Source organism: Cherax quadricarinatus, chromosome 46 (assembly GCF_038502225.1).
Source record: "Cherax quadricarinatus isolate ZL_2023a chromosome 46, ASM3850222v1, whole genome shotgun sequence".
In the NCBI taxonomy this organism is placed as follows: domain Eukaryota; kingdom Metazoa; phylum Arthropoda; class Malacostraca; order Decapoda; family Parastacidae; genus Cherax; species Cherax quadricarinatus.
This window is the reverse complement of record NC_091337.1, coordinates 8,507,936-8,580,024: the sequence shown is the minus strand read 5'-3', so window position 1 is coordinate 8,580,024 and position 72,089 is coordinate 8,507,936. Positions and strand designations below refer to the sequence as shown.

At 41.0% G+C, this 72,089-nt stretch overlaps 2 protein-coding genes across 3 annotated transcripts in view; both read left to right on the top strand.

The window, feature by feature from the left end:
- The first annotated feature begins 15,278 nt into the window (after window positions 1-15,278).
- On the top strand, window positions 15,279-57,355 carry LOC128696688 (uncharacterized). Of its 2 annotated transcripts, none has more exons than XM_070094486.1 (4): window positions 15,279-15,615; window positions 47,196-47,251; window positions 53,848-53,946; window positions 54,726-57,355. In XM_070094486.1, coding segments are annotated over exons 1-4 (351 nt in total). In that variant the 5' UTR covers window positions 15,279-15,613; the 3' UTR covers window positions 54,920-57,355. The 2 variants fall into 2 exon arrangements, with proteins under 2 accessions (XP_069950587.1, XP_053644014.1); XM_053788039.2 differs by lacking the exon at window positions 15,279-15,615 and adding an exon at window positions 37,838-37,981.
- A 13,912-nt stretch (window positions 57,356-71,267) lies between these two features.
- Window positions 71,268-72,089, top strand: part of Vps13D (vacuolar protein sorting 13D) — a 328,982-nt gene continuing 328,160 nt past the window's right edge. The window contains exon 1 of the mRNA XM_070094401.1: window positions 71,268-71,424. The gene's annotated coding sequence lies outside the window, so the exon portion shown is untranslated. The remainder of the gene's footprint in view (window positions 71,425-72,089) is intronic.

Sequence of the window (72,089 nt, the reverse complement as noted above, 5' to 3'; positions counted from 1 at the left end):
AAGACAGGACTCACAGCAATGGTTTCAAGTTGGATAAGTTCAGATTCAGGAAGGATATAGGAAAGCACTGGTTTGGTAATAGAGTTGTGGATGAGTGGAACAAACTCCCGAGTACCGTCATAGAAGATAAGACCTTGTGTAGTTTTAAAAATAGGTTGGATAAATACATGAGTGGGGGTAGGTGGGTGTGAGTTGGACCTGACTAGCTTGGGCTACCAGTTCTGGTGCCGTGCTCCTTAAGTGACCTGACTAGGTGGTCATTGTTCTAGGCCAGGGGGTGGCATGGACCTGCTTCGCATGGGTCAGTAGGCCAGTTGCAGTGTTCCTTCTTTCTTATGTTCTCTCCTATGTTATAACTTGTAACCTAAGATTAAGTATTTTTGGCAATTATATTTTTTTGTAGATATCAGTCATGAGAAATAATATAAAGCCAGATTATTATTGCATTCATGGGGAAGCACTAACCTAGTGGGGATCACACTGACTGGGAAATGAAAAGCAATCAGATTCCTTGAGTCACGAGCATTTCACCAGCATCAAGCAACCCTCTTTGAAAGAGGACAAAGACAAGGTCTCACAGCAAAATTCTATGTCTTACTCTAAAAAAAATTAACCTTTTGAGATAGGTTCAAGCCCTACCTGGGTTGGATTAAGACCCATTCACTAGCAATAGTAAACTTCCTCTAGGGGAAGAAGAGCCACATAAATGTTACTCTTTTTTCAGTATAAAACGATGAAACATTGATGTGTGAAAGTCAGCTTGCGCCCTAGATTCAGCATTTAAAAATGGGCACTTTTCTTCAGCAGCTCAAATTCTCATCCGAGTCCCAATTGTTATTACATTCATAGAACAGCGGTTACCCCATAGGGGTCAAACAACGCCTTGGGGAATAAAAGAAAATCAGGTTCGAGCCAAGGAGAGAGAAGATATGTTCGAGTCTGTGGATCAAGAGCCCCCTTACGAGCTTCAGGGACCAGCGTCCCAAGTATATTATTACATTTAAAGGAAGGGGGAGGGGCTCTAAATCCGTAGGGACCATAAGTGAGTGGGTAAATTAGGTTTGATTCAAGAAAGGGAAGGTCAGGTCCAGTTCCTTGGATTCAGAACCCCTCACCAGCATCAACGAACCTTCCTAGGGGAGACCAGTAGGGTGAATTTAGAGCAGCACTTTAAATACGGTATGCTAATATTATGAAATGCAAGGTCAGAATGTTTAAGGAGAAACTCCTAGAGATATGAATAAATATAAATTAAAGTACTGCACTACAATATGTCTAATATATTACCTCTTGATTCTGAAGTACTTCTTAGTTTGCAGATGTCCGGAAACATGCAGGGTGTGTAAAAGAAATATGACTAGCTATGCTAAGCGCTCAACACTAGGGGTGAATTATTATTATTATAATCAGGGGAAGCGCTAAACCCGTAGGACTATACAGCGCATGTGGGGGGGGGGTGGAAGGTATTCAGGCTCAATTCAGGGAACTGGAGCACAGATCCAATTTCCTCGATCAAGAGCCCCTCACCAGCGTCAAGGAGCCTCCCTGAGGGGAAAGGGGTGAAGGTAACTACAAAATGGGATGTAATTTATTTTGATCCTACAAAGGATCAAGAGTCCCAGCATCATGCCACCTCTTGAAAGAACGGGTCAGTTATAAAATGACCAGTATCTCATTCGCTTTGCTTATCCCAGTCAGGATCATGAATCCTGACATGAACAGTAGCACTGCAGTTTGCCTATTGGCCCATGTTAGACAGGTCAAATTCACATCCAATCATACCCACTCATGTACCCGCTCAACCTATTTTTAAAGCTACTCAAAGTTCTTAGCTTTATAACTACTGTATTTTCTCACATTAAAAATCAAACATGTATTATTTATTAGGATGCTAGATTTTCTCTCAAGGTAACTCTTAGGTCAACAAAGGTTTCGGTTCACCTTTAAAAACATGGGCTTCTAACTAATTTTAGGACCCGGAATTCAAAGCGTCCTAAAATTAGTTTGTGAAATAGAGCCCCCCGCACTCACCCCAGTTTTTTCAACTATATTATTGTCTGGTGAATGCTTGGTCATTTTAGGAGGAGGATTTATGGCTGTTTGATTTTTGTGGATCTATGAGATTGTTTTATCACTTATGGTTGTGTTTTCTCGTTCAGAGAAAGTAATATTTTCAACTTTCAAATTATAAAACTACAATACCTTATGGTTGCTTAAACAACAGTAATGTTTTGTTACACACGTAACAGCTTTATTCCAACAAACCAGAGACGAACATCACGTCTCTTGTGACAACAGGTTATTTTTACAACTATTGTGTGAAAGTCGAAGATCAAGACAAGCTGTGGGCACCTCATCGTTATTGTGTGATTTACTCCAACTCATTCCATGAGTGGTTTGCAGCAAGGAAATCATTCGTGCCGTTTGCAGTCCCTGTGGTATGAACCATGGACCAAACCACAGATTGTCCTGTATCACAAGTGTGTCGAGACTCATCAAAAAAGAAAAATCAAAATAATATATCCAAATCTCTCTTCTGTAAACAGACCAGTGAAACATTCAGAGTATCTCCTTTTTCCACTACCACCATCTTGTAAAGATGTTTTTCTCTTGGATGATGATGAATTATTATAATCAAAACTAAGCGCTAAACCCACAAGGGTCATACAGCGTGACCTTAACGATCTTGCGCACGATCTGAATTTATCCCAAGAACAATCAGAGCTACTTGGTTCAAGATTGCGTCAGTGGAATTTACTGCACTTAGACACGAGAATCAGTTTGTTCAGAAAGGTTCAAGATTGCGTCAGTGGAATTTACTGCACTTAGACACGAGAATCAGTTTGTTCAGAAAGGTTCAAGATTGCGTCAGTGGAATTTACTGCACTTAGACACGAGAATCAGTTTGTTCAGAAAGCGTCAGAAGACTGACATTTGTTTATTGATTATCTAAAAAAAGTATGAAGGCATTCTTCATAACGGTAACACTTTACCAAGTCTGCCATGAGCTCTTGTTAGAGTCTTGACAGAAACACATGAAATAATGCAAAAATCTTGTCACTCATCGAATATGAGAAGTTTTAATGGAGAAAAGGCTCGTGATAGGGGCTTCTTGCAGTTCTTGATGAACACAGAGTTCCATGAGTCTGGCCCTGGGGCAGAATGCATGGGCATCCCCCCAATGAAAAGCAGGGGTGTCACTAGCACGTTAAGAGACCATACAATAAGTGTCAGGGGCCCGAGACTGTTCAACTGCCTCCCAGCACACATAAGGGGGATTACCAACAGACCCCTGGCAGTCTTCAAGCTGGCACTGGACAAGCACCTAAAGTCAGTTCCTGATCAGCCGGGCTGTGGCTCGTACGTTGGTTTGCGTGCAGCCAGCAGCAACAGCCTGGTTGATCAGGCGCTGATCCACCAGGAGGCCTGGTCACAGACCGGGCCGCGGGGGCGTTAACCCCCGAAACTCTCTCCAGGTATACTCCAGGTAAACCTAAAAGTATTAGGTTTGTTAGTGGGACTGCAAGGTAGATTTACAAAGCACTGCTGTTTCCAGTGCCTATGGGACAGTCGAGATAAAAAAAAAAAAACTACATTCAATGAACGTGGCCAATTCGAGAATCACATAAGGCAGGCGTGAAGATCCGTTCAACACGGATGACGTATGTCCAAAGGACGTAGGTCATCCGTCTATACATATCAAGGTAGGCCTCATTAAAAAACTTCGTCAGAGCTTTGGACAAAGAAGGTGCGGGGTTTCCCTATTTGAAGGAGAGGTTTTCCAAAGTTAGTGACGTCAGACCGAAGGAAGGTATCTTCATCGGACCTCAGATTAGGAAGTTATTAAATGATCCTCATTTTGACGAAAGTTTCCAAGATGCTGAGCTGAGAGCATGGGTGGCAATTACTTGCGCAGGTTAAGTGTGCAATTATCAAAGTGATTACAGAAATATTGTAGAAGTGCTATTGATAGTATATTATCAATGGGGGTATCGAATGTTTATCAAGTTTCATTTTCTCCATTCTCACAACGACTTCTTCCCACCAAACCTCAGTGACATCAGTGGTGAACACTGAACGATTTCACCAAGTTATAGCCAGTATAGAGAAGAGATATTAGGGAAACCTGACGACTAATTTAATGGCCGACTTCTGCTAGACATTGATGCAGAACTTACTGAACAAAAGATAAAATGACTGAAACTTGTGATGTAAAAAAGATTTTATATATATATATATATATATATATATATATATATATATATATATATATATATATATATATATATATATAATATGTCGTGCCGAATAGGTAAAACTTACTATTTTGGCTTAAATAACAACGCTCTTCTTGCCGAATAAGGCAAGCTAAAATTTGTGTATGCAATAATTTCGCAAAGATCATTATGAACCTAATGAAAAAATATATATCATGTGATTCTTCAAACTTATAGCCAAAATACTGATTATAAGATTTGACAAAACTGTATGTGATAGACTGAACAAACTTGGATTTGTGATTAGCGTATCAAAGTTAGCGTAAACAACCAATTTGGTGTCTGAACTGGATAAAAATTATAATTATATATTTCACAGAGAAGCGCTAAATCCGTAGGGGTCATGGACCACCTGGGGAAATGGGAGGCGATCAGGTTTGGTCCAAAGAAAGGAAGATAGGTTAGTTACATTTCCTTATATCTGGAGCTCTTCGCCGACATCAGGGCAGTGAAAGGGTTAAGCCTAGTGATAATTTATCCGATAATGCACGCATGCTGGTGACGCTTAGTCATTCTCAAAACGAACGTTGGTTTGGTAATGGGACCTTCGCGGATGATAATGGAGATTTATTAACCTCCCAGCCATGGTTGGTCCAAGCAGACAACACTAGTCTTCAAGATGAGTAACCATGCAAGTTCGCGTCCCATTTCCATCACTACCCCCACCATTCATCCTCCTCACCCCCCCCCCCACCACACACGACTCGTCAAATTTCATCAATATTAATATGCAGCAAAGTCTTAATCAGCTCAGGTTGCGATTTTAATTTTATTGCAGTATTTTAATGCGTTATTAAATTTACGGATATAATTCGCCTATAATCGGTTTCTTAGTGTCAGCACGGATAATATACATCGTATTTAGTGTTATAATGTGTGATGGAAGTAGTTACTAAACTGTGTGGGTGTAAAAGGCTAAATGCAGCAATGTAGTTTTACGATGATTTACTTGATCAGAATTGTGTTAAATATTTTGGTAATAATTTATCGTACCCCTGCTGATATACAAATTACGTTACTTGTGGTGTAGGCTGGTATATGATTGTTTGGTATGTGTGTGTGTAATATATAACATTCATAGATTTATATTCATAATAATACTGACAAAATCAACAGCCTTTGTTAATAGCGCTCATATGCATATGATGCATTTCTCAGGTGGAAGTTATGCCAATTTGGGTACAAGCTCAAAGTTATAATAGACTCCTCTGAGAGCATATGAAGTCGCTGTCACAAGGTGTCGACAACGAGAGGTATGTATCTTTCAATGTATATAGATTGAGTTTAGAGCTTGTGAATTACAGACTCAGTAGCCCACGAGCAGTTTATAGGCTTTTAAACCTAGCAAATTAATTCTGGCTATTTAATGTATGAAGGACTCCACGCAAAATGCCTCATGGAGTTGGGAACAGTTAATGAGAGTCACAGTTAAGGCGTCAAGTATAATATCAAACAACCGAAGCTCAGTTACAAGCTCAACTAGAAGCTCAATTTACACTGGTCGCTCTCTCAAGGAATGAACTGTCAGTCACTCAGCGATGAAACTACAAGCTTATAAAACTACTAATAAAAGATTTTTTCCACTCAGACGGGTGAGGCAGGTGTCACTGTTTACGTGGCCCATCACAGGGCCAAGGCAGAAAGAACAATTTATCAGCATCAGAAATGCAAGCCCACCTTAACCTTTACACACAAGTTCTCTAAAATCTTCATAACAAATAAACCCTTCTCAAAATGGATTCTAATAATTTAAATAGAATTTAAAATTAACCAGATCCACAATCTTTACAGAGAAAGACAAGAACAACACTTCCCTCCCTCCTTTTTCCAAAATAATTTAATTAGATCACGATTCAAGCCTCGCCTTAAAACCAACTATGATACCTGTTTTATGAGATGACCCTTTTAATCGTTCTGGTATTACGGAGGAGACGCGGCAAATCGGTGGTGATACATGTGAAGCTGACGCTGTATGACCCTTGTGGGTTTAGCGTTTGGTTTTTATTATAACAATAATAATAATGTGAAGCTAAGGTATTTAGTTGGCCCCGCCCATATGTCACCACGTCTTCAACTTCTGCACCTCGCCTTTTCCTCCAGTATATAAGTCTCCATCCTCATGCCATATTACATTAACAAAGCCTGCTGTGAAGGTGACATGTCTCAATAAAAGCACTCAGGTGTTGCACATGTATATCATTAATCATAATAGCAAACACTGCCTTCAGTCTTCAATTACCATGCCTTCATTCTTCATGGTAATGACCATGCTTTCATTACTATGCTTTCATTCCATGCCTTCATTACTATGCCTTCATTATCAGGCTTTCATTCCATGCCTTCATTACCATGCTTTCATTCCATGCCTTCATTACTATGCCTTCATTATCAGGCTTTCATTACCATGCCTTCATGGTAATGAAAGTATGGTAATTCTCTCAGGCACTAGATCAAACACGGGTGCGGCTTATAAACGTATACTAGACTCACCATTTTTGCAATGTGGCGGAAGCATGAGAGAGATGTAACAGCTTTTTAGGTGGTTCTAGGAAATTCTGAATATTGCATAAAAGCTCGTTCACGATTTCACACGAGAAATATTCTTGAGAACTATCAGTTTGACACAGGAGTGATAATTTAATGTTGGACAGAGGAATATTAAAGCACTCATTTAATTATCCTATTGAGTATGTCATGGTATGAGATACTAATACATGTACAATGGTAAGAAGATACAAATGGAGTTACAGAAGGGTCCCATTTTACAGTGATTTGTTTTACAGCGTTTCGCTAATACATTGGTTTTCAATTATACCCATTCTTCATTTATTCAGGCTACTAACATTAAATATATTCACCATTCACTATAACCTAAGTATAAAAAATATTTTAAGGTAAGTAATGTATGTGCATTTTTTAGGCCTAGCTCTGTTTCTCAATATACGATAGTGTAAACATGTTATCAGGCTTTTATATACTTCGAAAATTAAAAACAAAGCTGTTTCACTTTACAGCGATTTTCGCATTATAGCAGTAACCTGGAACAAAATATGCTGTATAAGTGGGGCCTGCCTCTATATGGAATCTTTATTGGCAACGTTTCGCACATGCAGTGGGCTTTATTAAGTTACAAATAAATCTGCTTGTGACCTAATAAAACTCACTGTGGGCTAAACTTTGCCAATAAAGGTTCTACATAATTGCGTTTTTATCTACCATTCCATCGGGATTATTATTATAATCAAGGGGGAAGCGCTAAACCTGGAGGATTATACAGCGCCTGGGGAAGGGGATGTGGAAGGCATTCAGGCTTAATTCGGGGAACTGGAGCACAGATCCAATTCATTCCATCGGGAGAACAATATTTCTGAAACTGAGAATAATCTTTAAAAATGGTTTGACGCTCTATCTGTTGTAAAAGAAGAAACTTTACATTATAATAATTAATGATGACAAGCGAGTTCTGACGTAGTAAAAGCGGAAGGATGCAGTTAAGCTTGTCAGTAGCTAGCACACAAAAAAATATTCATGGTGGAGTTCCTTAAATCCAAACATCGTGGTACTGAAATTCTCCATCCTTTTTTAGTGGGAAAAGTTACTTAGGATAGTACTCTTATTAAGAGTACTATCCTAAGTAACTTGAAAGAATTACAGTATTGATGGAAATTTAGTATTTGACCGAGTGCCAATAGATGCGGGTAACACGTTTAAAGCAGAACTTTAATAAGACAACGTTTCGCTCAAGGGCAGCCTTATCAGGTCATAAAACTTTCCTTGAGCGAAACGTTGCCTTAGTCACTATTACATTCATGGAGAGCACCCTGAGATAATGGGAGGCAATCAGGTTCGATCCAGAGAAGGCCGTTGATTTAATCAAGTCAAGCTCCGCTGTTTATCGCCCGTAGTGTGGGGGATTATATTGTAGGGGCTCTGCGCTCCTGTACACACTACATCAATGTGTTCAAATTCAAAGTTTATTCTCTATAAGGATTACAATGCTGAGTTTATAAAATTTGGTTATTGTGTGGTTTACATGTAGTTAAATAATGATTACAGAGTGTACCACTAGAACACCTAGCATGGCTAGGCATTTCGGGCAGACTTAGTTTAATTCTTAATTTTAAAATATTACAAATTATGAGGAAGATTGGTTTTTTTTTATTATCACACCGGCCGATTCCCACCAAGGCAGGGTGGCCCGAAAAAGAAAAACTTTCACCATCATTCACTCCATCACTGTCTTGCCAGAAGGGTGCTTTACACTACAGTTTTTAAACTGCAACATTAACACCCCTCCTTCAGAGTGCAGGCACTGTACTTCCCATCTCCAGGACTCAAGTCCGGCCTGCCGGTTTCCCTGAATCCCTTCATAAATGTTACTTTGCTCACACTCCAACAGCACGTCAAGTATTAAAAACCATTTGTCTCCATTCACTCCTATCAAACACGCTCACGCATGCCTGCTGGAAGTCCAAGCCCCTCGCACACAAAACCTCCTTTACCCCCTCCCTCCAACCTTTCCTAGGCCGACCCCTACCCCGCCTTCCTTCCACTACAGACTGATACACTCTTGAAGTCATTCTGTTTCGCTCCATTCTCTCTACATGTCCGAACCACCTCAACAACCCTTCCTCAGCCCTCTGGACAACAGTTTTGGTAATCCCGCACCTCCTCCTAACTTCCAAACTACGAATTCTCTGCATTATATTCACACCACACATTGCCCTCAGACATGACATCTCCACTGCCTCCAGCCTTCTCCTCGCTGCAACATTCATCACCCACGCTTCACACCCATATAAGAGCGTTGGTAAAACTATACTCTCATACATTCCCCTCTTTGCCTCCAAGGACAAAGTTCTTTGTTTCCACAGACTCCTAAGTGCACCACTCACTCTTTTTCCCTCATCAATTCTATGATTCACCTCATCTTTCATAGACCCATCCGCTGACACGTCCACTCCCAAATATCTGAATACGTTCACCTCCTCCATACTCTCTCCCTCCAATCTGATATTCAATCTTTCATCACCTAATCTTTTTGTTATCCTCATAACCTTACTCTTTCCTGTATTCACCTTTAATTTTCTTCTTTTGCACACCCTACCAAATTCATCCACCAATCTCTGCAACTTCTCTTCAGAATCTCCCAAGAGCACAGTGTCATCAGCAAAGAGCAGCTGTGACAACTCCCACTTTGTGTGTGATTCTTTATCTTTTAACTCCACGCCTCTTGCCAAAACCCTCGCATTTACTTCTCTTACAACCCCATCTATAAATATATTAAACAACCACGGTGACATCACACATCCTTGTCTAAGGCCTACTTTTACTGGGAAAAAATTTCCCTCTTTCCTACATACTCTAACTTGAGCCTCACTATCCTCGTAAAAACTCTTCACTGCTTTCAGTAACCTACCTCCTACACCATACACTTGCAACATCTGCCACATTGCCCCCCTATCCACCCTGTCATACGCCTTTTCCAAATCCATAAATGCCACAAAGACCTCTTTAGCCTTATCTAAATACTGTTCACTTATATGTTTCACTGTAAACACCTGGTCCACACACCCCCTACCTTTCCTAAAGCCTCCTTGTTCATCTGCTATCCTATTCTCCGTCTTACTCTTAATTCTTTCAATTATAACTCTACCATACACTTTACCAGGTACACTCAACAGACTTATCCCCCTATAATTTTTGCACTCTCTTTTATCCCCTTTGCCTTTATACAAAGGAACTATGCATGCTCTCTGCCAATCCCTAGGTACCTTACCCTCTTCCATACATTTATTAAATAATTGCACCAACCACTCCAAAACTATATCCCCACCTGCTTTTAACATTTCTATCTTTATCCCATCAATCCCGGCTGCCTTACCCCCTTTCATTTTACCTACTGCCTCACGAACTTCCCCCACACTCACAACTGGCTCTTCCTCACTCCTACAAGATGTTATTCCTCCTTGCCCTATACACGAAATCACAGCTTCCCTATCTTCATCAACATTTAACAATTCCTCAAAATATTCCTTCCATCTTCCCAATACCTCTAACTCTCCATTTAATAACTCTCCTCTCCTATTTTTAACTGACAAATCCATTTGTTCTCTAGGCTTTCTTAACTTGTTAATCTCACTCCAAAACTTTTTCTTATTTTCAACAAAATTTGTTGATAACATCTCACCCACTCTCTCATTTGCTCTCTTTTTACATTGCTTCACCACTCTCTTAACTTCTCTCTTTTTCTCCATATACTCTTCCCTCCTTGCATCACTTCTACTTTGTAAAAACTTCTCATATGCTAACTTTTTCTCCCTTACTACTCTCTTTACATCATCATTCCACCAATCGCTCCTCTTCCCTCCTGCACCCACTTTCCTGTAACCACAAACTTCTGCTGAACACTCGAACACTACATTTTTAAACCTACCCCATACCTCTTCGACCCCATTGCCTATGCTCTCATTAGCCCATCTATCCTCCAATAGCTGTTTATATCTTACCCTAACTGCCTCCTCTTTTAGTTTATAAACCTTCACCTCTCTCTTCCCTGATGCTTCTATTCTCCTTGTATCCCATCTACCTTTTACTCTCAGTATAGCTACAACTAGAAAGTGATCTGATATATCTGTGGCCCCTCTATAAACATGTACATCCTGAAGTCTACTCAACAGTCTTTTATCTACCAATACATAATCCAACAAACTACTGTCATTTCGCCCTACATCATATCGTGTATACTTATTTATCCTCTTTTTCTTAAAATATGTATTACCTATAACTAAACCCCTTTCTATACAAAGTTCAATCAAAGGGCTCCCATTATCATTTACACCTGGCACCTCAAACTTACCTACCACACCCTCTCTAAAAGTTTCTCCTACTTTAGCATTCAAGTCCCCTACCACAATTACTCTCTCACTTGGTTCAAAGGCTCCTATACATTCACTTAACATCTCCCAAAATCTCTCTCTCTCCTCTGCATTCCTCTCTTCTCCAGGTGCATACACGCTTATTATGACCCACTTCTCGCATCCAACCTTTACTTTAATCCACATAATTCTTGAATTTACACATTCATATTCTCTTTTCTCCTTCCATAACTGATCATTTAACATTACTGCTACCCCTTCCTTTGCTCTAACTCTCTCAGATACTCCAGATTTAATCCCATTTATTTCCCCCCACTGAAACTCTCCTACCCCCTTCAGCTTTGTTTCGCTTAGGGCCAGGACATCCAACTTCTTTTCATTCATAACATCAGCAATCATCTGTTTCTTGTCATCCGCACTACATCCACGCACATTTAAGCAACCCAGTTTTATAAAGTTTTTCTTCTTCTCTTTTTTAGTAATTGTATACAGGAGAAGGGGTTACTAGCCCATTGCTCCCGGCATTTTAGTCGCCTCATACGACACGCATGGCTTACGGAGGAAAGATTCTTTTCCACTTCCCCATGGACAATAGAAGAAATAAAAAAGAACAAGAGCTATTTAGAAAAAAGAGAAAAACCTAGATGTATGTATATATATATATGCATGTGCGTGTCTGTGAAGTGTGACCAAAGTGTAAGTAGGAGTAGCAAGATATCCCTGTTATCTTAGCGTGTTTATGAGACAGAAAAAGAAACCAGCAATCCTACCATCATGCAAAACAGTTACAGGTTTTTGTTTCACAGTCATCTGGCAGGACGGTAGTACTTCCCTGGGTGGTTGCTGTCTACCAACCTACTACTAGTATTATGGCTAAATACTAAATACTAGTTTGTGAGTTTAACAATGTGAATGCTTTTGTTTTGGCACAGTACATAGTTTCAGTAGTGGAGTATCACAGGATTCATTATTTTAAGATTGAGATTAATATTTCTGTTTATGGTCAAATGGGTGAGTGAGTGTAAGTGTGAACCACCAGGTGGTATTCGTGTAGTTAGTTGATGGGGTGTATCAGGGAGATAAGATGTTTTCTAATGGTAGTTTTGAAGGTGATGAATGTATCTGCAGTTCTAGAGTTCTCAGGTAGGGTGTTCCAGATTTTAGGGCCTTTGACATACATTGAATTTTTGTAAAGGTTTAGTCGGATACGGGGAATGTCGTAGAGATGTTTGTCTGGTGTTATGCCTGTGGGTTCTGTCACAACTATCAAGAAAGCGTTTTAGGTCAAGGTTGATATTGGAGTTTAAGGTCCTGTAGATGTAGATTGCACAGTAGTAAGTGTGGATGTACTGAACAGGGAGTAAGTTTAGATCTATGAAGAGTGGGGGGGGGTGTTGCCAGGGATGGGATTTAGTGATTATTCTTACTGCAGCTTTTTGTTGGGTTATTATTGGCTTTATTATTATTTATTATTATTTATTATTTATTATTTATTATTGGCTTTATTATTAAGTGAGTGGTATAGTGTGAGAAGGGCATTTTGCAGCACGTAGTATCGTATCTTGGAGAGGATCCCAACCGTTTTGGATACTTTTTTGGTTATGTGTTGGATATGGGTGCTGAAATTCAGGTTGTTGTCAAGGTATAGGCCTAGGAATTTGCCCTCATTATGTCTGGTAATTAGAGTGTTGTCAATCTTAATGTTAATTTGTGCATCTCCTGCTCTGCTATCATAATATAGTAGGTTTTGTCAGTGTTAAGCGTAAGTTTGTTTGTGATCTGTTTCGTTTTTATAGGACAATGTTGTATAGTCTAAGTAATTTGTTAAGAAAAATGTCTGTCCAGTCATCAATACCATTGGCCTTGGAGAATTCTGTAGGCCAGTCAACAGTCTCTAGGTCAGCTGTGAACTTTTTTTATTGAGGCCTCGTCATGGAGTCTAAATGAGACTTTGTTGTATTCAAGTGGTGGTTTACTAATGTTTGTCAGCAGGAAGGTAGGGTAGTGGTCTGTAGTGCTGTGATTATCCCTGATTTAAGGGGGGCTAGTATATTGGTCCATATGTGGTCTATTATGGTTGCACTTGTCTCAGTGAGCCTGGTTGGTTTAGTTATTGTTGGTATGAGAAGTGTGTTGTTCATATTGTTGATGAAATCAGTTACAGGCTGATCATCTAGTAAGCCAAGGTTGATGTTGAAGTCTCCAGCTAAGAGAAGGTGGTGCTTATTCATTTGTCTGTTTGTTATTAATGACTTTAATTTCTCACTGAAATTTGGGATGTTTGTGTGAGGTATCCGGTAAATGGCACCGATTGTTATAGGTGTCTTAAGTTTTTTTACAGTAAAATTAGCAAAAATGTATTCCCCATATTCATCACTAAAGCAAGTGGTGCTAATACAAGATAATTGGTTAGAGTAATAGATTGCAATACCACCCCCAACTTGGTTTGGTCTGCAGTTGTGAATTGCTGTGTATCCTGGTAGAGGGTAGATATCTATTGTCCTGCTTGAGCCAGGTTTCAGTAAGAATAATGCAGGAGAAGGGTGTCTTTAGTGATTCAAGGAGTGCCAGGAGGTCATCATAGTGTTTGCTTAAGGACCTGATGTTGTAGTTAAGTACTGATAGACTTTTATCATTGTTTAGGATAGTGCTGGCTTGTGATGCTGTGTAATAAAGGCAGTTACTTTCCAATAGGTTTTGATTGGGTGTCAGATTATTGAGGTTTAGATCAGGGTCAACGTGATCAATCATCTTCTAGGTTTAAATTATGGTTATTTATATCCTGAGTTGTATGTTGAGTTCTAGTACTGATATCTGTAGTGGTGGGAAGTTTGGACAAGTATATAGCTAGAGTATTTTGGTCATATAGAGTATAGTCACTGCTACACATAATGAAGTTGATGTTGTCTATGTGTTGTGCTGGAATGAACTAAAATACAACTAGGTCAAGGAGTGATTTTAATGACGTAATGTACTTGATAAGGATTGAGAACTCGGCTGCAGGTTATATCAGAGTGATCGTTTACATTAATCCTGTGGTACCTCTTAACTGTTCGGCAAAGCAATGATATTCCATTTGAAGTGATCTGAGTTCATTTTCCGAGTTTGCTGTGACAAGTATACATGACATATGAGCAAGGGAGGAAACACTTGCTATCAGCATCATTGTCAGCGCACTAATCTTGTTTATTGATTTTGACCGGGTCACCACCGTAGTACACTTTTCTTCACAGCTAACTCGCATTTCGGAAATGGTAACCAAGCGATGTTTCGGCTGTGGTGAACCATTACCAAGTAGAAAATTATCAATAATAGTCGAGAACGGACCGAAACATCGTCTAATTTACATGTTAAATTTGTGGGTTAATTCTAAATTATTCCAGCCGTGGTATTATAACTTATTCTACAGTTCTTTTTTTAAGTTGTAGCTTAGTTAATGTTTCAAGATAACTCAGTGTAAATGAATTGAAAGATACACTTCTCTGTGTACATACCTAGTCAATACTTTTTTTTTTTTTAGTAGGGAAGGTGGAGGCAGCTAATTTATTCTGCGCGGGAAATAAATTACAGATGATTTTGCAAAATAAGCCAGAGACATATGACTTATTTGCATGCAGTGCCCGAAATGCAATGCTTAACTAGAAATTTTGCCATGTAACAAACTACTTTTGTAAAACATTATCTTTACACTATGATTCTTGGTACATGAAGACGGGTATGACACTAATCCTGTACATGCTTTGCCATAAGAAAATGTTATTTAGTGAGTTATAAGGAGAATCATCTCGGGAAGTGTGTGGCAGCAGGGCTTCAATTACTCAACAAATTTCATTAACCTTTAACCTTATTACTATTTTTGCTGTTATTTTGCATTATGAATTATCTTTACATTACCAAATATTTAGAAAATGTGCGCTACATCATTATCCATGCGCAGTGCAAAGATAATGTGATTACTGTTGCAGAATAGTCATATTATGTGTATGTTACCAATTTAAAACAAACCCATATACTTTATTAACATACAGTATTTTCTGAAACACCGGCACGACATGTCTAAGGCACAACAATTTTTGGCAGGTGTACGAGAAGTATATGAAGGCTGGGAGGAAACTCGCAAGCCACGCCTCCCAACCTGAGATTCACCCTGGCTGCCACCGTGTTAACCCATACTCCCTCATACTCTCATTCTTCACTTATTAAGCAGTGCAGGCAGGATGCACAGCGTAGATATTAAAACTGAAAATAAATTAGTCTCGCTGAATGACTAACACTATAAATTGCAAGAAAAGCGCTATATTTCAGGAAATTTGGAAGTGAGGTTGTCTGCGGCACCAGAGAACCTTAGTGGAACATCGTCAGTGTATTTTCTTGACGCACACTTGGAAGTTGATCAACATCAACAGCACAGAGCTAACTTTTGCCATCTTTAACTTCCTTGACTAAACTTCAAACAAAATGTAAGTAAAGCATCGAGCTATTGCTGGTTTAGTAGAATTATATTCCTAATTTTCCTTCAAACTTTAGCTAAAAAAAAAAAACGTTTTATGCACATTTGTATTATTTTCTTCGCATAAATTTATTAAAAGGATACAGTGTATCCAGCTTTTAGATCTATTGCAACGGATAGAAAAGCACAGGGTTATTCTTTGATCTACAGGGTAAGGGGAAAGGTGACATCCAAGGGCGGCAGAGTTTTTTTTTTAATTAGCACAATGAATACAACTGCATTCTGTAGTTACCCTGATTTGTATGATATTTTAAAAGGTCATAGCAAGAATTATGTTCACCTAACAACTATCACGCAGGATGGATTTCAAGTCATGTTCCATCACGCAGGACGATTTTCCTGTCATGCTTCATCACGCAGGATGGTAAAATTTGGTCATGCTTCATCAAGCAAGATGAGTTTCACATATAAGGTAAAAGAAGCTTCTAGCTAGGAAATGTCTTACACGAAGCTGGAAGATATTGAAGGCGGAGATGGGACTGTTTGAGGCGAGTGACAAAAAGATCAGTTCAGATGAAACTACGAACGCCACAGTAAACCAGAACCGGTCAGGGAAGTTGACTTACCATCCCATAACCGAAAATATAGGTCCAGGAAGATTATAAGAAGGGTTTGCCATAATCACAGGTAGGAAAGTGGACCTGAACGAGGTGTAAATAAATTAGAAGCACGGGTAGCGTGGTGTATTCAGGGGGTTAAAAAAAATGGAAGACCTCTCAGTTGTACCGAGGTTATCTGCTGGGAATACGAAAATACTTTATGGTAACGATAAATGTTCTTTCTTGAGAGATGAGACCAAGATCGAAATTAAAAAGCTCTCATCCCTCACTTCCAGCACGCTGTTGGTAGGAATAGAAATTCTAGTAATGACACCTCGTAATAAAAAGAGCAGGGATTTTTTTCAGATAAGAAATTTTACTCGTTATTAATGATGGTAGAATTACCGAAAAAATTTTAGGTAGAAGGATACAGACACAACTGATGTGGCATATTGTGGCAACGTTTCACTCTCCAGGAGCTTTGTTAAGCCGTTACGGTTTGACGAGCTCCCGAAGAGCAAAACGTTGCTATAGTAAAATGTTACATTAGATGAATGTGTCCTTTACCTAATAGAGCTTGACTCGTCTACCTTCTGTTACTACGACCGTCTACCAGTAGTACTATAATACTAGCCCTGCAGAGATACTATCATACTACTGTAATCAAGTGTGCTCCCTGCAGACATAATCAAGAACTTGGACACGATGAACTTGATTGAGATCATTAGAGATCAAGCATGGTACTAATTTCAAGTAAGTACCATTTGGTTCCTAGGCATCATAAGCCACCGTCATCTCACGGGAGATATTACAATCAACACTAAGCGCTAACCCCACCAGGGTATCTCACGGGAGACTGACGCCAAAGTGGTTAGGTAAACGTAAGGATGAGATTTTCTATTGATTTAAATTTAGATGATACTCTAGAAATATTGATTCAGTCATCTAATTAAAAAGTATATATTGTTTTAAAACTTTAAACGTCTTGACTTTATTCATTCTACACTCCGACTACAAGCAAAGGTGTTTTTTCCGTACTTTTAAATTAAACCTATTTCAGAATTACAAGTGAAGGACAGCCTATATACACCGAGAGGCGTATCTCTCAATGTATATGGTTTTCTAAACCAGGAATTAAGGTATTCTTGACTGGTAATGAACAGGCGACAATCAGCCTTAAGAGGCGCGCGAGTTTCCCTGTCTCCTAATATCATGTTTATTTTTTCCCTATAATCTACCTTGTCCACAGTTACTATCGCATTTGCTTTGTCTGCTTTCGTAAGGTGAAGTCTAGGATCTTTCCTTAATTCATGGTATAACTCAACAAATCTTTGAGGACAGTTGTGTTGCTGAGTTCTAAGCTCTTCACCTTACGAAAGCAGGCAAAGCAAATGCGATAGTAATTATGGACACGGTAGATTATAGGGGGAAAATAACATATTATTAAAAAACAGGGGAACTGACGTGCCCCTTAATGACCTTCGTGTAGTCGACAGATATTAAACCCTGTTAACTAGCTTATCACATGTAGAGGCCAGAACACCACGTGGGAGAATTAGTTATAGTGCAGCCAGAACCACAGTGTAGCTAGAACCATATATAATGTAGACAACCACATACACGTAGTATAGACAGAACCACATGCACGTAGTATAGTCAGAACCACATTATAGTCAGAACCAGTGTAGCCAGAATCACAGTGTTGCCAGAACTACATATATGGTAGCCAGACCCACAGATTATGTAGCCTGAACCATATACAGTGCAGCCAGCACCTTAATAATGCAGGCAAAAATCACGTATTGTGTAGCCAGAACTACACATATGGTGTAGCAAGAACTACATATAGTGTAGCCAGAACTACATATAGTGTAGCCAGAATCATGAGTTGAATAGTGTACCAGAACCATGGATAAAATAGTGCAGCAAGTTCCATGGGCACAATAGTGTACCAGAACCATGGGCACAGTAGTGTAGCCAGAACCATGGGTACAGTAGTGTAGCCAGAACCATGTTTACAGTAGTGTAGCCAGAACCATGAGGAGAGCAGTGTAGCAAGAACCATGGGTACAACAGTCAAGTCAGAACCATGGGTAGAATAGTCAGGTCAGAACCATGGGTAGAATAGTCAGGTCAGAACCATGGGTAGAATAGTCAAGTCAGACCCATGGATAGAATAGTCAAGTCAGAACCATAGATAGAATAGTCAGGTCAGAACCATGGGTAAAATAGTGTTGCCAGAAGCATGGGTAGGATAATGTAGCCAGAACCATGGGCAAGATAGTGTAGCCAGAACTATGGGCAGGATAGTGTAGCCAGAATCATGCGTAGGATAGTGTAGCCAGAACCATGGGTAGAATAGTGTAGCCAGAACCATGGGTAGGATAGTGTAGCCAGAACCATAGGTGGAATAGTGCAGCCAGAACCATAGGTAGGATAGTGTAGCCAGAATCATGCGTAGGATAGTGTAGCCAGAACCATGGGTAGAATAGTGTAGCCAGAACCATGGGTAGGATAGTGTAGCCAGAACCATAGGTAGGATAGTGTAGCCAGAACCATGGGTAGGATAGTGTAGCCAGAACCATAGGTAGGATAGTGCAGCCAGAACCATGGGTAGGATAGTGTAGCCAGAATGGTACATTTAACATAATGTTATACAAACTAACTAGTAATTTAACCATTATGTTAAGTTTTCCTTTAAAGATTTCAAGGACATAGGCCCTTTAGGAACTTAATATCTTGTATAATTCATGAAGTGGACTCCATCTAACCTTACACCCACCGTGAATTAATTAGGGAATTCTTTAGGATTGATTTTATAGATTATTCTTTTTAAGGATATCGTAATCATTTAACATGAGACTGCTGATGGAGGCCCAGTCCCTGGACCCATTATGTACCTCTGTAATTTTTTGATTACCGCCCACAGGATGGGTATGGGGTGTATAATAAGCATATTAAACTAAATTAAAAATGGACGGGGAAGATCGCAAAAAATAAGTTTAGTTTGAGAGAGGAAGATTTCTGGTGAGGAGGTAGAAGGCACTTTGGGCATCTATATTGCTAATCTAGCTTTATATCATTTTCAAGTTAGCAATATCTTTTCTCCATGATTAAATCTAATTTCGTTAGGCCCAGGAGGAAAGCCGAGGAAAGTATTGTTGTTGAGGTCAATGACTTACTCTTTATTCTAGGGAACTCACTTGTTCAATGATTTGTTGGCTTTAGGAAGCTATTTTCAATTTTGATGGGATCAGGGACAATAGGTCCTAAACTCTCCCTTATGTTCTGATAGTCTTTCTAGTAGAGATTCAATGGTGCCAGCTATGTTCTGATATTCTATAGTAGAAATTCTATGGTGCCAACTTGAGTACCATGGTCCAAGAGCCAGATATTGAGCTCATTTACAACAAGAAAGGTGAGAGTCCAGGAAGATTACTCTATTGGACAACATTCGCATGAGTAAATTTCCTATTTACCAAAGAGAAGTGTCAGAGCGCCGCTGTGTAATAAATGTATAAAGGTGACGGAAAATGCAATAAGCAACTCAAGAGTATATTGAAATCATTGATTAAGTCCAAATTAATCAGTACTTTATGGACTGCGAGCTTACCAATACAGTGTATGCGCGTGCTGCCTGGGATGCTGCATAAGGAATTCCAATCGTAAGATTAATTGGTTTCGGCAAGGCTTCATGGCGGCTAATTATTCTCACAGTTGCTTTGGTAACAAGACGGTGGTGGAAATCAACAATACAATGGGCCTGAATCCTTCGACCCTTTTTAAAGAGCATCAAAAATGAGGTGCTCATTAACGTCAGTTGCATCACCAGATAGGAAAACATAGAGAAATCTTATGAGTTCAGACCGGAGTGCTGGATCATGCGTTAGCTTGAGTGCTGGATCATGCGTTACCTTGAGTGTTAAATCATGCGTTCTTGAGTGCTGGATCATGCATTAGCTTGATGTGTTCAGGTTTTTAACCCCCTGCTGATCCTGGCGGGAAGGACATGGCAGCTTTATACACCTTTGGTTCTTGACCTTAAAAATTCTTACGTGGAAACATTCTCATGGGAGTCATATTGTTGTTAAGAGCTCCGAGCGGGTGTTTTTCTCGTAGACTGATTGCTCCTGTGGTATATCCCTTTTATTTTCTTGCTGATCTTTATTTTAATGTTAAAGGTTTCAAATTAGCTTTTTTTGCGTTTTCCCGGTGGACGTTTTCTTTCGGAGGGCAAGACGAATGAGGTTATTGTTTCTGGAGAATTTGTTGTTTGACCTAGTGACTGATGCTGCTAGGGATTAGGCCCTTCTGTGTAATGTTCTGATGAGGGTTAAAAGGATTCAAGAACATAAGAATTGAGGAACATTGCAGTAGGCCTACTGGGCCCAAACTAGGTAGGTTCTTCAAATCTCTGGATTTGTATACTCTGATGAGAGCTAAGACATGGAAAAATCTCTTGGTATATATGCCCTGATAAAGGCTATCATATACACAGCTCTTGGTGTGATCTGTTCAGTGTAGACTACCTGAAGACTAATTTAATGACGAAAAGCTCAGCTGTGAGAATTACATAACCAGGACACTGTTGTGTGATACTTCGCGTTTTATGAGGTTGAAAAACTTACCGTAGCATCTGGTGATGTGATTTTTATTGTTTTCGGGTTGAACTCGCAAGGCAGCGACAGGCCAAAGTCCAGTGACAAAAAAAAAAAAAAACTGCACGGAGTTAAGAGACAACACAGTAAGTGTCAGGGGCCCAAGACTGTTCAACTGCCTCCCAGCATACATAAGGGGGATTACCAATAGACCCCTGGCTGTCTTCAAGCAGGCACTGGACAAGCACCTAAAGTCGGTACCTGACCAGCCGGGCTGTGGTTCGTACGTTGAATAGCGTGCAGCCATCAGTAACAGCCTGGTTGATCAAGCCCTGATCCACTATGAGGCCTGGTCACAGACGAGGCCGCGGGGGCGTTGACCCCTGGAACTCTCTCCAGGTAAACTCCAGGAGTGGGTGATCATATGACTTTAAGACCTGTGTCAGAATATCCCTATTTCTCATGGCAAAAAATATCGCTACCATTACTAACTCCTAATACCCATCATGCATTTTTTCCCTGCTATACTTCATCGTACACGATGATTTTCAACTAGGCTAATGAAATGTGTGAGCTCGAGCGGGGAAACTTCAATAGGGCGATGAGGATATCGTCAAGTTTTGACAAAATACCCTTCGCTTCCACTTCTGTTACATGCAGTTTGATGGAGACATTTTTGTAAACGCTTCGTTTCTCCTGTGTATGGGATAGTCCGTCATGGGAGATGCCAATTTCTAAGTAAAAATCAGTCCATCAATGCTGAAACGAAGCCTTTAAAGCCCCTGTAACTGATGAATCTTTAATGGAATTCTTGCCGATATTTTCATTGCCCTACTGAAGCTGCCAAGCTATGACTGACATGTTTCAACACTGTGGCTCATCCCGTGTGTTCCAACTGTGTAACTATCATATAAAATAGGATAGCAGAACAATGCTAATGCATCCAGTTTTGATAAATAAAATAAAGAAATTGAGTTTGTAAAGATAGAGTTGTATTGGGTAATATCATCATAGAAAAACCTTGTATGCATAGCGTTAAATAGAACTTCTAGTACTACATACTGAAGAATTTTGCCACCAGAGGTAAGCTCACTGCATACGCCTCGTGTAAATATATGAAGATAGTTGTGGAAAGTTTAAGTGAATTACTTCACTTATACATCTCAATGTGTGTCGGCTGTTATGACTCGTTTTCTTTACTAAAAGCTCTTTTTAACACCGGCTGAGTTTTATTGTTGTAGGAATGGCCCAGCTCATGTTGCACACCTTTGCTACTTGTAACATTATTTTAACAGCATCTTGGTCATCCGTGGTGGAATGTACCCGGTGTTTGTATTTTAATGTCACCTGTCGCAGCTTTGTTCATTAACTGCATTTGAGTGTTATATTTATTAACAGTTCCGGGGATAACTGCCCCTGCGGCCCGATCTCAAACCAGGTATCATAAACCGGATAGGGAATACAGTACTACGTGAATAAAAACTTTTAGAAAACGCACAAGTAAGTTTATTCAGGTATACACAAATAGTTATATAGATTATCATACATAGCGCAGCATATGTGTAGAGAACCTAGGATAACCCAAAAAAGTCAGACAGAGTGACTTATTGTAAGTAAAGGATTTGCATGATTTACTTAGTCACCATATGTGTTCATGAGTACCAACAAACTTACCATATCTGAGCGACCAGTCTTGTAACTTGACGAATACGAAGACTGGACTCGCAAATTTCATAGTACAAAATATTTATCAGGCTTCCGTTTCATTCTCGTACGAGTGGATTGTAGTACCTCCCTAGATGGTGGCTGTCTACCACTCTACTACCATTAAGTAAAGTTCAGAATAATGGCGACGAAATAAACAGTATAATGACAAATGTTTAAACAAGTATATCATATATTTTAATTATACAAAACATAATAAGAGCTAAATTTACAAGAAACTGACATCAGTGAAGATGTATAGATCACTTCTAGAATGTACAGTCTCGCTACACGTTGACTTTTAGTGTAGCATTATGTTTACGTACTCTTTATCATTACTCTTGAATTGATTATTTTTATTTTATTTAAAATATACAGTATACATGTATATCACACATTGACGTAATCACAATACATGAAAGCATTCATAAGAAAACAACATCCTTATAACTAACGGATGACAACCTACCCCTGAACATACATAACAAAATTGCAACTAGCCAGTCCTGGCATTTGTATTCATATCTTGAATTGATTATGCTGTTACTGACCTTGACATGATGAGACAACCTACTCTATTTTTTTTTCATTATCAGTCATCCCCATCACGCAAGTTGGTCATTCACAAACTAGTTGGAACAGCAGCCAGCTATTGACAAACTTCGAACTGATGATATGGAAACTAAACATATGATAGGCTTCATAGATGAAGTAATGAAATCTGTTTACTTAAGCTGGCAGACTTCTATGAATTCATATTTTTATGAAAAAATAAGTTAAATCACATTATGTGGCAACCTGAGCTGTATGACATTTTACAAGGTTATGGCAAGCCTGTATTTAGTACGCATTACATACTCCTCACCCAGAATAATTTTTTTAAGGGTTGCCATATTTAAGCTTTCTAAATAGAGGACACTAGTACACTATATATTCTCTATATACTGTGTACTACACGCTGTCTACCTTGATTATCATAATTGTAAACAACGACGAACAGAACTCAGATATTCAACTGCGCTCGAGAACTTGAATAACGTTCTGAATCCGAATGTCAGAATGAAGTCAAGAACATAACAACCTACTGATTCCTGGTATCTGACGGCACTGCTGAGCATAAACTATTACATATGAAATCCGGATATCCTATTCAAGAACACAAATAACAAAATACTAAATCTGGGATTTCTGCATGTACCATAGAGCATCGGTGAATAATTTCCCATCATTCTCTCCCCGGGATGATAGTCTTCATTGTACTCTGCCTGCTAGACACATCATTCTTCCAAGGACGCTAGTCTTCATACTTTGCCCGTTAGACACATTCTGGGACGCTAGTCTGCATTACACTCTACCTGCTAGACACATCGTTCTGGGACGCTAGTCTTTATTATACTCTGCTTGTTAGACACATCATCCTGGGACGCTAGTCTGCATTATACTCTGCCCGCTAGACATTCTGGGATGCTTGTCTTCATTATACTCTGCCCGCTAGACATTTTCCATGAGGCGTTTGTCTTCATTATACTCTGCCCGCTGAGCATTCAGTTTGGGTGGCATCAGGGAAGGGGGTCCTAGTCCAGCTCCCAGCAACTGTCTCTCCGGGGCAGATTTACTCTGAGGTTTTGGTACCTGATTTATTGCTTATCAAAACTATGTAGTAAATCATCTTGACCTTCCGCTACAAATTGAAAAAAAAAACGTAAATTTTTTTTTCAAGTAAGTAAAAGACTTGAGATATTAATAAATTCTGAGAACTGCCGAGAACTGGATTATAATTTATAATGCCTTCGTATGCATACGGAGATAGAAGTACTGTAATGACATCTTTGTTATTTTTTTGGTTCTTATTTTATTTTTTTAACTATTTTTCACCGAATTTGGTGCCCTAATCACCTGGATGCTTCTATTTTAGGAAGGAATCACTCTTCCCTTACAATTACTGATCAGATTTGGGCAATATTTTCTCCTCGGCCACTGGGGGCCAAGGCGCCAGCAGTGTTAACCCAGTCTATAAATCCTCAACAAGAATGACAACATACAGAATCTGGATATCAGAATTCGTTTTCAGGAAAGTAAACAAAATACTGAATTCAGATACCCTATTTGGCGCTCAAGAACGTAAGCAACTTATAAAATCCAGCTATCTGACCTGTCTCTGAAAAGCGTAAAAATACTGAATCCGGATATCTGATTTGGTGCTGAGGAACATAAACAACGACATACAGAATCCGGATATCCGATTGGGCTCTCGACATAATGACATACTGAATCTGGACATGAAAATCGGTGGTCAAGAGCGTAAGCAACACAATACCGAATCCTGATACCCGCCACTTCTTTGAAAGAGCGTAAACAGCAACATAATGAATGTTGGACACGATATTTTGGGAAAATGTTAAACACGTAGGGGTCATACAACGCCTAGGAGGAATGGGAGGCAATGAGGTTTCAATACAAGGAAGGGGAGAACAAATCCAATTCCTTTGATCAAGACTTCCCTCACCAGCATCACCCCTTTTGAATAGTGAATCTAGGACATAAGCGACGTCTTGGTCTGCCCCTTCACTGAACATTTGTGACTATGTTCCCCTTCGTTCTTTCCCAGGGACGCTTCTCATTATATTTATCAGCTTTTCCTATATATAGACAGTTTACCGTTTATCAACCATTGTCTACACGACTCTTCAGTTCAGATGATAACATACATCTATATTCTTTTACTATAGAGAGCTAGAGCACTGTGTACAGTAAGTGTTTACATTTAACACCCTACAGCCTACATGAGCCACTCATGTAGGCTGTATAGAGCAAGCATAGCAGGGAATCCAAGATATATCTTTACAGGACTCTGCTAGCAGCGTGTTCGATTTGGTAGTTTTACGAATTATTATTACAGTAAAAACTAAGCTCTAATCCCACAAGGGTCATACATCAGGTAATTTTACGATGTTGTTTCCTATTGTTCAGGTAAAAAATGAACCGGTTTCCCTGTACTGATAACCTGAAGTTTTTGGTCTTGGTAAGGGCAAGCTAGACTTTTACTGTGTGCCATCTAAGCAGCTAGTTTATTATGTACCCGAGGCTCTTCCAATAAGCGGTAGCGTAAAAAAAAAAAAATTGGATTTCGTAGGTACAATAGGTCTTCGCCAGACCTCGCTGGACATAGTAGTTACTTGCATCATTAACGTAGTAACGTCATGCCATATATTACAACTTTATCTTATAGCTAATTGTGTTTACCATTCCTACCCTTCAGCCACTAACCTAGTCAAAGCAATTTTACAGGCAAACTCATCCTACCTGTCATTTTTATTTTTAGAATGCAGGGTATCTCTCGTATATGAAACATTGTATATATAATCTCTCACTGTATATTGACTGAGAGTCAGCAGCGCAATTCTGTTTCTAAGGAAGGTATTTGATGTAGAAGTAATATTGCAATGTAATCTTCAAGGGCAATAAATAAATCTTCACGGGAAACAGAAATGGGGTTCGCGATGTTCCTTACGTGTTATACCCAAACAACTTCACATGATCATAGTGAGGTGGTGGTGGTGATCACCTGATCATGGTGAGGTGGTGGCGGTGATCACCGGATCATGGTGAGGTGGTGGTGGTGATCACCGGATCATGGTGAGGTGGTGATCACCTGATCATGGTGAGGTGGTGGTGGTGGTCACCGGATCATGGTGAAGTGGTGGTGGTCACCGGATCATGGTGAGGTGGTGGTTGTGATCACCTGATCATGGTAAAGTGGTGGTGATCACCGGATCATGCTGAGGTGGTGGTGATCACCTGATCATGGTGAAGTGGTGGTGATCACCGGATCATGCTGAGGTGGTGGTGATCACCTGATCATGGTGAAGTGGTGGTGATCACCGGATCATGCTGAGGTTGTGGTGATCATGGTGAAGTGGTGGTGATCACCAGACCTAGATAAGGTGATGGTAGTCACCAAGGTGGTACACCTGATCAAGGTCAAAGTGGAGAACCTTGAACTAGTCAACATAGGAGTTCCTATAATCCTTAGTAGAAGCTTTGACACGGTATACGTCGGGGGAACAGATCAAAACCTAGGAACATGTCTGAAGCAACACAACTACGCAGGCAGATGTGACTACTTAAACAACACTTGTGTACAACGCTGATGGCATGATGTCCGCTTAGTGATTAAGGAATCAGACGCCCACAGACGAAAATGCCTTGAAATATCATTAATCACCATTTTCGACACAATTACACAGAACAAAGGCAGCTTTATCATCTCCAAAATATTTGCACGAACTTTCCATGTAATGATAAACCCGGCCATCACCTGACAACAAGAAATAACTTCCACTGCTACTGTTACTAGCATGGGCCAATGTTTGTTTTCTTTTATATGTTTTTGTTTTGTTTGTATGGTTTGATAAAGTTCCTGGAGAGCGAAACGTAGTTATAATAAATGTCTCATTAGTTCCTTTGTCCGTTTGCCTACCATATTGCCTGTATTTTTTTAAATAATTCTTCTTTCCGTGTAAGTGGAGTTGACCTTTGCACCAGGTTTGTTGATACAAAATAGGGACAAGAATTTTGATTTCCACGTTTTCGTGGTTCATAGGGACCTAAAATTATTCTGATGCATCTACCAGGTTATTTATACCTTGGTAGATGATGCCTCAAAGGTAGTGATACCTGGATTTTCAAACGGCCAAGGATTTAGTTGATATGGGAAATAGATGTCGACTATTTGAGCTGTAATGTTCTCCCATTATGGCGGAATGTTCACTCTCAGGCTGACTGGGGTTGTTTAATAAACATACCTCTTGGCAAAAAAAAAAAATCTAAAATCTTACTACACAAACGACCATAAGTCACACACAGTACACTATATTATTCTTTTAATTGCATAATACATTTGATCTAGTCTATAAAAATTACCCCTTACATGCTAAATAAGACAAAAATTGTCATTAACAGCCTGTAGGAAGTCAGAGCATTCGATACGCAACTGAAAGGACCTGGTTTCAATTCTTAGGCCCAGTGAGAAGTCTGGGCAAGTTTCCTTACACTCCTGCCTCTGCTCGCTTACCACTGGAAATAAAGTACCTGGGTGCTAGTCGACTGTTGTAGCTCAAATTCTGGAGGAAAAAAAGGCGATGCAAATTCGTGAGAAAATTCCAGACCGGCTGAGAGGATTCCTGTTGAGTAAGAAGTATCCACACAGTGCGGTGTATCTTATATTTATAAGAGTGCCAGCTTAGATAATTATAAAAAGTGCTAGAGTGGCAATCGTATGTTTATAAAAAAAATCCATGCACCGTGCGCTAGTACACAGTTCCGCAGAGTACCTCGTTTCAACTCTATTTTTATTTATCAACAATTGTAGTTAACTCCTGCCCCATAGGTATTTGTTATGTGGGATTAATATGCGAATGTGTGTGTGTGTATGTAGACTCAGCTCCTGGCCCCGCTTCTTCACCGACCGCTACTAGGTCCTCTCTCCCCCTGCTCCATGAGCTTTATCATACCTCGTCTTAAAACTATGTATAGTTCCTGCCTCCACTACATCGTATGCCAGACTATTCCACTTCCTAACTACTCTATGACTGAAGAAATACTTCCTAACATCCCTTTGACTCATCTGAGTCTTCAGCTTCCAATTGTGACCCCTTGTGTCTGTGTCCCATCTCTGGAACATCCTGTCTCTGTCCACCTTGTTTATTCCACGCAGTATTTTGTATGCCGTTATCATGTCTAACCTGACCCTCCTGTCCTCCAGTGTTGTCAGACCGATTTCCCTTAACCTTTCTTCATAGGGCATTCCCCTTAGTTCTGGAGCTAGCCTTGTTGCAAACCTTTGCACTTTCTCTAATTTCTTGACGTGTTTGACCAGATGTGGGTTCCAAACTGGTGCTGCGTACTCCAGTATGGGCCTGACGTACACAGTGTATAAAGTCTTGAACGATTCCTTACTGAGGTACCGGAACGCTATTCTCAGGTTTGCCAAGCGCCCATATGCCGCAGCAGTTATCTGGTTAATGTGTGCTTCTGGCGATGTACTCGGTATTATACTCACTCCTAGGTCTTTCTCCTTGAGTGAGGTTTGCAGCCTTTGGCCTCCTAGCCTATACTCTGTCTGCAGTCTTCTTTGCCCTCTTCCGATCTTCATGACTTTGCATTTGGCGGGGTTAAATTCTAGGAGCCAGTTTCTGGACCACACATCCAGCCTGTCCAGGTCTCTTTGTAGACCTGTCTGGTCCGCGTCTGTTTTAATTCTCCTCATTAACTTCACGTCATCTGCAAACAGGGACACTTCTGAGTCTATCCCTTCCGTCATGTCGTTCACATATACCAAGAATAGCACTGGTGCCAGGACTGACCCCTGTGTGACCCCGCTCGTCACTGGCGCCCACTGTGATACTTCATCACGGACCATGACTCGCTGTTGCCTCCCTGTTAGGTATTCTCTGATCCATTGCAGTGCCCTTCCTGTTATACGTGCCTGTTCCTCTAGCTTATGTACTAATCTCTTGTGAGGAACTGTGTCGAAGGCCTTCTTGCAGTCCAAGAAAATGCAATCAACTCACCCCTCCCTCTCATTTCTTACTTCAGTTACCTTGTCATAAAACTCTAGTAGGTTTCTGACACAGGATTTGCCTGTGTGTGTGTGTGTGTGTGTGTGTGTGTGTGTGTGTGTGTGTGTGTGTGTGTGTGTGTGTGTGTGTGTGTGTGTGTGTGTGTGTGTGTGTACTCACCTATTTGTGGTTGCAGGGGTCGAGTCATAGCTCCTGGCCCCGCCTCTTCACTGATTGCTACTAGGTCCTCTCTCTCCCTGCTCCATGAGCTTTATCATACCTCACCTTAAAACTATGTATGGTTCCCGCCTCCACTACGTCACTTTCTAGGCTGTTCCACGGCTTGACTACTCTATGACTGAAGAAATACTTCCTAACATCCCTTTGACTCATCTAACTCTTCAACTTCCAATTGTGACCTCTTGTGTCTGTGTCCCATCTCTGGAACATCCCGTCTTTGTCCACCTCGTCTATTCCACGCAGTATTTTATATGTCGTTATCATGTCTCCCCTGACCCTCCTGGCCTCCAGTGTCGTCAGGCCGATTTCCCTCAACCTTTCTTCGTAGGACAATCCCCGTAACTCTGGGACTAGTCTTGTTGCAAACCTTTGCACTTTCTCTGATTTCTTGACGTGCTTGACTAGGTGTGGATTCCAAACTGGTGCTGCATACTCCAGTATGGGCCTGACGTAAATGGTATACAGAGTCTTGAACGAATCCTTATTGAGGTATCGGAACGCTATCCGTAGGTTTGCCAGGCGCCCGTATGCTGCAGCAGTTATCTGATTGATGTGCGCCTCAGGAGATATGCTCGGTGTTATACTCACCCCCAGATCTTTTTCCTTGAGTGAGGTTTGCAGACTTTGGCCATCTAAACTATATTGTGTCTGCGGTCTTCTTTGCCCTTCCCCAATCTTCATGACTTTGCATTTGGCAGGGTTAAACTCAAGGAGCCAGTTGCTGGACCAGGCTTGTAGCCTGTCCAGGTCTCTTTGTAGTCCTGCCTGATCCTCATCCGATTTGATTCTTCTCATTAACTTCACATCATCCGCAAACAAGAGACACTTCTGAGTCTATCCCTTCCGTTAAGTCATTCACATATACCAAGAACAGCACAGGTCCTAGGACTGACTCCTGTGGAACCCCGCTTGTCACAGGCGCCCACTTTGACACCTTGTCACGTACCATGACTCGTTGTTGCCTCCCTGTCAGGTATTCTGTGTGTGTGTGTGTGTGTGTGTGTGTGTGTGTGTGTGTGTGTGTGTGTGTGTGTGTGTGTGTGTGTGTGTGTGTGTGTGTGCGTGCGTGTGTGGTGTGTAACACCCTTCCCGGAAGGGAATATTGCCCTGATGTTGGAGCTACCCCTTCCTTCCTTAGATAAAGCCTGAGTATCTCCCATTTTCCAGACGCTGAAGGTCCACTTGAATATAGTTATAATTGTATAGCTAGCTTTGTTTCCACAGTATAATCATCATAAAAGCCTGGGAGCAGCAGCACACTGCGTATGCATTTTTTTCCTAGCAAAGTGTGAATCACCTGGGAGGGTTGAGGGTTGTCCCCACACTTCCTTGGATTGTCTGCTGCAAAATGGTCTATTGATTTTGTTTTGTTTTACCTGCGCTGAGGATTGTTTAATCATGAGAAAAGCTTTGCCATTAAACCTGACTTACTTCTCCCGGTGGAGTAAGTTCATACATTAATGTTACCAGATCCTCTGAGCATTTGTAGTGTTACCAGATCCTCTGAGTGTTTTGCCATTAGGAATTCCTTGAGATATTATCTCACCTGCTTGCTTAACCTTAAGAAGTTCCTCAACGCCGGCGAGGGGCTCCTGAGCCAAGGAAGTGTGTAATCCCTACAGATTTAGTGCTCCCCGTTCACCCTTTCGTAACCATCATTTTCTCGCCACTTAAGACCCACAAGACAAAGGTCAGACTACTTAAATAATTGTACTTAAGTGAGCAAATGGTTTATCAGTTCATGTTGCTGATGCCAGTTGAAGAGGCTCTGTAGCTTACACATACACACATACTTTTTAGCCAGAGTTTGCAGACTTGACTTATAAAACAACTCGGGAGTTTGTGCTGTCCTGACATGAGTGTTTTGACATGTAATCTACATTACAAATTTTGGATGTTGATGGTAAATTTAAGAATACTATTTTCTGACTCATGCCATAATATCTTAGCACTTCCTTTTGATTATAATGCTAATAATAATGCCATAATATTATGTATCATTCATTTATGATTATGTATGTGTCATTTTGAACTCAGTGCTTTCACTGTAATAACGAGGCTTTCGTTTTAAAGAATTTCCAGTTACTAGGTATTCTGTGAGTGATGAATTCGACACATGTGCAACACCTGGGTATCTTTATTTATAGACGTTTCGCCCTCCAGTGACTTTATCAGTACAAGGACATAATGTGAACAATGTAGAACTATAAACAAAAGATGAGGTAATCAATCCCTCAGTCTTGGAGATGATGAAGAGCACCGTAGTCTTCAAGATTACCACATCTTTTGTATATAGTTTTACATTCTTCACATTTATATTCTTGTATTGATAAAGTCAGTGGATGGTGAAACGTCAACAAATAAAGATACCCAGATGTTGCACATGTCTAATTCTTCATCTTGTCGGTATTATATACCGACAAGAGTGCTTCCTTGCAGCAGTGTGCAATGACTAACGTGCTCACTTGAGAACGTAAAAGGCCAAGAGTTCTATTAGCTTTATTGAGAACAGTTACAAACTGTTGTCTTGGCTTTAAATCTTTAGATCTCCTAATTTTTTCCCATTCATTTTGACCACGATCTACATTATTTAGCTTATAGGTACTATAGTTATTTTGTTCCTTGGACTAGAACCTTACACTTGTCTGCAGCGAACTGCATCTGCTACTTCTCCGACCATAACATCAACCTATCTTGGTCATCCTGTAGCCCTCTAGAGCGATAAAGCACCTCAATTACTGGGAACGCTTGAAGTTCCTAAACCTGTACTCTCTAGAACGCAGGCGGGAGACATACATGATTATATACACTTGGAAAATCCTAGAGGGATTAGTACCAAACTTGCACACAAAAATTACTCCATACGAAAGCAAAAGACTCGGCAGACGATGCAACATTCCTCCAATGAAAAGCAGGGGTGCCACTAGCACGATAAGAGACAACACAATAAATGTGAGGGGCCCAAGACTGTTCAACTGTCTCCCAGCATACATAAGGGGGATTATCAATTGACTGTCTTCAAGCAGGCACTGGACAGGCACCTAAATTCAGTACCTGACCAGCCGAGCTGTGGGTCGTACGTTGGACTGCGTGCGGCTAGCAGTAACAGCCTGGTTGATAAGGACCTGGTCTACCATAAGGCTTGGTCACAGACCGGGTCGCGGGGGCGTTGACCCCCGGAAATCTGTCCAGGTATACACTGACACTAGCGAGTTTTTGCATGTGACGTCATGAGTTACTGAGTCGCCATGTTGGACATCAGGCTTCCTTTGACGAATGAATAAACTTACAGTGCCTCTTTTGGAATTCTTCTCATATTTGTAAGCCTTTACGACGGTTATTGTTTGTTGAGTTGTTGAGTGTAGCAGCCAACAAGATGATAAGTCAACTCTACCATGACTGCTTCCCAAGGATTTACAAAGACGGTAAAACTTGGAGTTAACATATTACAGAAGTCGGTGTGTAGCCAACTTTTCAGAAATAATAATACTAGCAACTGCTTGCAACAGATGAAGCATAACTTGGAGCAGGCCAGATGACAAGTTACACATTGTTCTTCAATGTTCCTTATTGAAGTTCCTTTACATATCTTTTACGATTCTCGCTCTGAAAATGACTAACTTCACTTGATAGTGTTAATAATGGTGTTTGAACAGTTTTTAGAAGCATGATTCATCACACACTTGACATATTCGGAGTTTATTGCATTTGCTTATCGATGGAAGTTCGCTTGGCTGATCGGCCAGTATGACCGACAAGTGTAAATCAGCTGACTTGAATCATGTGATTGCAAAACCTCAATACTTGAGAAAATATTGGATTTGATGTTACACAAAACACTGTTTTCGACATAAAGCATCTTTGTCTCATTCCGTTTCTCCTCTCCCGACTGTCTTTTACTCAGAGCTGTGAATTAAGAGTCTTGTCAGTAGGATTATCTGTGAGCAATTCAATTAGCGAAGTCTTGCGTCGTGTGAAAGGCGCTGGTGGCAAAGTCCAGTTGGAAGATGCCCAAGTTGGAATTTTCCTTTGGTGAGATGCCAGGTGCTGGAGCTGCCGGGTGACCGAGTTGTCTGCCTGGCAGATGTGCACTTATGTAGTTGTGCTTTCCTATTTGGAGTTAGGGGGGTCAGCTCACTGTTCTTGGCCCTTCCTCTTCCTCACTATCCACCAACTTTACAGGTCTTCAGCCTTTTGAGCTCTGTCATACCTCAAGATGATACTACTTCCTAACGCTGCTTCCACCACGTCTAATCTAGATCAGTGTACTTCTTAACCACACCGTGTATTATATTTAGTCTCCTGCAGTAAGTCCTTCGTTTGCTTTATTATACCTGTTCAGGAATGGTCTGATTTGCTCCGAAAGCAATGTATCACATTACTGGTCAATAAGCTCGAATTGGAGGCAAAATGAGGTTCCATTACATCAAATGGGGAAGGAGATGAGATAAAAGACAGACCATTTTCGATTACTTTTATGTTCTGGAATCAGTGAGAAAATTCGACATATAAGTCAAGTATTAATGGAAAAATACTTTTAAGGTTTTGGTCATCAACAGCATCTATCTGTCTGTCTAATTTGTTTCCTAACTGACAAAGTCAAATAAAAAAATTCGTCGTAAATTCCTGGAAACGGCAGTACAAATCATGTACAAAGAACACTTTTCCTTGTAGCTTTAAATTCAGTTTGCTCATGAAGCGCATGATATTAACAACAAATGTAGATTTATATCGACATTTCATATCATTCATCTGTGGGAAGCACGATTTTTTTTCATATTAAAAACAAATCAGTTTGTTTTCATTTGTCGTAATCTTTTTCAAGACATCTCCCAGACTGAGCTAACTTATATTCGTGTCGGGGATGCTGCAACATTCTTTAATATATTTTATGGTGAGCCATCGCAGCTGGGACCCCTTCCTCCATCCCTACACTCCTTCCTGCAGCCCTGATTGCCCTCCCCACCTGCCCTCTCCATCTAGAAAATCTCTGAGGAGGTGAGTAAGGGGCACTTAATATAAAGTCTATTGTTTAGTGAAATAAATCATTATGTGAGGTTTACAAATATTACAAGGGAGGTCGTGGAAGAGGTCATTATTTAGTAAAAAGAATTGGCTACCTCTAAGCTATATATTATGTCACGTCGACAGTATATTCAGGTGTGTATCTGATTACTTATTTGTAGCTGGAGGAGGAGAGTGAAGCTCAGTGTCCCGCTTTCAGTATTTAATTTATGGCATTTTTTAAAAATCTCATGTGGTTGTGGTAACATTTACCATCTCGTGTAAACTGTTCCATTGATATACACATTGATGTGTATGTGTTTGTGTATAAACATTAAAGTTTACATTCAATCACATTTTGGGATTAAATTTTTATTAATGCTTGTGTAAAAGTGAATTGCGGACTTAATGATCCACGTTCATAAGGGTTAAATTTCTCCACCTCACTAGATCACGGCCCCCAACGCTAACTTATCTCATGACGATTTTATAAATGTTATATAAATATCGAAGTAAAGCATCTCTGTTGTTATTTTGAAGTGTATATCTCTCTTGAGGTGTGTGTATAGAAACCAACAGTGAATATTCAAAGGTACACACACACACACACAGGGGAGATGATAACATAAATACTGCGCGGAATAGACAAGGTGGACAAAGACAGGATGTTCCAGAGATGGGACACAGAAACAAGAGGTCACAATTGGAAATTGAAGACTCCGATGAGTCAAAGGGATGTTAGGAAGTATTTCTTCAGTCATAGAGTTGTCAGGCAGTGGAATAGCCTAGAAAGTGACGTAGTGGAGGCAGGAACCATACATAGTTTTAAGACGAGGTTTGATAAAGCTCATGGAGCAGGGAGAGAGAGGACCTAGTAGCAATCAGTGAAGAGGCGGGGCAAGGAGCTATGACTCGACCCCTGCAACCACAAATAGTTGAGCACACAGACACACACACACATACACACACACATACACACACACATACACACACACACACACACACACACACACACACACACACACACACACACACACACACACACACACACACACACACACACACACACACACATACACACACACACACACACACACACACACACACACACACACACACACACACACACACACACACACACACACACACACACACACACACACACACACACACACACACACACACACACACACACACACACACACACACACACACACACACACACACACACACACACACACACACACACACACACACACACACACAGGAGCTGAGTCTCGACCCCTGCAACCACAATTAGGTGAGTACACACACACACACACACACACACACGAAGGAACTATGTCTCGACCCCTGCAACCACAAATAGGTGAGTACACACTTGGAACCGGGAAAGAGTGAACCTAGTAGCCACCAATAAAGAGGAGGGACCACGAGCTGTGAATCGACCCCTGCAACCACATATAGGTGAGTACACATACGCTCACTCTCTCTTGGACATTCAAGTACCTTTGATTGGTGGTGTAAAAATGGCATGAAGATTTAATGACCTTCGTGTAGTCGATAAGCTTTAAACCAAACTAGATGTGTTTCAGTAACTGCGCAGTCACAGAGAGATATTCCCGTATTACAAAAAATAGTCAGTGCCCGATCAGCCGGGCTGATCGGGCCAGCAGTAACAGCCTGGTTGATCAAGCCCCACTATATGTAGCATGAGTTTATTTTAATCCCTACATTAGGGATTAAAATATTGTCGACTGGTGGTGAAGAGGTTACATTCAGCCTTAATGACCCTCGGGATAAACCCAATTAACCAAACAACTTTCCAACCCAATTTCTGTAATAAAATCAGCAAATTGGCACCCAAACTGCCCAGAATCAACCCAAACTTTCCTCTGCTTAAGATGCACCAGCATTTGTAGTTTGAAGCCAGGCAGAGGAGGTATTCTCCTGTTACTGCATGCAAACCGATTTGTTTAATAAATTGGGAAAATTGAAACATACAGCCCATAATGCAAACCTTCCTTTGAACAAAGAATCACCATCGCTAAAAATTGGAAGTTCATCAAAAGAAACTTTTTTAATTATTGTTCGGAATCCAACAATTCCAAGGTTATTAACAATGTTAATAAATAAACAAATTTACATCTGCATAGGGTATCATCTTAATTGTAAGATGTATCAACCGTTAACGATGGAAGCCTCTCAAAAGACGCACATTCAAGGACTCCAGTGGAACACAATAACTGACTTTTTGGGGGGATTATCCTTGGTAATTTACACATATGTTACTATGTATGATAATAAGTGTAACTGTATTTATGTGTACCTGCACACTAAATAAACGTACACTCAAGTTATGGACCCCTGGCAAATGGACTCCTATTCACTCCAGTAACAACTCCACACTCCTAATTAGGATGCACCAGTATTGAAAATTTGAAGCCGATAAGGATTTTTTTTTAAGATATCGCACGGATTTCAAAACATAAAATTGTCTGTATAAGTGGGTACCTGCAGATGCCAGTAGCTGCATGAAAATTTTAAAACCAATTGGATCGTGTGTTTTCAATTTTTAAACGATGACCTTGAAGTAAGATAAAAATTAGTTTGTATTAATTCACATAATAAACACATGTATTAAGGTGAAGATTTAGCAAGGCTTGTTATGTTCTGTGTGCAGATTAATAACGTGGTAGTAACTTAAGGTTTTGGTGTTTAATTAAGATGCAATGAGTGCCTTGCTTCCAGAATATTAGGCTGTGTGTTCATAAGAAGCTGATAAGGGAATCCACACCAAGAGATGTGTATCTCTTACCATATATGAATAGGCTGAGAGTTTACCTTAATTAATTTTTTTTTTTGGGGGGGGGGATGAAAGTATCCTTGACCGGTGCACATGTGATATGCATCCTTAATGGCCCTCGTGGAGTCCATAGGCTTTAAATCTAATGGATCATCCGACTTGTAGCTTAGTGGTAAGGAAGGTCAGCTCACTACAGACAAGTCTAAGGTTCGATCCTTAAACAAGGTTAGTTATTTGGACAAGTCTCCCTACACCCATTGGCCATGCAAATTTTACAATGAATACGTACTTTGGCATTAGTCGACTGTTGTGAGTAGCATCCTGGGGGATAGTAAACCACTGCTAGGGCAAAATTTTGAAACGAGCAAAGGTAGTATAAGTGTTTTGAACATTCACTTCACATGTCCACTATGAGTAATAATTTGCTAGTTGTCATCAACCCTGTTTTATTAAACAATCAGAGATATACATAATAAAATCTTTCATCCTTTCACCTTAATTATTAATAAAGATAAACACTGTCTTTGATCGAGATACGGAGAGCGATCATTCCTGGAACTATAATAATAGGCGTAATTGACACCACACCCTTAATATTTTACACTGGTAATGGTGTAATACTGTCTGTTATTTTACAAAAATTATTTATTCTAACATTTTCAACATTTTCACTCGATGTTTGTGTTCATCTTGCAAGGGAGACATGAAGTTTTTACTAAAGCGTCTGATGTTATGAAATGATCACACTGATCTTTCCCTGGATGAAGCACACGGGAGGTTGTGTTAAGTAAAGCTGGAGGTGCCGGAGATCACTGTCTGTGTGGAGTTTCCAGTCACTGCATCTAATGGTGTCTATTTTTACAGGGTAATGTATTATTGATTCCAGACGGACACTCCCTGACACCTCACTGACTAATGCGGCTGTTGCTTCTGGTGTTACTGCTGTTGTTATATATGGTGTTATTGTTGCTGAAGCTGTTGTTGACATTGCTTCTACTGCATTTAATGTTTTTGCTTCTACTGTTAGTGCTGCTGATGATGTTTCTGTCCCTTCTTCGCTTGGCGCTGCTGATAGTTCTAATGCTTCTTCTACTGCGTGCTCACCGAGTTGGTATCATTAGATCAAAGGTATAACTTACTGACAAGTTAAGAGCAGTGAACAAATGGAGCGCTATTGCAAGACTTAGATTATAAAACAGCCTTGAAGGGCAGAAAAATTCACTCAAGTCAATCTCGGACAGAGCCTCGAGATCTAGAGTTTAACTCCTGCAGGCGCAACTATGTGATAAATGAATGAGATTCATGGGCAACACTTAAATATCTTTATTAGAGAGACATTTCGCCCACAAGCAAGCTTTACCAACCTAATATAGAGACACGAGGATGGATATTTTTAACCCGGAGTCAGAGATGTGCAGCATTAACTGCTACACATCTCTGAGGTCCTCCCCTCTAGCTCCATTGTGTCTCCATCCTCATGACTCAGTTTGACTGATAAAGCCTGCTGCGCCGGAGAAAATTCTCTCTAGCAAAGATACACAGGTGTTGCACATTTATCTTGCTCATCAACTTGTCAGTATTGTATACTTTTGATCTATTAATGCTTGCCTGATAAAACAACGCCATGGAATCTTTTGAAAGAGAATATCCCACAACTCTACTGCTATTCTCTAGCCCACATAATAAGCAAAATCTATTTCTCCTAGTGGGCCCTGCCCATATGAGGTCACACCTTCAATTGCTGCCTCTCTCCATATCTGAAACCTTATTGGTAAATTTGTGGCCTAAATTATGGGCCTGACCTACTTCCACTAGTGGACCTTGCCCACATGCGACGATGTTTTCAACTGCTGCACCTCACCTCTGGATCCAGTCACCGTCTTCATATCTTTATATTAGACTGATAAAGTCTGGACGCCGGCAAAAAGTCTCTTCAATATGGATAGCCATGTATTGTACATGTCTTACTTACAACGAGTTAGGTCTACGCGGGGCGAATTCTAGTTCTTGGCCCTATATCTTTACCTTCAATCGACTAGTGGACTTGTCTCTAGTAATTATTATTTTTTCTAGTCATGTCAATAGTATGTGTGATTATGTAGTTGCGCCTACAGAGGTTGAGCCCTTGCTCTTGAGTCTCGGTTTCAGACTTCAATTAGCTAGTGAGGCTTTGTCTCTGACCTTCAGGGCTATGTTCTCTACACTTAGGCTCATGTCTGTCACAGGTCCTCCAGTTGTTCATTGTTCTCACATTAAAAGAAATGTTTATCCCCTTTCGTGTGTGTGTATACTCTACTACTTATACTCGCCTATTTGTGATTGCAGGGGTCGAATCATAGCTCCTGGTCGAATCATAGCTCCTGGTCGAATCATAGCTCCTGATCGATACTAGGTCCTCTCTCTCCCTGCTCCATGAGCTTTATCAAACCTCGTCTTAAAACTATGTATGGTTCCTGGCTCCACTACGTCACTTTCTAGGCAATTCCACTTCCTGAAAACTCTATGACTGAAGAAATACTTCCTAACATCCCTTTGACTCATCGGAGTCTTCAGCTTCCAATTGTGACCCCTTGTTTCTGTGTCCCATCTCTGGAACATCCTGTCTTTGTCCACCTTGTAAACTCCTCGCAGTATTTTATATGTCATTATCATGTGTTCCCTAGCCCTCCTGTCCTCCAGTGTCGTGAAGCCGATTTCCCTCAGCCTTTCTTCGTAGGACAGTCCCCTTAGCTCTGGAACCAGCCTTGTTGCAAACCTTTGCACTTTCTCTAATTTCTTGACATGCTTGACCAGGTGTGGATTCCAAACTGGTGCTGCATACTCCAATATAGGCCTGGCGTACATGGTGTACAGTCTCTTGAACGATTCCTTACTGAGGTAACGAAACGCTATTCTTAGGTTTGCCAGGCGCCCATATACTGCAACAGTTATCTGGTTGATGTGCGCCTCAGGAGACATGCTCGGTATTATACTCACCCCAAGATCTTTTTCATTGCGCGCGCGTGTGTGTGTACTCACATAATTGTGGTTGCAGGGGTCGAGACTCAGCTCCTGGCCCCGCCTCTTCAGTGATCGCTACTAGGTCCTCTCTCTGCTCCCTGAGCTTTGTCATACCTCGTCTTAAAGCTATGTATGGTTCCTGCCTCCACTACGTCACTTGCTAGGCTATTCCACTTCCTGACGACCCTATGACTAAAGATATACTTCCTAACATCCCTGTGACTCGTCTGAGTCTTCAGCTTCCAATTGTGACCCCTTGTTTCTGTGTCCTCTCTCTGGAACATCCTGTCTCTGTTCACCTTATCTATTCCACGCAGCATCTTGTATGTCGTTATCATGTCTCCCCTGACCCTTCTGTCCTCCAGTGTCATCAGTCTGATTTCCCTCAACCTTTCATCGTGTGTGTGTGTGTGTGTGTGTGTGTATACTCACCAAATTGTGGTTGCAGGGGTCGAGACTCAACTCCTGGCCCTGCCTCTTAACTGATCGCTACTAGGTCCTCTCTCTCTCTGCTCCCTGAGCTTTGTCATACCTCGTCTTAAAGCTATGTATGGTTCCTGCCTCCACTACATCACTTGCTAAACTATTCCACTTCCTGACAACTCTATGACTGAAGAAATACTTCCTAACATCCCTGTGACTCGTCTGAGTCTTCAGCTTCCAATTGTGACCCCTTGTTTCTGTGTCCTCTCTCTGGAACATCCTGTCTCTGTCCACCTTATCTGTTCCACGTAGTATTTTGTATGTCGCTATCATGTCTTCCCTGACCCTCCTGTCATCCAGTGTCGTCAGGCCGATTTCCCTCAACCTTTCTTCGTAGGACATTCCCCTGAGCTCCAGAACTAACCTTGTTGCAAACCTTTGCACTTTATCTAAGTTCCTGATGTGCTTGACCAGGTGTGGGTTCCAAACTGGTGCTGCATACTCCAGTATGGGTCTGACGTACACAATGTACAGTGTCTTGAACCATTCCTTACTAAGGTATGGGAACGCTGTTTTCAGGTTTGCCAGGCGCCCATATGCTGCAGTAGTTATCTGGTTGATGTGTGCTTCCGGAGACGTGCTCGGTGTTATGCTCACCCCAAAATCTTGTGTGTGTGTGTGTGTGTGTGTGTGTGTGTGTGTGTGTGTGTGTGTGTGTGTGTGTGTGAATAACACAGACAGAGGAGGCTGGTATCACCGCGTTTTATGTTAAAGCTGAACTTCTTACCACTCGACCTGGATGCTAGCCCAACCTCACACTTGCTTTGTCTCACCCTACCAGCCACCCTATCAGCAACCCTATCAGCAACCCTACCAGCAACCCTACCAGCCACCCTACCAGCCACCCTACCAGCCACCCGATCAGCAACCCTACCAGCCACCCTACCAGCCACCCTATCAGCAACCCTACCAACCACCCTATCAGCCACCCTACCAGCCACCCTATCAGCAACCCTTCCAGCCACCCTATCAACAACCCTACCAGCCACCCTATCAACAACCCTACCAGCCACCCTATCAGCAACCCTACCAGCCACCCTATCAACAACCCTACCTGCCACCCTATCAGCAACCCTACCAGCCACCCTATCAACAACCCTACCAGCCATCCTATCAGCAATCCTACCAGCCACCCTATCAGCAACCTTACCAGCCACTCTATCAGCAACTCTACCAGCCACCCTATCAGCAACGTTACCAGCCACCCTATCAGCAACCCTACCAGCAACCCTGTCAGCAACCTTACCAGCTATCCTATCAGCAACCCTACCAGCAACCCTATCAGCAACCCTACCAGCCATCCTATCAACAACCCTACCAGCTACCCTATCAACAACCCTGTCAGCCACCCTATCAGCAGTCTTATCAGTCACCCTATCAGCTACCCTACCAGCCACCCTATCAACAACCCTACCAACCACCCTATCAGCAACCCTACCAGCCACCCTATCAACAATCCTACCAACCCCCCTACCAGCCACCCTACTAACCACTCTACCAGCCACCCTACAAACCACCCTACCAGCCTCCCTACACCACTCAACTGTCAGTATATCTACCTTGCCAGATAGACTGTGAACACTCACACACTCGAGTGGACACACTCTCCTTAACTACATCAACATCCTCCTTGATATTCACTCTTATCGCTGTACATGACGGGGAAGCACTCAACACGTAGTTGTCAAACAACGCCACGAGAATGTGAGGTAATGAGGTTTGATCCAAGAAAAAGGAGGGTAGCTCTAATTCCTTGGATGAAGAGACCTTCACCGGCTATGAAATATCCTCTCTTGAATACCCATAGCAAGGACTGAGTCATGCCACAGGTCACGGCATTTTAAACGAACCGTATTAACATAATCGACTTTTGGCAAGGGAATCGTTGATCCATAACCTTAGATGTTTTTTTTTAGTTAAATTGGCACAGTTGGGTTAAAAATACTTGTCAAAATATAATAAATTGTATTACTTGCCAGATGTAGCAGTGACTATTACCCCACACCTTGTAATACTGTATTGCGTTATCTAGGTTAAATCTACATAATGTACTTTTTTGTACCCATAACAACTGCGTGCTCTCAAGACCATTGTAAAAAATTTTGTTATGTACCAAAAGCCTAAATAAAATTTACTTGATATCGTAGCCATTGTTGCTGAAGGTGTAAAATGTTCTCTTTGTTGGTACGTGTGTGTGTGTGTGTGTGTGTGTGTGTTTGTGTGTGTGTGTGTGTGTGTGTGTGTGTGTGTGTGTGTGTGTGTGTGTGTGTGTGTGTGTGTGTGTGTGTGTGTGTGTGTACTCACCTAGTTGAGGTTGCAGGGGTCGAGTCCAAGCTCCTGGCCCCGCCTCTTCACTGGTCGCTACTAGGTCACTCTCCCTGAACCATGAGCTTTATCGTACCTCTGCTTAAAGCTATGTATGGATCCTGCCTCCACTACATCGCTTCCCAAACTATTCCACTTCCTGACTACTCTGTGGCTGAAGAAATACTTCCTAACATCCCTGTGATTCATCTGTGGCTTCAGCTTCCAACTGTGTCCCCGTGTTGCTGCGTCCAGTCTCTGGAACATCCTGTCTTTGTCCACCTTGTCAATTCCTCTCAGTATTTTGTAAGTCGTTTTCATGTCCCCCCTATCTCTCCTGTCCTCCAGTGTCGTCAGGTCGATTTCCCTTAACCTCTTCTCGTAGTGTGTGTGTGTGTGTGTGTGTGTGTGTGTGTGTGTGTGTGTGTGTGTGTGTGTGTGTGTGTGTGTGTGTGTGTGTTTGTGTGTGTGTGTGTGTGTGTGTGTGTGTGTGTGTGTGTGTGCATAAAGCTCCTCTTGTTTGTAAAATCGATCAAAAATATTTATCATGAAGACCTTCTCACTTGTAATTCAATTTTAAATGTACTTTTTCAGTCGCATTTACAAAAAATCGCACTATACAGAGGAGTTCTATAAAAGAGAGTTTACTGTATAACAGGCACCGTATCATCACCCATATATGACACTAAATGTATTTGATCCACAAGCCGCTTACTCGGCACCATCCTTACTATGTAACAACTGTAATGATATTATTATTATTATTATTATTATTATTATTATTATTATTATTATTATTATTATTATTATTATTATTATTATTATTTTATTCACATAAGCCAAACGTTATTAGCGATGTGTATATTTATATTGGCAAATGTGCTCTGTTATAGATTCCAAACAATTAAAAAAATATGATTGTTTGTATAATTCTCATAAGAAAAATCAAACTATATAAAAATTTAGTGTGGTTTCGAATAGAGTAACGAGGCCATTCAGTTGATACTTAAAATGTCCCAGGTTCGACCCTCAGGTAGTTGACAAGTGCAGACTTGTACTGCTCACCTAGCAGCACGTGTACATGTGTCCCTTACTGTCCCCGCTCACCTAGCAGCACGTGTACATGTCCCTTACTGTCCCCGCTCACCTAGCAGCACGTGTACATGTGTCCCTTACTGTCCCCGCTCACCTTGCAGCACGTGTACATGTGTCCCTTACTGTCCCCGCTCACCTAGCAGCACGTGTACATGTCCCTTACTGTCCCCGCTCACCTAGCAGCACGTGTACATGTGTCCCTTACTGTCCCCGCTCACCTAGCAGCACGTGTACATGTGTCCCTTACTGTCCCCGCTCACCTAGCAGCACGTGTACATTTGTCCCTTACTGTCCCCGCTCACCTAGCAGCACGTGTACATGTGTCCCTTACTGTCCCCGCTCACCTAGCAGCACGTGTACATGTGTCCCTTACTGTCCCCGCTCACCTTGCAGCACGTGTACATGTGTCCCTTACTGTCCCCGCTCACCTAGCAGCACGTGTACATGTGTCCCTTACTGTCCCCGCTCACCTAGCAGCACGTGTACATGTGTCCCTTACTGTCCCCGCTCACCTAGCAGCACGTGTACATGTGTCCCTTACTGTCCCCGCTCACCTAGCAGCACGTGTACATGTGTCCCTTACTGTCCCCGCTCACCTAGCAGCACGTGTACATGTGTCCCTTACTGTCCCCGCTCACCTAGCAGCACGTGTACATGTGTCCCTTACTGTCCCCGCTCACCTAGCAGCACGTGTACATTTGTCCCTTACTGTCCCCGCTCACCTAGCAGCACGTGTACATGTGTCCCTTACTGTCCCCGCTCACCTAGCAGCACGTGTACATGTGTCCCTTACTGTCCCCGCTCACCTAGCAGCACGTGTACATGTGTCCCTTACTGTCCCCGCTCACCTAGCAGCACGTGTACATTTGTCCCTTACTGTCCCCGCTCACCTAGCAGCACGTGTACATGTGTCCCTTACTGTCCCCGCTCACCTAGCAGCACGTGTACATGTGTCCCTTACTGTCCCCGCTCACCTTGCAGCACGTGTACATGTGTCCCTTACTAACCATGCTCACCTAGTAGGTTCCTGTCTATTAGCAGACTATTGTGGGTCACAGTCAAGAAAAAAGTTTGTAAATGTGTTGGAAAGGTGTAGCTGTGCTGGAAGCCAGTTCCTGGCAAAATGCCAATATATAAGAACATTCTAGACCTGCTGATCAGATTCCACTGTTTTGTAAATGGTATCTGCACACCGTGCTGTATCAAATGATACTTTTTTTGTAATTAAACGTAACTACAAACCTGTAAAATAACACTGATATTGTAAAACAAGTTATTTTTTTTTTGTTTACCTAATTTTGTGAGAGGTTTTGGCTAGGCTTATGAATGAGAAACTTTCCTTTTTTCTGTAATATTTTTAATGCATCCTAGCTGTCATCTACATAACAAGAATATATACTGCGAGAGGTGTATATATGTCAGTACATAAGAACATAAGAAAGCAGGCCTGCTGACCCATGCCAGGCAGGTCCAAGATTCATCTTAAGGAAGGAGCATCGTAGCAGGTCTACTGGCCCAAGCTAGGCACGTTTAACTTAAACCCATTCATATACTTGCATTTTTTTTAACACCCGTCGTATCCTACCGAGCCAGGGTTACCCCCCCAAAAAAGAAAAACGAAAGTTTTTCTTGTTATATTTACTAATTTACACAGGAGAAGGGGTTACTAGCCCCTTACTCCCAGCATTTTAGTCGCCTCTTAAGACACACACGGCTTACGGAAGAAGAATTCTGATATACTTGCATATACGCTGATAGTTTAATGCTTATTTTCGTGATTAATGTATCCTTTTCGGGTTGTCAACATGTGACGTGCAATTTAAATGGCCATTATGTAGTAGACAGGCTACAAATTCAATAAACTAACCAAGATAACAAGACCTCATTATTGTAAAATTTAAGAATTAGCATATATCCCACTTTACCTCTGGTTTCTTGTACACTTATTAAAATGAAATATTGAGACTCGGGGTCAACTGCCTTGTAAAGTGGAGTTTAGGAAGTGCATTTTATTGCAAATATTTTTAAAAAGACTTGATATTTTTTCGTAATGAGACTGACTCAGCAGATCAGAAAATAATACAAATTAGTTGAGTTTTTGTTTTTATTAAATTTTGTCCATTAATGAAAGTGAATACATAATGTAAACATTTAATACCTGGTTAATTTATTTCACTCCCATTACCATAACTCACACAGATTTCCATTTCCAGGTGATATATGTTGCTGCAGCATTTAAGGTTAAGCACATATTATGTGATTCACTCAGCGTCACATAGAGACCAGTCACACATTTCACTCATATATTAAACCCATTAATATTATTGATAAAGGGTTAAATCCACACGGATTATTCAGCGCTGATTTACCCATTAGTACTGCTTACCATTATCTATATAAACCACTAAATGACCCACCTAAGTTTATATTTTTTTATTAACGCTTCGGCAGTTTGTAAATTTTTTCTGAATAAAATATGCCAAGACTGTGCCCAAGAGTTGACCATGGATTTTTATTTATATTTTTATTTTAGAGGTAAGACCTATCATGCTGATGAATTTTTGCATAACTCATATGTGTAATAATTATGATTTTTGCCATGTGTCATACGATTCTTAACATGTGTCATAATTATGAGTCCTGACATGTGTCATAATTGAGTCCTGACATGTGTCATAATTATGAGTCCTGACATGTGTCATAATTATGAGTCCTTACGTGTCATAATTAAGGGTCCTGACATGTGTCATAATTATGAGTCCTGACGTGTCATAATTAAGGGTCCTGACATGTGTCATAATTATGAGTCCTAACATGTGTCATAATTATGAGTCCTAACATGTGTCATAATTATGAGTCCTAACATGTGTCATAATTATGAGTCCTGACATGTGTCATAATTATGAAACTTAACATGTGCCATTATTATGAGTCCTGACGTGTCATAATTATGAGTCCTGGCATGTGTCATAATTATGAGTCCTGACATGTGTCATAATTATGAGTCCTGACATGTGTCATTATTATGAGTCCTGACATGTGTCATTATTATGAGTCTTAACATGGAAAGAATCGTTGTTTGAGAAACTAAAGCTCAGTTTTAAGGCTGATGAAGTTGGGGTTGGTCCCCCTTTCTCTATATGTATTTCTTAGCGAGGTAACATAGTTGACACCATCGTTTTTTCTCCTGCCGACAGGAGCAGCACCAAGTCCATCCTGTGTGTGTTGATGCTGGTGATGACCCTCCATGGAGGTGAGTGTTCACTCCCTCATCACTCTCCTTTCCACCATCACTCCCAGTCTCCCCTCCTTTCCCTCTCCTCTCTCCCTTTCTTCACCCTCCTATTATGTCTCTACCTCCATCCTGGATGTTATAACAATAATAGTAACAACAACAATAATAATAATAACAATAATAATAACCAACAACAACAGTAACAAGAAATTATTTCCAAAAAATGCCTCTAAGTGTTATATAAAACAAATAGGAACAGCATTGCATATACGCGTATATATTTCTTCTGCTCTGTGATGATATCTTTATAAATTTCATTTCTTGTGTGTAGGATAGACCATTCTAAAAGACATCGCTTCACTGAAGTCTTTCAGCTCTTCCTGACAAATTTCATTAACTCTGGTATGAAACCCATCCTATGCGATGGAGTGTGACAGGGGAAACCATTCTGTGTGATGGCATATGCCAGGGAAACCATCCTGTGTGACTGAGTATGACAGGGAAAACTTAGCTAGCTTTTGTTCCTATAGCGTAACTCTTATTTAGAATAGAGTGGCAGCACATTGTTGAAGTAGTGAATTTGGTTAAGCTTGGATGCTGGTGGCAACCCATTACGATATTTCTTCCACTTAACCCCCCCCCCCCTCCCCCTATCTTCAATTCTCTCACACTCCCTTCAGTTATAAGAACATAAGAAAGAAGGAACACTGCAACAGGCCTACTGACCCATGCGGAGCAGGTCCATGTCTCCCCCCTGGATAAGCCCAATGACCCACCCCCCGGATTAGCCCAATGACCCACCCAGTCTGGTCACCTCCACTCAAGGATGGAGCACGGCACTAGACCCAGCAGCACAAGCTAGTCAGGTCCAACTCACACCCACCCACACCCACTCATGTATTTATCTAACCTATTTTTAAAACTACACAACGTTTTAGCCTGAATAACTGTACTCGGGAGTTTGTTCCACTCATCCACGACTCTATTACCAAACCAGTGCTTTCCTATATCCTTCCTGAATCTGAACTTTTCCAACTTGAAACCATTGCTGTGAGTCCTGTCTTGGCTGGAAATTTTCAGCACGCTATTTACATCCCCTTTATTTATTCCTGTTTTCCATTTATACACCTCGATCATATCCCCCCTAATTCTACGCCTTTCGAGAGTGCAGATTCAGGGCCTCAGTCTATCCTCATAGGGAAGATTTCTGATACATAGGATCATCTTTGTCATCCTCCTCTGTACGTTTTCCAGAGCATTTATATCCATTCTGTAATACGGTGACCAGAACTGAGCAGCATAATCTAAATGAGGCCTAACCAAGGATGTATAGAGTTGAAGAACAACCTGAGAACTTCTATTATTTATACTTCTAGATATGAAGCCAAGAATTCTGTTAGCTTTATTGCGAACACTAATGCACTGTTGTCTTGGTTTTAGATTACCGCTAACCTGAACTCCTAAATCCTTTTCGCAATCAGTAGTATTAAGATCTACATTATTTAGTTTATATGTGGCATGGTTATTTAACTGTCCAACATTTAGAACTTTGCATCTGTCAATATTAAACTGCATCTGCCACTTCTCCGACCATTGCATCAGTCTATTCAAATCATCCTGGAGTGCTCTAGTGTCCTCATTAGAATGAATTGGACGGCCTATTTTGGTGTCATCAGCAAATTTGCTTATGTCGCTATTTATTCCCTCATCTATGTCGTTTATGTAAATTGTGAACAACAACGGGCCCAACACTAATCTAAGTCTGCCCGAAATGCCTAGTCATGCTAGTTGTCCTAGTGGCCCCCTCTGTAGTTAGTATTTTATAACATGTAAACCACACAATACCCAAAACCTGTAAACCCCACATTGTAACCCTTATAGAGAATAAACTTGAATTGAATTGAAAGTAATTGAATTGAACACTGACCCCTGAGGAACACCGCTTTTGACGTGCCCCCATTCTGATTTTTCCCCATTTATGGAAACTCTCTGCTGCCTATTTGTCAGCCATGCCTCTACCCAGGAAAAAATTTCTCCTCCTACTCCGTGTGCCTTAAGTTTCCTCAATAACCTCTGGTGTGGAGCTCTATCGAAAGTCTTACTGAAATCCATATACACAAAGACTAACCCAAAAGGGTTCTTTCAGGTATACAGAAGTAAGATTAGGGAAAAGATTGGCCCACTTAAGAGTAACCCTGGTCAGATCACTGACAGTGATAAGGATATGTGTGAAATTCTAAATACCTACTTCCTCTCATTTTTCACCCAGGAAAATACTAGCGATATTCCTGAAATAATAGATTACGTAGAACAGGATGATAATAAACTATGTACGATTGTGGTAACTAGTGACATGGTCCTCATACAAATAGAGAAACTAAAACCTAACAAATCCCCAGGCCCTGATGAACTGTTTGCAAGGGTGTTAAAGGAATGTAAAGAGGAACTTAGCATACCTTTGGCTAATCATTTTAACATATCACTACAAACTGGCATAGTGCCTGATAAGTGGAAAATGGCAAATGTAATACCTATTTACAAGGCAGGTGACAGGTCCTTGGCTTCGAACTATAGACCAATAAGCCTTACCTCCATAGTGAGAAAATTTATGGAATCAATAATTGCCGAAGCAATACGTAGCCATCTTGACAGGCACAGATTGATTAATGATTCTCAACACGGTTTTACAAAGGGGCGTTCCTGTCTTACGAATTTACTAACTTTTTTCACTAAGGTATTTGAGGAGGTGGATCATGGTAATGAATATGATATTGTGTATATGGACTTCAGTAAGGCTTTCGATAGAGTTCCACACCAGAGGCTATTGAGGAAATTTAGGGCACACGGAATAGGAGAAATTTTTTCCTGGGTAGAGGCATGGCTGACAAATAGACAGCAGAGAGTTTGCATAAATGGGGTGAAATCAGAATGGGGGCACGTCACAAGCGGTGCTCCTCAGGGGTCAGTGTTGGGCCGTTCTTATTACCATGATCTACCTCCTCAAACACCTTAGTGAAAAAAGTTAGTAAATTCGTAAGACAGGAACGCCCCTTTGTAAAACCGTGTTGAGATTCATTAATCAATCTGTGCCTGTCAAGATGGCTACGAATTGCTTCGGCAATTATTGATTCCATAAATTTTCCCACTATGGAGGTAAGGCTTATTGGTCTATAGTTCGAAGCCAAGGACCTGTCACCTGCCTTGTAAATAGGTATTACATTTGCCATTTTCCACTTATCAGGCACTATGCCAGTTTGTAGTGATATGTTAAAATGATTAGCCAAAGGTATGCTAAGTTCCTCTTTACATTCCTTTAACACCCTTGCAAACAGTTCATCAGGGCCTGGGGATTTGTTAGGTTTTAGTTTCTCTATTTATCTGAGGACCATGTCACTAGTTACCGCAATCGTACATAGTTTATTATCGTCCTGTTCTACGTAATCTGTTATTTCAGGAATATCACTAGTATTTTCCTGGATGAAAACTGAGAGGAAGTAGGTATTTAGAATTTCACACATATCCTTATCACTGCCAGTGATCTGACCAGTTACTCTTAAGTGGGCCAATCTTGTCCCTAATCTTACTTCTGTATACCTGAAAGAACCCTTTTGGGTTAGTCTTTGAATCCCTTGCGACCTTAGCCTAGTAATCCCTTTTTGCTTTTCTTATTCCTTTCTTTATTTCTCTCTCTAATTGAATATATTGATTTCTTAACTGCCCATCCCCTCTTTTGATACGCCTATATATGCCTCTCTTTTGACCAATGAGATGTTTTAATATATTGTTCATCCATTTGGGATCATTTTTGTTAGATCTAATTTCTCTACTCGGAACAAAAGGTGTCTGGGCAGCTAGAACTATGCTCTGAAAAACGTCATATTGGCAACCAAGATCACCTACCTGATCCATAGTGAGGACATCCCAATTTAGCTTACCCAGGTAATTTTTTAGTCCCATGAAGTCTGCCAAGCGAAAATCTGGGACAGAGATTTGATTGCAGTTATCTGGGTAATTCCATGATATATTGAAACTAAGTGATTTGTGACCACTTTCCCCAAGCTCATCATTAACCTCAAGATTATTAATTAGTGAATCTTTGTTGACAAGAACCAAGTCAAGCAGATTGTTTCCTTTAGTTGGTTCTGTCACAACCTGTTCTAAAAAGCAATCCTGAACCGTATCAAAAAAGTCATTAGACTCAAGATTTCCTGTCATATTGTTCCAATCAATTTGTTTAAAGTTAAAATCTCCCATTATCACAACATTTTCATAACTAGATGCCTTATGAATTTCGTCCCATAACAGCTTACTGCACTCCCTATCAAGGTTTGGGGGCCTATAAATCACACCCAAAATTAATTTGTCACGTCCCTCGAGAAACTGTAGCCAAATAGATTCTGTGTTCGATATTTCTAATTTTATATCATGTCTAAGACAACAATTTAAATTTTCTTTGACATACATCGCCACTCCACCACCCTTCCTGTTGACCCTATCAGTGTGGAATAGTTTATAACCATGTATGTTGCATTCAGAAGGCATTTCTCTATCTTTCAGGTTGAACCAGGTCTCTGTTATAACAATAATATCTATATTACCTACACTTGCAAGTAATCTTAGCTCATCTATCTTATTTCTTAGACTCCTACTATTTGTATAGTAAACCTTAAGGGAGCTAGTCACTCGTTGCCCTCTACTATCTCTCTTTGTTTGTTGATCAATTGATTTGCCATTACTAGCAACTTTATTTTGAATATTGTCTTTTAAACATATCCCTTACACTCTTTTCAGTCATCCCTCACACTCCCTTCAGTCATCCCTCACACTCCCTTCAGTCATCCCTCACACTCCCCTCAGTCATCCCTCACACTCCCTTCAGTCATCCCTCACACTCCCTTCAGTCATCCCTCACACTCCCTTCAGTCATCCCTCACACTCCCCTCAGTCATCCCTCACACTCCCTTCAGTCATCCCTCACACTCCCTTCAGTCATCCCTCACACTCCCCTCAGTCATCCCTCACACTCCCCTCAGTCATCCCTCACACTCCCTTCAGTCATCCCTCACACTCCCCTCAGTCATCCCTCACACCCTTCAGTCATCCCTCACACTCCCTTCAGTCATCCCTCACACTCCCCTCAGTCATCCCTCACACCCTTCAGTCATCCCTCACACTCCCCTCAGTCATCTCTCACACTCCCTTCAGTCATCCCTCACACTCCCCTCAGTCATCCCTCACACTCCCTTCAGTCGTCCCTCACATTCCCTTCAGTCATACCTTACACTCCCTTCAGTCATCCCTTACACTCCCATCAGTCATCCCTTACCATCCCTCCAGTCATACCTAAACTCCCTTCATTCTTCATTCCCAACTTCATTCTATCCGTCAGCCATTTTTCTCTTCCACTCTCCATTCCTCTCTTTCCCTTTTCATTCTGATCCTTCCTTCCCTCCCTCCCCAGCAGCCAGTACATTGCTGATATATCCAATTTTGCTAAATGTAGAGAAAAAATTCCTTTCTCAATCTCGGCCTCTCTTCTTCCGCCCTCTGTCCTTCCTCTGTCTCTCGTGTCTCTTTCCCTCCGTCCTGGGTATCTTATACTTCCTTCTATATATGAAAGAAAAGCACAGGTGAACACAACCTGTGTTCAGCCCATGAATTACTCCCTCCCCGCCGTGGCTTAGAGCTGTGATGTTCCATGTCTAAACATGCCATAAAGTGTCAACAACATACTACCTCATAGCGTATACCCTATATGGTTAAAACATACTTCCTCATAGTGGTTAAAGGCAAACTCGTGGTCTGTATTCCATCTGGGCAAATGTAAACATAGCAAACTTATGGTAATGGAGAGAACAATAACTCAGGTTCTTCCCGGTCAGCAGCAAATCGCCAACTGCTGACCTCAGCAAGTTCTTTATTATTAAACAAAAAATGCATATATCAGCATTGTGCTCCTACCCTGTTCTATATGATAGTTACACATTGGGAACAAAGTTAACTATGTTTCCCTGTCACATTCCATCACACAGGATGGGGCTCATACACAGTGAGATGATTTATGTTTACTCCCTTCCAACAGTCATAGGATGATTTATGTTTACTCCCAGCAGTCATGGGATGATTTATGTTTACTCCCTTCCAATAGTCATGGGGTAATTTATGTTTACTCCCTTCCAATAGTCATGGGGTGATTTATGTTTACTCCCTTCCAACAGTCATGGGATGATTTATGTTTACTCCCTTCCGTCAGTCATAGGATGATCAATGTTTACTCCCAGCAGTCATGGGATGATTTATGTTTACTCCCAACAGCCATGGGATGATTTATGTTTACTCCCAACAGCCATGGGATGATTTATGTTTACTCCCTTCCAACAATCATGGGATGATTTATGTTTACTCCCTTCCAACAATCATGGGATGATTTATGTTTACTCCATTCCGTCAGTCATAGGATGATTAATGTTTACTCCCAACAGTCATGGGATGATTTATGTTTACTCCCAACAGCCATGGGATGATTTATGTTTACTCCCAACAGCCATGGGATGATTTATGTTTACTCCCTTCCATCACTCATAGGATGATTAATGTTTACTCCCTTCCAACAGTCATGGGATGGTTCTGCTACAGCCACATCCCATCTACAGAGGCCATCGGCTGGGTCTTCTGCCCCAGCACCTCCTGCTACACTGTCGGCGCCAGCATCTGTGAGTCTCATTTCTCTCTTCATTCATCGTTATATTCCTTGGGAAGTGCTAAATTCGTAGGGTCTAACACAGTGCCTGGAGAATGGAAAGTTTGATCCAGGGAAGGGAAAGGTAGCTCCATTTCCTTCGATCAAGAGCTCTTCACCAGCACTAGGGTACCCCCTCAAGAATCTCTCTCCTCACCAAAATGTTTCATTTAACTCGATTTTTTCAAACTGTGTATAGCCATAAATTACTGCAACTTTTCCAATGGCTAGTAGGCGATTACTGTTAAGTGTCGTGATGAGATGACGTAGAATCGATCCTCCATTGGTACTTGCCGTTAATGATCCATGGGTGTAGCGGTTCACATGAAGTATAATGATAATTCAAATTGTCTTCTGCAGCTGTGTTTACTTATAACTTGACTTGTTTTTCAGTGTCTGTAATTCTACTAGTAAAACATCTGTAATTAAATGTTAAATATCAAGAACAAAGTAATCAGGATGTATACCAGTGTTATGACAATCTAAATGGTCTACTTGTAGAAATAATAATTTTACAGTTTTTTTTAATATTTTTAAAAAATAATATTTTCAAAATAATATATTTTTTAAAAATAATATATATTTTTAAATAATATTTTTTAAAAGTAATATATTTTTAAAATATAATATTTCACATGGTCATTCCATCTATTTTTGTTTTCGCTTTCATCATACCCAAAGCTTCTTCAGCTCTGTAGTCTTTCTGGTCAGTTATATATTAAGTTGCTTACTAACTCGACGTATCTTCCACAGTAGGGGAGCGAGACTCCAAGCGTGGCTGTGCAGACAAGACATACCAAGACACCTGCCAGAAGGCCCCAGCAATTGTACCCACAGATGATGTGTGTTTCTGCAACGCCATCTTGTGCAACCATTCTGGAGCCGGGACTACCTATCTCTTTCTGCCGCTGCTCATATTCCCTTATGTTCTACACAAATTCCTGTAGAATTAGGATAATTGGTGCCAGTGCTGCACGCAATCTTTTGAGATATCAGTGACAGTTGTGTTTGGCATCTACAATTTGTTCTGATGACGCTTACCACAACCAATGTTGATTCTCTTACTGAGTATAGTTTTCAGTGCCTTCCTTGGCATCTCAGTTTGCGTATCATCATGTAGCTAAAATCTCATATAGTATTGTTGACTATTTATAGCAAAAATAATTTAACACTTTACTTCTTGTTTCTATTATATGACCAGGAACACATTGTCCATTGCTTAACAAAGTAAAGATCTTATTTCTTTTGAAGTGTGGTGAACCTGCACACTGTTAATTTTTAAGAATTGGTCAAACTTGGTTCATATTGAATATTTAAAAATTTTTAATTGGGCCAAATAGTACACACGATTCAGCTCCGGTAGCAGTGTTGTAACTAGTGCTACAGTATACTGTCTTGATAACACCCAGTTCATCTAGTGTTGTGCTACATAGTGCTGATGACACCAGTATACGTAGTGCCATATTACCCTGCACTGGTAATGCCAATATACTTCGTACTGTCATAAACTATATTGTTAACACCTGTAGTACAGTTTCAGATACTGCATTATGATCTATTGGTGGCATGAATGTATCTATAGTGGTGTATACTGGATTAGTCACCAGTGTTTTCAACAATGCATTACTCTACTGTGGGTAATTACTGTGTCTAATGTTGCATTCCACTACCAACAATAGTAACACCATCGTAGCTGGTGATATATTATTGTGATAATTACATCAGTGCATCTTCTCCTCCATTATACTCTATATCTATTATAGTGTATTGATAGACACCAGTACCTCTAGTTGCAATGTACTGTACTGTTAAACAAACTCTTTATCTCGTACCATACATCAGTGTACAAGTAACTACCTAAGTATCTAGTGTTGCACTCCTCTGTATTGGTGACACCACTGTATTGCTGAATTGCTGTGGGTGTGCCAAAGGATGCAGTATAAAGTGGCACCTCAACATACATTTACAGTATGTATTTTAGATAAACCAACATAGAACCTCAACATTGTGATGCTCACCAGTCATCAGTGTAAGGGTAAAATTTATCACTCCGCCATATGCTAAAAGAATAATACGCAGAAGAATGTTATTCAAAGGATTATAATTCGGAGTTTTTCAGACAGAGATTCAATTTTACATTATGCATATGGGTCAGTGTTTAAAACTACTCTTATATCCAACATTCTCAGTGGTACGCCACAAATGTCAGAAAAATATCATGCAAAGTGCGTTACGTCATGCTCTTTTTACACTCCTATATTAATCGTACTAGACAAATATGATAAGAAAATGTAGCATATGTCAGGTGTTCCTGAATACCTTGTATGACACTGGTGACCTGGTTCACACTTTCAACAACTTAAGACACAGAAGGTGGTAAACAAACACTATGGTTCATAATTAAGGACTTCAGTACTCAGTTAGGTTTACCAGCAGTTCACACAAGACACATTACACATGGTTTAATTAAAATCAAAAACCTTTCTCAGATTTCTTTTGTTGATGAACACTTCTCAGTTAAACCTCTGACACTGAGTACATGTTACTCGCAGGAACATTCTGAGATTCTGAATAGTCTTTCAGGTACAGCATAATTTTGGAAGACTTACTGTACTTTGTTTAGGTAAAACTCAAAATATGTGAGAAACAATATCCACAGCTCAGTCATATCAGACACAGGCAGGAGTCAACATCACTAAATTTATGTCATGGTACTGACACGACCAATTAATACCGTGGATTTTTGTCAAATGTAATTTAATTATACTGTATAGTGTACAAGATTTACTAGATTTACCCTTTCCTAGACAGAGAAAAACAAGTTTTCCCATAAATATCTTGGCTTTACTTATAGATAGATAAGAACTAACTTTAGATTGACTGTTACATGAGAAAATTATAAAAACATTATGTAAGTATCTAAGCCATTAAAAAAAAGCATGGAGTTTCATGTAGCATTAGATATAGCATTAGTTTGTCCTTCAAAACAAGTAGTCAAAAAGGTAAAGAATACTAGTTAATGCCACACTTTCCATAAGCCACACCAAGAATGTTTTCATAGAGCTACAGTTACTGTAGCATACTGTAAGTAGTGAAGGTTGTGTAGATATTTTGTATATTCTTCTGTTGACCTGTGCTTCTGGTGGGTGGCATCACACCAAGAGTTTTATATTATCTATTACATTTTATGGAGTACTTTATTGATTATATTATGTGTTGTACAAACCGGTCAATAAAGTTTATCATAAATGTAGCCATATACAGTGTTTACCTTCAAGTGTAAAATAAAGAATAATAAATTCTAGATAAAAAAAAAATGTAAAAACTGGCGTGCTGCTCAAGCTGTAATTACAAAGCTGACAATAAAGACAAATAAATCTCAAGAGTTAATCTTATCATAATAAGTGTGAGAGACAAGTTATTATAAATATTGTACAAGACAACCTGCTTACTCTATACAATTATTTTTACATTTATGGGGCAGCACTAAACCCGTAGGGGTCATAAAGGGACCTGGGGGGGGAATGGGAGGCATTCAGGTTCGATCCAAGGAAGGTGAGGGCTGCTTCAATTCCTTAAGCAGAGAGCCCTTCACCAGCATCAAGGAACCTCCCAGGAGGTGATTATATAATATTACTACACTTTTCAGTTCTCTTACACTTAATAAAGTGCAAAAATGGTTAGAAAAGCAAATGGGTAAAAACTGCATGACGGTGGACCCTTATGGGTTTAGCGTTTATTTATAATAGTAATATTTGACGGTGGATAATAAAAGTTGCAGTACCGTGGCTGCAACAATTCACAAATAAAATTCGGTCCAACCGGACCATTTGTGAAGCCGCAACTGAAATTGTCAGTGGTCCAGAACGGACCGAACGTGATGAGTTTTCTCTGCTAAGTGCGGATATTAATGAAGTGCATGATGTTGTCTCGCTCCTGGCAATATCCCCAGCTTGGCTGTAGTATATTATTGTGTTTACAATAAGGTGTGTACTTTTATCAAGTTCACGAGGACGCATTAAAACCGTAAGGGTCATAGCGACTGGAGAATGAGGTAATCGGGATTGATCCGAAGGGGAGGGTAGCTCCAACTCCTTGGATTAAGAGCTCTGCGCCAGACTCAAGGTCCCCCCCCAAGAGGGTGAAGTAGGATATGCTTTTACACAAAGAAGTATACTTCTCGTTGTGTATACACAAAATTTTCTTGAAATTTTAACTGTATCAGGAACTACTGTACTAAAAACGCAGCGCTGTATAGCCCTTGTGGCTTAGCGCTTCTTTTTTATTATAATAATGTACTAAAAACGAGTTTGTGTCCCAAATGACTTTGTCCGGTTGATGGCTTTAATGCCCATATATCGTTATATCACCTGCCACCGTGTCGGGCTACTGGCTAGCTACAATATCATGGCGTTGTTTGTGTCGATATGGTGCCTACACCATTATCATGATGGTATCTATATTAATATGGTGGCTGCAACACTATCATGGTGGTGTTTCTATGAACCTGGCAGCTACACTAACATGTTATGTCTGTATAAATATGATGGCAGCAATATCTATGTAAGTTAGATTGAAGAAACATACTTTGAGATATAATTGAAATATGAAGTGAAGACTGGGCAGCATTTTTCGACCCTGTTACTCAATGTGATGTCAGAATATTAAAGTCTGTCTATGAGCTGATTTACTGGGTTAGCCTAAAATAGATTCTGTTAACGTGCACTTAAAGCCGCAACTACAAGGGGCAGTGGGGTCTAACCCTCACACGAGACGGTGCGTTTACCTGGAGAGGGTTTCGGGGGTCAATGCCCCCGCGGCCCGGTCTGAGACCAGGCCTCATGGTGTATCAGGGTCTGATCAACCAGGCTGTTACTGCTGGCCGCACGCAAGCTGACGTACGAACCACAGCCCGGTTGGTCAGATACTGACTTTAGGTGTCCGTCCAGTGCCTTCTTGAAGACAGCCAGGGGTCTATTGGTAATCCCCTTATGTATGCTGGGAGGCAATTGAACAGTCTTGGGTCCCGGACACTTATTGTGTTGTCTCTCATGGCGCCCCTGCTTTTCATCGGGGTAATGTTGCATCTCCTGCCGAGTCTTGTTTTCATATGGAGTGATTTTTGTATGCAGGTCTGGTACCAATCCCTCCAGGAACTTTCAAGTGTATATTATCATATATCTCTCTCGCCTGCGTTCGAGGGAATACAGATCAAGGACCTTCAACTGTTCCCAGTAGTTTAGGTGCCTTATCGCACTTATGTGTGCCGTGAAAGTTTTTTGTACACTCTCCAGGTCTGCAATGTCGCCAGCCTTGAAGGGGGCCGTTAGTGTACAGCAGTATTCCAGCCTAGAGAGCACAAGCGATTTGAAGAGAATCATCATGGGCTTGGCGTCCCTAGTTTTGAAGGTTCTCATTATCCATCCTATCATTTTCCTAGCGGATGAGGTAGATACATTGTTGTGATCTTTGAAGGTGAGATCCTCTGACATTATCACTCCCAGGTCCTTCACATTACTTTTCCGCTCTATTGTATGGTTAGAATTTGTGGTATACCCTGACACATTTTTAATTTCTTCAAGTTTTCCATATCTGAGTAGTTGAAATTTTCTCCTCGTTGAGCTTCATATTGTTTTGAGTGGCCCATTCGAAGATTTGGTTGATGTCCGCTTGGAGTCTCGCGGTGTCTTCGATGGACGTCACTGCCATGGTGATCCAGGTGTCATCCGCAAAAGAAGACACGGAGCTATGGCTTACATCTCTATGTCAGAAAGGAGGAGGAGGAATAGAATGGGAGCGAGTACTGTGCCTTGTGGAACAGAGCTTTTTACCATGGCTGCCTGGGACTTTACCCTGTTTACTATTACTCTTTGTGTTCTATTTGTCAGGAAGTTGTAGATCCATCTACCAACTTTTCCCGTTATTCCTTTATCCCGCATTTTGTGTGCTATTACACCATGGTCACACTTGTCGAAAGCTTTTGCAAAGTCTGTGTATACTACATCTGTATTTTGTTTATCCTCTACAGCATCCAGGACCTTGTCATAGTGGTCCAGTAGCTGGGACAGGCAGGAGCGACCTGCTCTAAATCTGTGTTGCCCTGGGTTGTGTAACTGATGGGTATCTAGGTGGCTGGCTATCTTGCTTCTTAGAACCCTCTCAAAGATTTTTATATGGGATATTAGTGCTATCGGTCTGTAGTTCTTTGCAATTGCTTTACTGCCACCTTTGTGGGGTGGGGCTATGTCTGTTGCTTTTAGTGCGTGTGGGATGACCCCTGTGTCCATGCTCCCTCTCCATAAAATGCTGAAGGCACGCGATAGGGGCTTCTTGCAATTCTTGATGAACACGGAGTTCCATGAGTCTGGGCCTGGGACAGAGTGCATGGGCATGTCATTAGTTGCCTCTTCAGAGTCTTGTGGAGTTAGAATTGTCGACCCTTAAAGTGGGTAGTGGCTCGCTGAACACTGGGCTATCATCTGTGCTATCCTTGGATATCATCTGTGTATGTCCCGTCCTGTCTAAGCAGGGGCCCAATACTGGATGATGTTTTTCCCTTAGATTTGGCATAAGAGAAGAAGTATTTTTTTTTTCAATTTCCTCTATGGCTTTTAGTTCTTCCTGTGATTCTTGTCTCCTATGGGCAAGTCTCCTAATATCTCCTGCCTCGTTACAGTGTACAGATACCTTGAAAGTAGTCGATTGTTGTGTGTCACGTTCTGTTGAAGGGCTTAAAAAAAATTGGACCCCGGTGGAAACAAACCATAATGACTGGCTTCACTGAGTTATCCTGAGTTGCTACCTTTTTTGGTTAATAATCCGAATAAAGTAGTTTTCCTTTTCGAATGACGACGGGCTTCCCCTTTTTCCAACTGTGCATTTACTGTTGTTGCCCAGAAGGCAGAATTTTTATTTCTTGGCTTTCTTGCTTAGAAATGCTGTTGGTTTTGGCGGCACTCAAGACAATGGTGTGGACTCAACAAATATTCATCTGACACGATGTGAAGGTGCAACTCCAGTGAGTAATTCCTCTTTATCGTTATTCTCAAAATCGAGCACAGTACGGATAGAACAATGTGTTTGAAGGAAGAATGATGCTGTCAGTGTTGGCACTTTTCAGCTTCTCGTTACGAAAAGCAGTGTCGATCTCCTCAAACCTTGGATACAAACAGGACGGCCCAGTTCAGCAAAGTTGAAAATTGTATGCTGAGACCGACAAGCAGTGGATAAAGACACTTATATGTACAGTTCAGAACATTAAAAGAAACTTTTCACCACATGTGGATTTCTTGGCTTTAATACCCTATTTTAGGTTACTCTGTATTAGGACTGAAAAAGCCACTCGCAGCGAAACGTCTCCTTTAATTAATGTTCTGAACTATACTCGTACATAAATGTCTTGATCCAAATTCCAAGTCAGAATATTGATACTGCAAGGAAGTGCGACGTGATTCAAAGTTAACATTTTGCTGACAATCAAAGATTTCGTTCGGATTTTTAACCCCGGAGGGTTAGCCACCCAGGATAACCCAAGAAAGTCAGTGCGTCATCGAGGACTAACTTATTTCCATTGGGGTCCTTAATCTTGTCCCCCAGGATGCGACCCACACCAGTCGACTAACACCCAGGTACCTATTTGCTGCTAGGTGAACAGGACAACAGGTGTAAGGAAACGTGTCGAAATGTTTCCACCCGCCGGGAATCGAACCCGGGCCCTCCGTGTGTGAAGCGGGAGCTTTAGCCACCAGGCCACCGGGCCACCCCAATGGAAATGGAAGCTGACAGTCTGCTGATGAGAGTTAAGACTTGCTTACGCATCACCAAGCAATATTCTGAGCGACTAGTTTATTGTGCATCCCAATCTTGACACTGGTAAAGGGCTCTTAATCAAAGGAATTGGAACCACTCTCCTCGGATCAATCCTGATTGCTTCTCATTCCCCAGGGCTGTATGACTCTCACTAGTTTATGCTTCCCTGTGAGTGTAATGATAATATTGTTCACCCCATGCTCGTCCTGTGGGTGGTAAAGAAAAAAAAGAGGATTACAGGGGTCACAATAGGTCTTCGAGCACTCTGGCCATAGTTACTTATATTTCTGAGTTACACGAGAAATAAACTGATCTAGCTTTAAAGATCGACAACAAAACGGCATTTAAATGGGAATCTAGTATGACAAATCAGACTGAAAATTATAGAAAGGTTTGCTGTCTTAATCTGGCAGACAAATACAAAATTTTATGCCATAACTCATGGACTTATGGAGTTTGACAATTCGTGATAAGTGGCCCTTATGAGTGGGCAGTGTGAGATGACAGAAATATTATATTCATGACAAAGCTCTAAACCCGTATGGCCACAAATGTCTTGTGAAATTAAGGGAATGTGTTTTGGACACCGAAAATTTGAGGTTGTATGTCAGGGCACGATGAGAAGTCTTGTCAGCTGCTAACTGCAACTAAGTGACCACCAGCCCAGCGTTTGTACTAGCATAACGTATGACAGTGCCACCGTCATACTATAATAATATAACATCTTTATATCTACAAGTACATGTACAAGGTATACAGACCTAGTTGACATAAATTACATACTACTATATAGAAAGCCGCTTGTTATGCAGAGCATTTCGGGCAAATTAGGTCAGTTTTGTCCCAGGATGCGACCCACACCAGTCGACTAATACTCAGGTACCCATTTTACTGATGAGTGAACATGGACAGTAGGTGCCTTGAGGAAACACGTCCTAACGCTTCCTGCCGTATCTGGGAATTGAACCCCGGACCTCAGTGTGTGTGAGCTGAGTGCAACCAAATCCCTGGAGGAAGTGTTGTGGGAAGTTCAGTGACAATTAATGAAGTCTAGGACTACCAAAGTGTGTTAAAAACTATACAGACTTCTGATCGTTCACATCCTTCGCATTCAATATTGGATGTGACACATTTCTAACAGACACATATAAGCTCTCTTTTCTTGAGTGTCTGGACATTCTTGTGTTAAATGAAATGAATTTCCAAACTACTCTGCACGTTCTGCAGCTAAGGACCTTCCAATCTCCAAAAGAGGGCTGCCCTGTCCGATTATTAATTTTTGATGTGGAATCACAGTGAGATGGCTGTGTCGTTGGTGTAGGTTAAAGAATACTTAACTGTTTGTAATCAAATTGCATTTAAGCTGTCGATCTTCTTTTCATTTCCGTCGGTTGAAATAAATGGTACTTTCATGACTACGTATTGAACACATCAAATTTATGCATGGTCATCTCATGGAGAAGCGCCCATAACCACTGAGGATACAGATTGTTACATTTACCATAGAGCACGTCAGTTTCATTTTTCAAATTTTCTTCAGTGACCTAACAATCTTACAGTTGCCTTTCCTTTTCTCTGGGAGTTACACCTTCAAGTGCATTTTCACTCTATGACTTATTAACTGAAACTGAATTACTGCACCATGACTTGCCTCAACCTTGTCTCACCTCTCAAGCTTCTCTGTCTTAATGTCAGTATCCTATTACCATGCAGCGCTGAATAACCCGCACAAACTTAACACACTCAATATAATAATAATAATAATAATAATAATAATAATAATAATAATAATAATAATAATAATAATAATAATAATAATAATAATTGCATATGAACTACAAATCTTGCTTTCAACATTTAAAACTGGACAGTGACATGAGATGATCAACTAAGCTGCTACTGTCGGCGGCCCGCAGACCCATATATCTATCACAGCCTGGTTGATCTTGCACTTGGCGGAAGTACTGTATTTCGTATTACTACTACTACTACCACCTCTACCCACGCGTCACCTCACCTGACTCCTGCCACTATATATATAAATGTTTTCTTAGTTTTCTCTGTATTAGGACTGAAGAAGACACTCGTGGTGAAACGTTTCCTTTAATAAATGTCCTGAACTGTACATAAGTGTCTTTTTCCACACGAAAGGAAGAGTGTTGTCGACTTCTTCTTCAAGTGTGAACTGGATTGAAGGCTCGACCTGGTTGAGCTTGTCTTGGAGAGCTTGAACGTTGAAGCTTTTAGGAGTTATGAGGAGAATGTCGTCAACATAACGGAGCTGGGTCCGTTATGTTGACGACATTCTTCTTCAAGTGTGAACTGGATTGAAGGCTCGACCTGGTTGAGCTTGTCTTGGAGAGCTTGAACGTTGAAGCGTTTAGGAGTTATGAGGAGAATGTCGTCAACATAACGGAGCTGGCTCCGTTATGTTGACGACATTTTCCTCATAACTCCTAAACGCTTCAACGTTCAAGCTCTCCAAGACAAGCTCAACTAGGTCGAGCCTTCAATCCAGTTCACACTTGAAGAAGAAGTCGACAACACTCTTCCTTTCCTTGATGTTCTGCTCTGCAAAGCTGACCACGAACTTCGTTTTAAAGTCTATCGAAAACCCACCAACCAAAACGATCTTCTCCACTTCTACTCTCACCACGACACCAAAACCAAACGTGGTGTAATTATAGGCTTCTTCCTGCGTGCACTCAGAATCTGCAGCAATGAGTTCCTTGAGGAAGAATGCACTATAATTGAACAAGTATTTTCTAAACTCCACTATCCTCGTCACTTCATCAGAGACTGCAGACGGCGGGCATTAAACATCTTCAACACACCCAGAGAAGACACTGCCGAGAAGAGATACATAGTCCTCCCCACCAACTCCATTGCCAAACATGTTTCCAACATCTTTTCCAATACATCATTCCAAGTATCTACCTCCACAACCACGACCATCAAGGACATCACCAATAGTAGACAGGACAAGCCTCCATCCTCTGCAGGGGTATACATAATCCCTTGTAATGACTGCAACAAATTGTATGTGGGCGAAACATCAAGAGACCTCCAAACACGTATTTCAGAACACCAATATGCAAGCAGGACTGACGATACAAGGAATGCCTGTGTACAACATCGCAATTCACACAACCATTTAATTAACTACAGAAACTCAAGACTTATCGCCACAGAAGACAACACTCAATACCGAAGAATCTTGGAATCATCGCTTATCTCTATAACCAACAATTTCAACCAGAACAACGGCTTCTATAACATAGCTGAACCACTCGCCAAGAAACTTCTTCATCGCTATCCCACATAAGAACATAGAACACTGCAGAAGGTCTACTCACAACTTGTCCAATACCCCTGCCAAGCTACCCAAGACTCTATAACTCCACCCGGTAGATCGTCAGATGCAGCATTCTCCACCTGACCTCAACATTCTGAACATGACTATAAATACTCCCGTACCTTCCACCCCAGGTAGATCTGTGTGTGACTTGAAAAAGCCCACTGTGTGGGTGAAACGTTGTCAATAAAGGATCACATTATACTGCATATGTGTTTATATTTCCACTGTGTCGGTATTTGATACCATTTATTTCCAACGAGACACATACTCCCGATTGATACGAGCAGCGGACATGAGAGGAAAATATATGTTTCTGGCAGTATGGGTCATACGGCCCTGGGACCGTCGCTACTCTTCAACACAGATGAATGCAAGATCGAATTATCGACAACATTTTATTACTGTTATTAATTATAAACTATCAATTGGTTATAAATGACCATTATTTTTAAAGGGGTGGACCGGTAAGCCAGTGGAAGGCCTCGGTCAGATGACCAAAGCTCCAAAGGCCCGCGTCAGGAAACACTTGTCTTGTTTCCTGACAAACCTTACCAATTAATTAAAGAATTTAAAACAAATTTTATGGATTACTATATGTCGTCGCCTTGGTAGCTATCTCCAGTAGTCCCTGAAACACAAGGATTACAAATTTAATCGACATACTGCACATACTGGCACTCAACATACTAACACCTAAAGTCAATTCCCGACCAATCGGGCTGTGGTTCGTACGTCGGTTTGCATGTGCCAGAAGTAACAGCCTGGTTGATCAAGCCCTGATCCACAGCTAGGTCTGGTCATGGACCGGGCCACGGGGGCGTTGACCCCCGAAACACCCTCCAGGTATACGGTATTAATTAGGTATCCCAACGGGGGAACTTTAATTAGTTTCATTTCATCTCAAATCTACGTTCTGAATTACTAGTGAAGTAAAGTTTTACTCTGGTTAGAATGTAGGGGCTCTGGTGGCCTGGTGGTTAACGCTCTCGCTTCACACAAGGCGAGGGCCTGGGTTCGATTCCCAGCCAGAGTAGAAACATGAGTAGAAACATTGGACGTGTTTCTTTCCACCTGTTGTCTATGTTCCCCATCAGTAAAATGGGTACCTGGTCGACTGGTGTGGGTCGCATCCTGGGACACTGACCTAATTTGCCCGAAATGCGGAGCATAACAAGGGATTTTCTATATAGTAGTATGTCATTGTTATCAGCTAGGACTGTATATCCTGTACATGTACTTGTAGTAAAATAAAGATATTATTATTATAATACACATCGAGCACTCGGCTCACTACAGTGTAGCTCGTGTACACAGCAAGTTACTTAAATCTCTCTCTAGAAATATGAGGCAAGTAAGTTTATTCAAGGACCCCAATGCAAATAAGTCACTCTGTCTGACTTTTTTGGGTTATCCTACGTTCTCTACACATGTGCTGCTATGTATGATAATTCTATGTAACTGTATTTGCGTATACCTGAATAAACTTACTTACTTACTTACAGTTACATACATTATCATACATAGCAGTATATGTGTAGAGAACCTGGGATAACCCAAAAATGTCAGAGAAGTCAGACCTTATATCAGTCGGCAGTATCAGCTAAATCTGCTGATTATTATAGCTGAGTTTACGATATGTGGCTCTTTCTAGGATTATGGTATGATACAGTATGAATGACGATCGAGGAAGACTTTATTCGGATTACAGCATGATACTGTGTGAGTGGGATCGAAGACTTTATTGGGATCAGAAATTCCGGAGGACTACCTGGAGAGAGTTCCGGGGGTCAACGCCCCCGCGGCCCGGTCTGTGACCAGGCCTCATGGTGGATCAGGGCCTGATCAACCAGGCTGTTACTGCTGGCTGCACTCAATCCAACGTACGAGCCACAGCTCAATAAGTTTTTATTTAGCTGATGCATACTTAACATATAATTTTTTTTTTTACAATGGTCTTGAGGGCACACATATGTTATGACCACATTTTTTTTTTACATTGTGTAAATTTAACCCATGATAACCAAGTAAAATAAAAATAATGTGACCCACTTGTATTAAGGGTCTTTTTTTTAGTCTTTCTCCAAGATGTTCCAAGCTGTACTCACCTATTTGTGGTTGCAGGGGTCGAGTCTTAGCTCCTGGCCCCGCCTCTTCACCGGTTGCTACTGGGTCCTCTCTCTCCCCGCTCCATGAGCTTTATCAAACCTCGTCTTAAAACTGTGTATGGTTCCTGCCTCCACTACGTAGTTCGAGTGTTAGCACACTCACCTCACACACTGAGGTTCGGGGGTCGATCCCAGGTACGGATGAAAACATTAGGACGTGTTTCATTAAGACACCTGCTGTCCATGTTCACCTAGCAGTAAATAGGTACCTAGGTGTTAGTGGACTGGGTGTGAGTCGCATCTTAGGACAAAATGAACCTACTTTGCCCGAAATGCTCTGCATAACAAGGGGCTTTCTATATAGTATGTCAGTGCTGTCAGCTATGATCTGTACACATGTACTTGTAGGAATACAGATAATTATTATTATAAAATGCAACCCATAACAGTCGACTAACTCATGGGTATCTATTTACTGTTAGGTAACATGGACGAAAGATACTAGAAGACAGGTTTTTTTTTGGTTATCCTAGAGAATTTACACACATGTTATTATGTGTGATTATTGTACTTATGTGAACCTGTAACTAAATAAACTGCTCTGCTGTTAGTCCCCGGAACTAGTAGACTTATTGGGCATGTTGCCTTACAACTGTCCCTGTTCACCTAGCAGTAAGTAGGTACCTGATGAAAACTCACACTCACACGAGCTTTTAAATCTCTGCACAAAATTCAATTTAAACCAGCAAATAATAGAGCCTACTAGACTGGAGAATACACTAGACCTCATATTCACTAACAATGATGATCTGATAAGAAATGTCACCATATCAAAAACAATATACTCAGATCACAACATAATTGAGGTTCAGACATGTATGCGAGGAGCCCCAGACCGACAAAATGAGACTAGTCACGAGGGAGCATTCACCAATTTCAACTTCAATAACAAAAACATAAAGTGGGACCAAGTAAACCAAGTCCTAACCGATATAAGCTGGGAAGATATACTAAGCAACACAGACCCAAACTTATGCCTAGAACAGATTAACTCGGTGGCACTCGATGTATGCACAAGGCTTATTCCTCTAAGAAAAAGGAGGAGTAGATGTAAAATAGAAAGAGACAGGCGCTCCCTTTACAGGCGACGGAAAAGAATAACAGAGCGGCTAAAAGAGGTCAATATATCTGAAATGCGCAGGGAGACACTGGTCAGAGAAATAGCAAGCATCGAACTTAAGCTAAAAGAATCCTTTAGGAGTCAGGAATCGCGGGAAGAACTAAAAGCTATAAATGAAATCGAAAGAAACCCAAAGTATTTCTTCTCCTATGCCAAATCAAAATCGAGAACAACGCCCAGTATTGGGCCCCTACTTAAACAAGATGGGTCCTACACAGATGACAGCAAGGAAATGAGTGAGCTACTCAAGTCCCAATATGACTCAGTTTTTAGCAAGCCGCTAACCAGACTGAGAGTCGAAGATCAAAATGAATTTTTTATGAGAGAGCCACAAAATTTGATTAACACAAGCCTATCCGATGTTATCCTGACGCCAAATGACTTCGAACAGGCGATAAATGACATGCCCATGCACTCTGCCCCAGGGCCAGACTCATGGAACTCTGTGTTCATCAAGAACTGCAAGAAGCCCCTATCACGAGCCTTTTCCATCCTATGGAGAGGGAGCATGGACACGGGGGTCGTCCCTCAGTTACTAAAAACAACAGACATAGCCCCACTCCACAAAGGGGACAGTAAAGCAACAGCAAAGAACTACAGACCAATAGCACTAACATCCCATATCATAAAAATCTTTGAAAGGGTCCTAAGAAGCAAGATCACCACCCATCTAGAAACCCATCAGTTACACAACCCAGGGCAACATGGGTTTAGAACAGGTCGCTCCTGTCTGTCTCAACTACTGGATCACTACGACAAGGTCCTAAATGCACTAGAAGACAAAAAGAATGCAGATGTAATATATACAGACTTTGCAAAAGCCTTCGACAAGTGTGACCATGGCGTAATAGCGCACAAAATGCGCGCTAAAGGAATAACAGGAAAAGTCGGTCGATGGATCTATAATTTCCTCACTAACAGAACACAGAGAGTAGTCGTCAACAGAGTAAAGTCCGAGGCAGCTACGGTGAAAAGCTCTGTTCCACAAGGCACAGTACTAGCTCCCATCTTGTTCCTCATCCTCATATCCGACATAGACAAGGATGTCAGCCACAGCACCGTGTCTTCCTTTGCAGATGACACCCGAATCTGCATGACAGTGTCTTCCATTGCAGACACTGCAAGGCTCCAGGCGGACATCAACCAAATCTTTCAGTGGGCTGCAGAAAACAATATGAAGTTCAACGATGAGAAATTTCAATTACTCAGATATGGTAAACATGAGGAAATTAAATCTTCATCAGAGTACAAAACAAATTCTGGCCACAAAATAGAGCGAAACACCAACGTCAAAGACCTGGGAGTGATTATGTCGGAGGATCTCACCTTCAAGGACCATAACATTGTATCAATCGCATCTGCTAGAAAAATGACAGGATGGATAATGAGAACCTTCAAAACTAGGGAGGCCAAGCCCATGATGACACTCTTCAGGTCACTTGTTCTATCTAGGCTGGAATATTGCTGCACTCTAACAGCACCTTTCAAGGCAGGTGAAATTGCCGACCTAGAAAATGTACAGAGAACTTTCACGGCGCGCATAACGGAGATAAAACACCTCAATTACTGGGAGCGCTTGAGGTTTCTAAACCTGTATTCCCTGGAACGCAGGAGGGAGAGATACATGATTATATACACCTGGAAAATCCTAGAGGGACTAGTACCGAACTTGCACACGAAAATTACTCACTACGAAAGCAAAAGACTTGGCAGACGATGCACCATCCCCCCAATGAAAAGCAGGGGTGTCACTAGCACGTTAAGAGACCATACAATAAGTGTCAGGGGCCCGAGACTGTTCAACTGCCTCCCAGCACACATAAGGGGGATTACCAACAGACCCCTGGCAGTCTTCAAGCTGGCACTGGACAAGCACCTAAAGTCAGTTCCTGATCAGCCGGGCTGTGGCTCGTACGTTGGTTTGCGTGCAGCCAGCAGCAACAGCCTGGTTGATCAGGCGCTGATCCACCAGGAGGCTTGGTCACAGACCGAGCCGCGGGGGCATTGACCCCCGAAACTCTCTCCAGGTAAACTCTCTCCAGGTAGTCGACGGGTGTGAGTCGCATCCTGGGAGACAATATAAGCAAATACAGTGGACCCTCGAATTTAGTAGTCCCTTTTCTGTATGCAAAACTATTGTTATTCTCTATAAAATGTATTTTTGTTAATATTTTTGGGTGTCTGGAATGGTTTAATTGGATTTATATTATTTCTCATGGGAAATATTAACAAAAAATACATTTTATAGAGAATAACAATAGTTTTGCATACATTGTATTCTTTAAGTTATGCGTTTAATTAAGCTTCCCCGAAATGCCCTGCATAACTATAGACTTTCTACATGCACAACCAAATGTCACTTATATCTGTACAAACATTGTATCATGCTGAAATAAATATTTGTCTTGAAGGATCAAAATGGCAATACAATCCTCGGTGAAGCACTGACTTTCTTGGGTTATCATAGGTGGCTGATCCTCCAGGGTTAAAAATCCGAACAAATCTTATCTTATACACATCCTAAGACTTGATTCGGTTATCGTAGGTTAATTTCTATACAACTTACCATATAATACCATGGTGAAGTTTTAAATTATTTATTAGGCCTAAGTAAAACTTGATATAATTGCTAGAATTCACAATTACGTATCTAAACTCATGAATCATATTTCTTAAAACAAAAAAGTAAATACGTGAAATAATTCTGCTTTCTTATTTATTTTTGGTTTTCCAAAGACCAGATTAATAGAGGAACGGCGTGTGAATGCATGTATGTATATGTGTTTATACAACGTATGACTATAAAAATGAAGGTATATAATATTAAAAAAGAATGAATGAGTTGTGAGAGAATGGGAGGTAGTGAACGTGGCTGCCAGACTCGACACTATTTTGTCTGGCCAGCAACAGCAACATTATCATCAATGATTCACCCTTGAGGAGGAGACATACAATGTCATTCATCTCCAACTTAGTAATGATCAGTTGCTGAACCCATAGGTGAGGAGGAGGCGATATTTGAAGTGGAGTTTCCCTTGTAATAACTGTTGAATTCGGTACTGCAACAATGGCTTGTATTATGCAATAATGTTTATATCATTATTTTGTGGATAATGAGGTTAATGATGAAATCTGCTCTGTTTTTCTGTTGTTGGAGTGATTTATTTAACTGTTGAGGTATGTGTGTTTGAGGTGGTTTTCTACCTTACCGTGGAAATAGCTGTGGGTGCTATTGTTACTGTTAGGTAGTGTGTTAGTAAGTTACTGTGTTAAGTAGTGAATTACTGTGTTAGGTAGTGAATTACTGTGTTAAGTAGTGAATTACTGTGTTAGGTAGTGAATTACTGTGTTAGGTAGTGAATTACTGTGTTAGGTAGTGAATTAGTGTGTTAATAAGTTGCTGTGGGTAGAGAGCAGTGGGTCTCACTGTTTTGGGTTATCCTAGGTAATTTACACTATTTATGATGACTGTACTTACGTGTACCTGTATCTAAATAAAGTTACTGTGGGTGGAGAGGTGTGGTGGGCACACACATGTTGTAGGTATACATAGGTAGTATATTATGCAGATTTAAGGGAAGTGCTTTAATGCCAGTGAGGGGCTTTTGATCCAAGGAACTGGACTTAACCCCCTTCATTGGAATAACCAGAATGCCTCCCATTCC

What these genes read in the sequence shown, in the direction of transcription:
- LOC128696688 (XM_053788039.2), top strand. Translation starts at nt 37,962, where the DNA reads ATGGTGTCTATTTTTACAGG. An exon ending in ATGGTGTCTATTTTTACAGG is followed by an intron (nt 37,982 to 47,195) that starts GTAATGTATTAT and finishes TCCTGCCGACAG; the next exon opens with GAGCAGCACCAAGTCCATCC. An exon ending in GGTGATGACCCTCCATGGAG is followed by an intron (nt 47,252 to 53,847) that starts GTGAGTGTTCAC and finishes CCCTTCCAACAG; the next exon opens with TCATGGGATGGTTCTGCTAC.